This window comes from Hibiscus syriacus, unplaced genomic scaffold (genome assembly GCF_006381635.1).
Source record: "Hibiscus syriacus cultivar Baekdansim isolate YM2019G1 unplaced genomic scaffold, ASM638163v2 tig00111278_pilon, whole genome shotgun sequence".
In the NCBI taxonomy this organism is placed as follows: Eukaryota; Viridiplantae; Streptophyta; class Magnoliopsida; order Malvales; family Malvaceae; genus Hibiscus; species Hibiscus syriacus.
The window spans coordinates 300,474-372,562 of record NW_024063045.1 but is presented as its reverse complement, the minus strand read 5'-3'; the positions used below and the strand labels follow the sequence as shown (position 1 = coordinate 372,562).

The 72,089-nt window shown below is 36.4% G+C and overlaps 2 protein-coding genes and 1 pseudogene across 3 annotated transcripts in view; all 3 read right to left on the bottom strand.

Moving 5' to 3' along the window:
- The window catches only part of LOC120157907 (WD repeat-containing protein 3-like), a 6,267-nt gene extending 5,318 nt beyond the window's left edge, over positions 1-949 (bottom strand). For both annotated transcript variants that reach the window (XM_039168885.1, XM_039168886.1), the window contains exons 1-3: positions 646-949; positions 141-356; positions 1-43 (exon numbers count right to left, since the gene is read on the bottom strand). The exon at positions 1-43 is cut by the window's left edge and continues 1,106 nt beyond it. In XM_039168885.1, the coding sequence (XP_039024816.1) occupies positions 1-43; positions 141-356; positions 646-879 (493 nt within the window). In that variant the 5' untranslated portion in view covers positions 880-949. The remainder of the gene's footprint in view (positions 44-140; positions 357-645) is intronic.
- Positions 950-47,003: 46,054 nt separating this feature from the next.
- LOC120157902 lies at positions 47,004-51,774 on the bottom strand (annotated as a pseudogene).
- A 10,362-nt stretch (positions 51,775-62,136) lies between these two features.
- LOC120157897 lies at positions 62,137-63,862 on the bottom strand. Its single transcript, XM_039168880.1, has 2 exons — positions 63,324-63,862; positions 62,137-62,575 (listed from the first exon to the last, which is right to left on the bottom strand). The coding sequence occupies exons 1-2, from the start codon at positions 63,677-63,679 to the stop codon at positions 62,167-62,169; spliced, it is 765 nt and encodes a 254-aa protein (XP_039024811.1). The 5' UTR covers positions 63,680-63,862; the 3' UTR covers positions 62,137-62,166.
- Between the last annotated feature and the right edge of the window lie 8,227 nt (positions 63,863-72,089).

Sequence of the window (72,089 nt, the reverse complement as noted above, 5' to 3'; positions counted from 1 at the left end):
TAACAAGTTTTTTACCAGAATCAAGGAAAACAAGGTCCGTGATCTGCAAGTTGCAAAATGCAAAGAAATTAAAACATATACAGATAACAAATACCACGATAAGTTCTTAACTTTAATAGAAAGATTTACAAATGACAAACCTGATCACGATGCCCACGAAGGCGAAAAAGACCCGTCTCACCAACAACATCCCACAATATAATATCATTGTCTTTACTTCCGGAAGCAAGTAAAGATCCAACCTTATTGTACCTTAAAGCAGTCACAGCCCCTTTATGTCCATTCAATGTAGTCTCACAACTTCCTTTATCACAATCCCAAATCCTTATACTACCATCAGCATAACCACTTGCCACCTGCAATTTAAACCTTGTTTTAATTCGCTCATACTAATTTTTATGAAAATCGCTAAGAATGCATGAAGCACTTTAAGACTCCATTTGGTTGTTACTATTAAAGTTCACAATTTTTAAAAGTTCCTAATTTATCAATGCGAAAACAACATCGGGCAAGTTTATTATTCAGAAAAGAATATATATTATATTTAAACTAAACTTTCAGGTATTGCTTCAATCAAAGCTACAAAATAAAACGGAGCATCCATTACAATAAATGATAAAGGAAGGAGAATGAAAAAAAAATTACCAGTGAAGAAGGGGAGGAGGCGACACAGTTTACGAAGAGAGAGGAGCCGCGAGAGGAAACAGAAGGAGATAGAGTTTTGGTGCAGACGACTTGACGAACGTGCCAAACACCGATCTTCTCGAGAGCCGGAGCTAGAAGGTGCTTGCCTGAGCTGTCGTATGTGATATTCGATTCAGAAGATACAAATACACCGAAGGAAGCCGCCGGCTCGTACCTTAGATAGGATTTCACCATGGTCCCCGCCGCCGCCGCTGTTGTTGCTTCTTTTTGCTCTGGCAGTTTGGTAACAGTTTCAAGGGTTTAAGCAAAGGTTTCTCTCCTTCAACTTTTGTGTGTTACTTTGATTAATAAATGTGCTAATTTAAAGCTCGATAAAAATAACCTATTTAATTTTGGGCTTAAACCGAACCCAATATGTTTTTTTATAATAGTCTTTAAATTCGATGATTTTTGTTTGAAAATATATATATTCGAATTTTTAAATTTTTTTAAAAAACTCAATTTTTAAAATAAAATTGAATCGTCACTTTTTAGAGTTAGATATGATCGAATACTTATAAAATCAATTTTGAAAATAAAGATTCTTGAAAACCTCGTTTCTAAAGATAATTGTATCAAGTCCACGTTTAAAAACGAGGGAATAAAAATAAATAGATTCGAGAGTCGATTATGTTGTTTTAGTAGTGTAATTATAAGTTCGAACCAAATTTAAATTGTGATCCTTATTCATGTAAGTTAATATAAAAAGATTGCATTTTATTTGGAAATAAAAAATAGCTTCATTTCAGAATTAAATTATATAATTTACATGATTTTAAAAAAATGCCCTTTTGTTTCAAAAACGATTAACGAATATTTCACTCCAATAATTTACGAGAATATCTCGTTATTGTTCTAATAAAATAATATTTTTAATTTAAATCAAATACGCAATGCAACGACATTATTGAATATCATGAATGAAACATATAAAAAATACATGAAATAATTGAAAATAATAAAATTAATGATGTACGAAATTAATTGTATTATAATTAAGGGTAAATTAAATGATTGATCACTTTCGTTTACTATTTGTATACTCTTATTCAACTAAATTTAAAAAAACATAAATTTTGGTCACTTACGTTATCGTTTTATTAAGATTTGGTTATTGAGACATAAGTTGTCATTAGTTTGATGATGTGGTACGTTAGTAAAAAGATTTAATTTTTATTTTAAATCCTGAACTTCAGATAAAATATTAATCACAGGTCTTTTTGTAAACCCAAAGTAGTTTAGGGATAAAATATCAACTTACCCCTTTTCTTAATATGTTTTCTTCACAAACCCTATCTTCAACTTATATAGCAGCACACCTCCATTGTTGTTCATTTTCTTCGTCACTAATCACCTGACGGATATGGAGCAAGAAGCTCTAGCAAATCGATCTCAAGCAACAATCCTAGTATTATCTCAATTTTGTTTGACGGAGCCTAACATTGGTTTCAACTAGTAAATTTAAGCAATCTGATATCGATGGTAAACAATATCACAATCATCATGTGGTCGATAATAAGGTTAGGTCGATGAAGTTTTTCCTATTAGATTGGCCAAGATGAAGCTTGGTGGATTGAATGAACTCTATTGATGACTTCAAAGGGTTGTACTAAATATTGTATAGTCTATGCATCATTTGAATTGCCATAGTTGTTCGACTTATTTCTTTCCTTTGGTTATAGTTTACGGAAAGAAACTTTCATAAATTTGTCTGGTGGATGTTTGGGCAAAAGAAGTGGAGCTTTACTCTAAAAATCAGGATTGTGTAAAGATGCTTATTGGAAAGTAAGTTGATAGAGTAAGTTTAGTGTTTTTTGAAAGATAAATCAATATCGTTCACACGAATCAAACCTATCTATTGAAAAAGCTAAGGATAGATTAAATAAGTTTGTTATACGTCTAGAGAAGATCCTCTGGAAAGTATCAAATTTCCGTTAATAAAAAATCTTTGGAAGACTTTTCTCTCTAAGAAGAGTCTCTACAAGACACCCTACTATCAGTAGAACCATCTTTCGCTAGAATAGCTTTTCGAAGTTTATACTCCTCATTTTTTTACATGATTCTTGATAGAATTAAATCTGACAGTTGAAAGTCGTATTTGTTATAGTTTGACAATTTATTAACTAGGGGTGAGCAAATCTCGACTCGAAAAATTGATTTTTTTACTTGACTTGACCCAAAAAAAACAAATTGACTTTCGAGTTGTATTTTCATAAACTCGACTCAACTTGAAAAAAATTGAAGTTCAAATCGAGTTGTAAAATACAACTCGAATAACTCGAAATGTTTAATAATTAGTGGATTGATTTTCAAATTTGTGTTGAGTTTCTCGACTTTATATGATGTATGTATACCATATATGAAGAAATATATATATATATATATATATTGTTATAAAAACCATTTATATATATTGTTATAAAAAACCATTTAAACTGTAATAAAATAATATCATAATATTATAAATATTTACAATTAAAATTAAACAAAAACTCAAAAATTAAACTCGAAAAAAAATTCAAGTTAAATTTGAGTTATAAAATAGAACTTGTAAACTTGAATAACTCGAAATTTTTTTTACTCAACTTGATCAAACGCTCACACCAGTATTATAACACCCCAACCCGTACCCGACCCAGATACGAGTCCGAGATGTCACATTGACTTTTTAAAACCATTTTCTTAATAAATAATAAAACATTTGAACTCATATTAAGAAAATACAATAATATTCTATTAAATTATACTCCATTATAAAAATCTAGAAAAAAAATATGTATTTATGAACAGTACCATGAACAGTGAAAATTTCGAATATAAATTGTGTATCGATGCACTACTACAGTAACTTTCGACAAAATACATATAAATTCATAAAAATCTAAGTTTTCATCTATACAAAATTACCATTTACATATACACGTTTAAAACATTACCAAACTCATTCATATGATTTTACAAACCAATTAGAGCATATCGTATTCAAATCTTTATTACATGCCAACCACTATCATTATTACAAAATACATACTATTTAATTCTTTTCTGATCTGATCTTTGGAAAATAGAACTGACCTGTCTTGCTTAGCTTTTATTATTCTTCCTCTTCTCAGAACTTACGTGTGAAACAATCACACGCTAAGTCGTTAACTTAGTGAGGCATATAAAACATATAATAAAAATAATGCATTTCATATCTATATGAACATATCATCTACTTATTCAATCATGTCAAATATGATTCCATGTAAATAATAATAGCATGATAACATGTAATAATGCAAACACTTTTATACCTTTTTGTACGCTCATGTACATTACTGAGAACTCAATGTATTCGAGTACATTGAGGTTGTGCACTATTGTTGTCGCCACAACTCATATGGGGTCCCACTAGGGGCATATGAATTTTGTCCCGAATGACCTATGTATTGTATTTGTCCCGAAGTACCACTCCTTAAGAACTATATACATATTCCAATGGATCAAATATGTGTCAAAAGACCCTGTAAATATTCCAAATGATACATATACGTCCCGAAGGACCACGTAGAACCCTCGACTCTTGGCATGCCAACTATACCGATAGCTCTCGTATCATATACTATGGGCATTATTCTTGTGTTTCATATGTTTATATACTCATGTCATTTCTCTTGTGATCACATATACTTTTTTTCTGTCACATACCACATGTATGTGTTGTAGATGCTCGTTTTGTCCAGGCTTATAGCATATTAGACAAGTCGAATCGAGCCCAACATGATATTTAACCCAACCCGTGCTCAGTTGGATTAAGCCACTAAGACATATAGTTTTGAGCAGGAAAAGAGAGGGAACAATTTGTAGAGAGTGGGGGGTTTTTAATTTCTGATTAACCACTGGAAACGGGGATCACAACAATAAAAATTAACCGAGAGAACGAGGAGAAGGGGAGAGCACAGACCATTACGAGAAAAAGGAGAGACCATTTTTATTTTTATTTTTTTACACAACAGAACGAGAGAAAAGAGACAGTGTAAACAACATTTACATATTAAAAGATCAAGCAGTGTAACAGATGTTGGATCCTCATTTTTCGGGAAAGCAATAACAAGCAATGAATAATTTTTTTGGTATCTTCTATCTTTATTTCAATTTCTTGTAATTTCTATGAGTGTTTTTATTTCTAAACAAGTGAAAATACAGGAAAGACTAGTTAGTTACATTACCTTGCTCGATTTTGCTCTCTATTTGCATTGTAGCTATCATATAGCGTTTAGTTAGGGTGTTAGTGAGGGTTAGGTTTCCTTGAGTAGCCACAATTCGTAAGTTAGAGGTGAAGTCTTAAGAGAAATAAGTAAAATAATGTAAAGGGAAAGTGATATGTTTACCTTAGAAATTGGGGTCATTTCTAGTGACATGGTTGCGTCCTTAGGGTAGAAATTTGTTAGCTTAGCATCTTTGATTCGGTTTAGGAGATTTCTTTTTAAAAAACAAACATTTTACAGTTAAAAATTGAACTTGTCCATAGAAATGCAAAGACATAATGAAATTTACCTTTCTTTCTGGCGGTTTCCTCGTTGAGCGATAGAGGTGGATGGTGGTCATGGCCGAGATTTGGTGAGCGATCGAGGTGAGAGATAGAAGAGATAGAGAGTGGGTGTTAGGTGTCTCTCGGTTGAAGTCTAGTAGGGGTCAGGATTTAGAGTGGTTGTCGTTAGGAGTGGCCGAAGTAAGTGTAGGTCATTTGGTGGCTGGCCGAACGGCGGCGATGGCATTTTTGGGGAAGCAGCTCCGTGTGTGGCCGAGAGAGAATGGAGAGGGTAAAACTGAGAGGTTGATGGTTTCTTTAAGTCTCTTAGAGCTATCTTTGTGTTTTAGAACCTTGGGGTCGTTGGTTTAGGTCACTGGACCGCCATTTATGGTGGTCGGGGTTAGAGCTTTGAAGCTCTCGTAGAAGAGAAAGAGAGGCAGAGAAAGGGGAATAAAGGAGTGCGACTCAGTGATTGTTTAGTTTAAGATTAGTTTAGTTTAGGTTTCATATTAAAACTTTAGGGTTAATTAGTGTTTAGCCATCGTAGCTCTAAGGTAGAATTAGGTTTCATACTACTTAGCTTATATTCAAGCTTGATCCCTTGAAGTATCTTATGGGTGTGCCTGCGTTATCTGGAAGATTAGCTCGTTGGAAGATCCTATTGTCCGAATTTCATATCCAATATGTAAACCAGATAGCAATTAAAGGAAGTGATATAGCAGAATTCATTGCAAGTAGGGCTTCGGAAGAATATGAGTCGTTGAGCTTTGATTTCCCAGATGAGGATTTGATGGCTATTTTGGTGGAAGAAATAGTTACTTGCACTAGTAAATATTGGAAGTTGAACTTCGATGGTGCTTCAAATGCTATGGGACATAGAATCGGGGCAATTTTGGTCTCACCAGAGGGAGAACATTATCCTTTCACTAGTCGGCTTAATTTTGATTGTACAAACAATATGACCAAGTATGAAGCTTGTGTTCTGGGTCTTAGAGCTGCCGTTGAACACAAAGTAAAAATGCTCAAGGTGTATGGGGATTCAGCTTTGGTAATCTACCAACTCAGGGGAGAATAGGAGACAAAAGATCCCAAGCTTGTAGAATACCGTAAGTTGGTTATGGAACTTGTTGAAGAATTTGAAGAAGTAACTTTCAATTACCTCCCTAAAGAAGAGAATCAAATGGCAAATGTCTTGGACACACTGGCAACAGCATTTAAGATGAACGAGCATTCAAATATTATGCCCATTAAAATAAAGGCTTATGAGTATCCAGCCCATTGTTTTAATATTGAAGAAGAAGAAGATGTAAACACCTGGTATTATGATAGCTTGCAATATATAAGGTATCAGAGTTATCCGGAACATGCCATTGAGAATGGTAAGAGAACCATTAGAAGAATGGCATCAGGGTATGTGCTTGATGAAGAGACTCTATACAAGAAAATCCTGGATCAGATTTTGTTAAGGTATGTAGACACGAAAGAAGCCAAGTTGATTCTCGAAGAAGTGCATGAAGGAATATGTGGTACCCATGCTAATGGGCATGTTATGGCTAGGCAGATTATGAGATTTGGGTATTATTGGTCAACTATAGAAACAAACTGTATTAATTATGCCCGAAAATGTCACAAATGCCAGATTTATGGGGATAAGATATATACTCCTCATCCGTTGCATGTAATGACAACTCCATGGTCATTCTCAATGTGGGGCATAGATGTTATTGGACAAATTTCGCCCAAAGCTTCAAATGGTCATCGCTTCATTCTGGTAGCCATAGATTACTTCACCAAGTGGGTAGAAGCGGCTTCTTATGCAAATGTAACCCAATCGACGGTATGCAAATTCTTAAAGAAGGAGATCATTTGTAGATATGGTTTACCAGAGAGGATTATCTTCGATAATGCATTGAATTTAAACAATAAGATGATGGAATCGGTCTGTAAGCAGTTCAAAATAAAGCATCATAATTCCACCACTTATCGCCCGAAGATGAATGGGGCAGTAGAGGCGGCTAATAAGAACATCAAAAGGCTCATATAGAAAATGACTGAGACTTATAAAGATTGGCATGAGAAGTTGCCATTTGCTCTATTTGCTTATCGAACTGCAGTACGGACGTCGACTGGGGCAACTCCATTTTCTCTGGTATATGGGATGGTAGTTGTCTTACCTATTGAGGTGGAAATTCCCTCACTTTGGATTTTGTCAGAGGTGAAGCTAAATGAGGCAGAATGGGTACAGGCTAGGTATGACCAATTGAATTTGATTGAAGAAAAGAGATTGAAAGCTATTTGTCATGGTCAGATGTACCAGAAACGTATGATACGAGCACATGGTAAGAAAGTTCGCCTTCAAGAATTCCATGAAGGAGCTTAGAAGGATTTTGCCTACTAAGAAGGATTTCCGAGGAAAATGGATGCCCAATTGGGAAGGACCTTATGTTGTCAAGAAAGCCTTTTCTGGGGGAGCTCTAGTCTTAACTGAAATGGACGGATCGGAATTACTTTATCTAGTGAATTCTGACGCTGTTAAGAGATATTTCGCTTGAAGAAAAAAATGAAAAAATGATAAAAAAAAAATGGAAAGAAAAAAGAGAAAAATGAAACAAATGAAAAAATGATGAAAAAATGAAAAAGAAAAAATAGAAAAATGAGAAAAATAGAAAATGAAAAATGAAAAAATGATGAAAAAAATGATGAAAAAAACGAAAAGAAAAATAAAAAAAGGAAAAAAGGAAAAATAGAAAAATAGAAAAATAGAAAAATAGAAAAATAGAAAAATAGAAAAATAGAAAAATAGAAAATGAAGAAAAGAAAAAATGAAAAATGAAAAATGAAAAATGAAAGGGGGGTTCAAGTTGAAAACCCGAAAAGGGCGTCTTGAAACCAAATGAGGTCTCAAGTTGAAAACCCGCAAAGGGCGACTTGAGTTTTGTTTAAATTCAGAATTCGTGCATGGTGGAGGTTCTGAATTGATTTTGGAAGTAGAAAGAGCTCCTGATATGGGTAGTAATAATGACAGTTGGTGATCAGGGTTGAGACTAAGGATTAATGAGTATCGATTGAAACAATCAGGATAAATGTACATGAGATTCAATACTGGTTTAGGGTGTTCAATAATGGGAGATTTTGGGAGTTTAGAAGTAGCTTCACACTCTTAAGCATCATCACAATGTTGGAGATCATTTCGACAGAAGCTACACTCAAATCATTCTAACGGCGTGCCAGTTCAAAAGCATTTACATTATTGATATTTGAAGACGCCTACTCTTTTGTTCTTTTACTATTTCCAGTTAAAAGTTTGACATGTAGTTACCTAAAAATTCTCTGCATTTATATAAATAAAGAGATGTCTTTTCTTGTTAATTTCCCTTTTGCAAGCATCTTATTTTGAAAGGTTAAAACATATAGCTTAACTTGAAGTACATGAGATCATTTTGTATTATTGTACAAAAGGTTTTAGAAAATGCAGGTATTCTGAAGCTGGTGATGGTTTTAACATGTAGGCTTGTGTGGTTACGGGAAACTAAAACCTTGGAGTTCATAGAAAATCTCAGCCATTAAAATATGACCCAAGGAGATTGTCATTAATTAAGAAGTTGGTTATGGGTATTGGTGGGTTTTCAAGAAAGGAAGAAGTCAAGGTCCTGTTAAACCGAAATATATGGAATTGAGATTGTTAACTGGGGTGAACTTGTCAAATGTTTTGTTCCCAAGACAAAATCGAATTATATTGAGATCAAAAGGAGATAGAGTTCATTCGAAGAAGAGAACGCATCAAATTGCATAATTGCATACATTTTAGGCATGAATAGGATCATGGCATTCATAATTGCATGATGACTTAAATATCTACAGGTTTCACAGGGATAGTTGAAGATTTAAGATATTGAAGCATAGAGATGAAGATAACTGGTTTTGAGATCTTGAAAAGAATGATGTTTATACGAAAACCGAGTCAAAGCATATTCAAATATCCAATGGCTTTCGGACAAGTTTTCATGATGGAGATGGATTTTTAGAAATTTTCTCAAATTCTAAATTTTTGAATATAATATTTTCAAGCATATGTTCATGATTGATAATGTTTGATTTTCAGGTTTGACCTTCAAAACAATTTAATCTTAAGCCTTCACGGGAGAGTAGTGAAGCAAATCATATAGAAGCCTTCACGGAAGAGTAGTGAAGCAAACCCGTTTGTTGAAGATTGTTCGAGTTCTATACTCTCTAATGGAATAGAGAGTGAACCCATTTTATGAAGATTGTTCGAGTCATATACTTTCTGATAGAATAGGGAGCGGACCCGTTTGTTGAAGATTGTTCGAGTTCTATACTCTCTGAAGGAATAGAGAGCGGACTTGTTTTATGAAGATTGTTCGAGTTCTATACTCCCTGAACTAATAGGGAGCAGAATCGTTTATTGAAGATTGTTCGAGTCTTGTACTCCCTAAATGAATATGGAGCAGACATGTTTGCCGAAGATTGTTTGAGTCTTATACTCCCTGAAATAAAAGGGAGCAGACCCATCATTTGAAGATTTTTCAAGTCTCGCTTATCCTGAAGTAGCAGAGAAGTGGATTAATCTTTTAAAGTTCTAATGGTCTGACAAACTTGATCATCTATTGATCTTTACTCTATTCTCACTGCACAACAATGAGCAAAGAGGGGCAGCTGTAGATGCTTGTTTTTTACGAGCTTATAGCATATTAGACAAGTCGAATCAAGCCCAACATGATATTTAACCCAACCCGTGCTCAGTTGGATTAAGCCACTAAGACAGACAGTTTTGAGCAGGAAAAGAGAGGGAACAGTTTGTAGAGAGTGGGGGGTTTTTAATTTCTGATTAACCACTGGAAACGGGGATCACAACAACAAAAATTAACCAAGAGAACGAGGAGAAGGGGAGAGCACAGACCATTACGAGAAAAATGAGAGACCATTTTTATTTGTTTTTTTACACAACAAAACGAGAGTAAAGAGACAGTGTAAACAACATTTCCATATTAAAAGATCAAGCAGTGTAACAGAGGCTGGATCCTCATTTTTCGGGAAAGCAATAACAAGCAAGGAACAAATCTTTTGGTATATTCTATCTTTATTTCAATTTCTAGTAATTTCTATGAGTGTTTTTATTTCTAAACAAGTGAAAATACAGGAAAGACTAGTTAGTTACATTACCTTGCTCGATTTTGCTCTCTATTTGCATTGTAGCTATCATATAGTGTTTAGTTAGGGTGTTAGTGAGGGTTAGGTTTCCTTGAGTAGCCATCATTCGTAAGTTAGAGGTGAAGTCTTAAGAGAAATAAGTAAAATAGTGTAAAGGGAAAGTTGTATGTTTACCTTAGAAATTGGGGTAATTTCTAGTGCCATGGTTGCGTCCTTAGGGTAGAAATTTGTTAGCTTAGTATCTTTGATTCGATATAGGAAATTTCTTTTTTTTTAAAAAAACAAACATTTTATAATTAAAAATTGAACTTGTCCATAGAAATGAAAAGCCATAATGAAATTTACCTTTCTTTCCGGCGGTTTCCTCGTTGAGCGATAGAGGTGGACGGTGGTCGAGGCCGAGATTTGGTGAGCAATCGAGAGGAGAGATAGAAGAGATAGAGAGTGGGTGTTGGGTGTCTCTCGATTGAATTCTAGCAAGGTTCATGATTTAGAGTGGTTGTCGTTAGGAGTGGCCGAAGTGAGTGTAGGTCCTTTGGTGGCCGGCCGAACGGCAGCGATGGCATTTTCGGGGAAGCAGCGCCGTGTGTGGCCGAGAGAGAATAGAGAGAGTAAAACAGAGAGGTTGATGGTTTCTTTAAGTCTCTTAGAGTTTCCTTTGCGTTTTAGAACCTTGGGATCGTTGGTTTAGGTCACCGGACCGCCATTTATGGTGGTCGGGGTTAGAGCTTTGAAGCTCTCGTAGAAGAGAAAGAGAGGCAGAGAAAGGGGAATAAAGGAGTGCGGCTCGGTGATTGTTTAGTTTAAGATTAGTTTAGTTTAGGTTTCATATTAAAACTTTGGGGTTAATTAGTGTTTAGCCATCATAGCTCTAAGGTAGAATTAGGTTTTAGCCACCCCTTCTTCGTTTATTTAACTTATTAGCTCCATTAAATTTACGTCTATTTTTTATTTTATTTAGTATTTTTTGTATCCTTTAATTTTCCATTTACATCCCCGCATAATTTCAGTTCAACATACATTTAATTTAACGCTAATTTTGGTTAATTTGCAAGTCACTAATATTATTTCCTGTTTTGTCGATTTATACTTTATACGATCAATTTTGTCCACCATAATTATGGCATTAAAATTGAAAATGGCTAAATATTCAAAAGGCATGTTGACCGTTTATGAGTCTTGATCATTCTAGTCATTTATTTTGCACGTGTATGTTGCCTAATATTATGCAATTATGAGTTCAAATTATGTATTCACATTCATTTTGTATATGTGCGTGCTATATGTTTATAGATGTGTAAACCTATTTAATATCATACATGTGTACTTTATGATGTATATATTATATGTCTTATGCTATTGTTTTCAAAATAATGTACGTCTATATACATATTAATGGCATATTGGTATCTTAAATCCCTTTGTTGAAGATTTAGTGTGCATGAAAAGGTAGATATAAATATTTTTGTTTGTATGAAGAATTTTTGCATAACATCACTTAGCATAATTTGTATGATATCCTCACAAGCATAACTCGACATATTACATAATTGGATTAAGGGTAATACACTTTTAATTTAAAATTGTTTTAAGTGGGTTGTCATAACGCATTTGAGGTCCGCTTTAATGATTTTAAAATAAAAGTGTATCACATTAGCGACGCTTAAAAATTGATCCATCACTTTAAAATTTGGGAATGGAAGAAAAAGAAATGTTCGGCTATTTAAATTTATCGAGAAAATGTTGTTATATCTTTTAAGATCTGGTCTCGATATTTGTAAATAATCGAACATTCTTTATCTTTCTAAAACGAGTTGGTAATTTTAATTTAATTTATTTGGGTGCTTTTGAATATTATTAAATTCATATCTTTGTTTTATGGGATCAAAAATAAATTAAGTTCGAATTTGTAAAGTTTATTGCAAAGACGTTAATCAATCGACTAGGTACCGATTTAGGGCGTGGTGGGGGAGCTAATCCTTCCTCACTCGTAACCGATTCCTGAACTCGATTTTGGTAACGCAGAATTTAACTTGTTGTTTTAATTAAAATTAATTTTTATTTAAAATAACAAAAATGCTTTTGGGTGCCCAATCACACCCTAATCAAAGATTGGTAGCGACTCTTTGAACAATATATTTTTAATGTAAAGAGAATTTCAAATTTTTCGAAATGAGAGGTTTTTAAAATCGTATTTGTTTTTAAATTAAAAATCGATTGAAAGAGATAAGTTAAAAATTGATGTGGTTTTCAAAATCTCACCTTTACACTTTTTAAGGAAAAATAGTTTCGACAGCTTGGCGACTCCGCTGGGGACTTTTTTTAGAGAGTCAGGCCGATAATCGATTAATTAATTATCTTTGCAATTGAAAATTATAAATTCGTTTTAATTTGGTTTTTGATCCCTTGTTTGGGTTTTAATAAGTTTTTTTAATTTAATTCGATTAACAATTAAATAGTTGTACTGATCTGTTTGCTAATGATTTCAGAATAATTGTGTGTTTTGGGAATTGATTTTGAGTGTTTTTATTGTTTGTTTTTTCACTTTTCCTCACACACTGCACAGCTGCATTATCATAACATGAGCTAAAACCCCGCTCTGTCCTATTTAAGTAGGAGTGAGAGACTATGCCCTCATGTGGTTTTCACCTCCGCATGGGATAGTGGATCGCTCCTGGATCTCACGCCTTATGGTCCTCGTGATGGTAATCACCTCCGCATGGACATAAGGAGATGTGTTCTCTCAAAATTTGACTCGATCCCCTAAAGCCTGTGATGGGCCAGGATTGAGGGTTCGGTAGCCCAAGGGGGCACCAACAAGGACAATTCGAGAACCTATTACTTTAGAACCGAACCCAGCATATAGTGAACATAGAGCCTGAACTTAAGTTGAGCCAAACCCGAACCTTAAGAATCTCGTGAGGAGGTTACACAAGGAAAAGCTTTTTTGAGTCATTTATTTTCGTTTTTCGAATAAATGCACGCGAACTAGATATCATGCAGTTAAGTTTATTTTTTGAAAAAGCATGCGAATTAGATATCATGCAGTTAGGATTTCTTTTTGAATAACAAAGCATGGGGGTAGATATCATGTTGGCTAGGATCTGATAAAGCATGATTGGGTAGCCAGCATGTGTGGGTAGGATTCTTGAAAAAATTATTATCCCGACTTAATTGCTTTATGTTTACTAACCGATATGTTGTTTTCTTTGCTTTATTTCTTTTTGTTTTGCATTGCAATATCCATTACATGGTGTTGATTTGGGATTGATGTCCATATAGAAGGCCAGTAATATGGAACGAATGGTTCAGAAAGAGGTTAAGGACAATGCAGATGTTCTAAGGTGGTCGGAACAGTCCCAACTGACCAATGGGGATAGTGTGATGCCTGGATACATGTCGAAGTTATTTGGTTACGCTAACATCAACGTACGTCAGAATGATCTGAGTGAGCTAAAAGAGGTATGGGGAAGATGGGAAGCAGCCAATAAGGAGATATTTTATCAGTTGTATGACGATATTCCTTATCTTCTGGATGTTCCTATTAACCGAAATCTATTTAGAGCATTGGCGCAGTTCTGGAACTCGGCTTATAGCTGTTTCACATTTGGTAGAGTGGATCTGACACCAACAATAGAGGAGTATCAAGCTTTGGTCCGTTGTCCGAGGTCCCAAATGGATATAGTATATACCAAGCTGCCAGTCACTCCTTCATTTAAGAAGAAATTACTATTGATGACCGGAATGAGTGAAGATTGGGTAGTTAGAAACATTAAGAAGAAGGGAGACAGTGAGTGCATCTCTTGGGCTGCTTTGAAAGAAGTAATTGATCATCACCCTGATAAGAGAAAGAAGCTTGATCTGTTTGCTTTAGGGATTTATGGGCTTGTTATTTTTCCAAAGGTGCTAGGATATGTAGACGTATCAGTCGTTGACCTGTTTGAAATATTAGACAAGCACGTGGATCTTGTTCCAGCCATTCTAGCTGACACGTTCCGGTCTTTGAGTTCTTGTAGGCGCGAGGGAGAATGACGCTTTATAGGATGTGCATCTTTGTTGTTAGTGTGGATTCTTAGTCATTTTAAACATGTTGAAAGGGCACTAGGACGAGTGTTTCTAGATGGGTTTTCGCCTTTGAAGGATTTCCTTTCTAAAGAATGGTCTGAGGGCTACCGAAGAAAAATGGATGGTCAACTTCAAGGATATCAGGGATGGTGATATTTTGTGGCAACCTTCGTGGAATGTCTCTTCAGATATACTTTACAGATGTGGAGAGCAAGATTGGGTTCCTTTTCCAGGTATATGGGGTTATGTCGGGTATGCACCGCTACTAATTTCTAGACAGTATGGGTCAAGGCAGTTTATTCCAGCCACATGGGACTTGGTAGGGTCGGATTTTGCATTCAAAGGAGATCAATATAAGGGTAAAGTTAAAGGGGTTACTGAGGCCTGGAAGCAAACTCGTCGTGTGAATCTGTTCACTTATGATCTCGAGTTATCTCAAGAGTACGAGCAGTGGAGAAGTGGTCGAGTAAATGACAATATCCTGATGGTAAATCCTGAAAACATTCAGCCTATGGAAGAATAGTTGAGAGAGGTGCCATCTCCATTAGAGTTAGCTAAGCGTGATTTCGAAGCAGAACAGAGACAATGGAGAATGAATTTGCAGAAGCTAGAAGATGAAGTGTATCAAAAGGGATTGGAGATTGACATTCAGAAGAGTAGAGCAGATCGAATTGAAATAGTGGAGAAGCAACTTTGATTAGACTTTGACGATCTTCAGTCAACTTATCAACGAATGGTAAAAGCTCAGACAGGTTCTAGCTCGAGTAAGTCATCTGTCGAATGGAGGCAAGAAGTGACGAGCCTCAAGAGAGTAGCCGGAGAGAGTCAAGAAGAGCTCAAACAAAGCAGACACCAAGTGAAGATTTTATCGAAAGAAAATGATTCTTTAGAGCAGCGGTTACAAGAGAGTCAAGCCCAGAATAAGAAGTTGAAGGGGAAGATTTCAAGTCTAGAGACCGCATTACGACGATACCGAAGCATGGAAGGTAGCTCAAGCTGTGGGGAGGTTGAGAGTGTGAAAAAACAAGTGAGTGAGCTTGAAGCCATGGTTCAAAATTTTCAGAGGCGAGCAAGTGAGCTATCGATAGTTCCTTATGAGGGGGGTGTACAGTGGCGTTTTCGATAGGAGCAAGCTCAGATGAGAGTTAAGCAAAGAGAGGACCTTATTGCTTGTTACCCAGGACACGAAGAACTGGATGTGACTGAAGAACTGGATGCCGAGACTGAAGAAAACCAGAAGATCGTGGAGTTGTTAGCGCATGTATAACAAATAGGAGAGATGATGCAGATTTATTTGTGATATGTTTCGACTTTGTAATTGAACGTCGTTCTAATATAAAGAGTTGTTCTAAGGAGTCGTTCCAGGATCAACAACCTACATTTTGCATATTCATTTTTTAATGCATTTAAATTTTTGCATCATATTTTATTGATTCATAATCATATATTTCATATTCATTAATAAACATTAACATTAATAAAAGGATTGTGTGACAGAGTAATACTGGGAACTTCCAAGCATCCCTATAATACCTGGAAGAAGGTCATGGATGATAAAATTGCTCAACTTGAGAAAACTCAGCTGGAGTTACAAGAAAATATAAAGAAAATGCAAGAAGATATTATAAATGCCCAGAATGAGATGTTTGCCAAGTTTGCGAGTCTGTTGGAAGGAAGAAATTCGGAACATGGGAAAAGCCCTGTGCCTGGAGCTGTAACTGAGGACCCACTTTATCCTCCAGGGTTCACCCCAGAACAATCTCAGAACGTTCAAGTGACTCATGTTCATGTCGGGAAGGTGCACATTAATCCAGTCAGTGTTTTTGTTAACGTACAACCTAGATCTAGTTCGTATCAGGAAGAACATCAATATCATCAAGTTGTGGACCTTGATGAAGCAGCCAAGAAAGACCAAAACAATCCACTGGAAGAGAAATGGAAATATTTAGAAAGAGAAGTCAGAGTCATTAAGGAAGATACCAGTGTCTATTGATTCGATGCACAGGAATTAAGTCTAGTTCCTGATTTGGTTTTGCCTCCAAATTTCAAGGTTCATGACTTTGAGAAGTTTGATGGTACCAGGTGTCCCTCTGCGCATATCACGATGTTCTGTAGGAAGATGACTGGATACATAAGGTCGATCAATTGTTGATACACTACTTTCAGGAAAGTTTAACTGGTTCGGCAATCCGGTGGTATAACCAACTGAGTAGAGCTAATATTAAATCGTGGAAAGACTTGGCTAAGTCCTTTCTTTTTTTATATAGGAATTGAAGGCCTGTTAAAAACCTCCTTCTTGATTAAAGGAGCTTGTAGAAAATCTCCTTAATTAGCGGAAGGAGGAAAAGAGTGCCTTAAGATTTCATTAACCATAAGAGACAAAAGATACAACCAGAAAACGCCTCCCCCAACATAAACAAACAACCTAAAACAGCCAGAAGAACCCTTTACAGCAACACTAACACAGCGAAAACCATCTAAGCTATAACAACAGTCACAAAAATGATTGACCAGACTTAACACTTGAACTAAGCCTGAAAACCAACACATAAACAAAACAACTAAAGAAGAAGTCGAATATCACAGCTGACTCAAACCATAAAATCCAAAATCAAAAACAAAAAGCCCTGAACTTCCACATAAAGAGTACAAGAATCTTCTTCCGCCTTACTGCCTCTTCCGCCTAACTGCCTCTTGTAGCTCGACTTGTCGACATAGACCATCCGAACCTCCAACTTTAGAGCCTTCAAGATCAGAAAAAACTCCCTCTCGATGCACCTTCCTCTAAGACTTCTTACTTTGACTTTAACGTGGCTTCCTTTGGTGGGCCGAGAATTTTTCTTGAAAATTTCGGAGAGAACTAAATATAAATTTTCTCTCCTCCAAAGCTCTTTGTTTCTGACGCCCATCCACTTTCTCGGATTTCGATTGTCCCATCCCCTAACCGGTAAGCACTTCCTTGTGTACCACCAATACCTTAAAACCATCAGTAGGTATGGTCGAGTACGACACAACTGGCAGCTGCATGTTATCTTTAATAACATCCTTAGACCCAACGTGCGCCCTACTAACACTCTCCAAGGTATGCAAGGTGCCACCAGTTTGACAGGCATGATCCTGCACAGTTGTCCCATTTAATATAACCTTGGTCTGCCATGAACCAACATTTCTAATTGAAGCCAAACGCCTACCACTAACACCAAGAAACATGTGTTGCACATCTTTCAAATTTGTACTATCAACTCTAGCATCACCCACTTCCAAACCTGAACCCAGGTGCAACCCACTAGCTTCCTCCAAAATATTAAAATATGCACTCCTCTGGCCAACTGAATCGAGCGTAGCTGTCCCATTACAATTTGTCGGGTTATCATAAAATGGCAGTTTATGCCCATGCACATTAGACCACATTTGTGCCCCTTAGCTACCTCCAAAGAATTAAAAGTGTCGCTCCCATGCGTAGCTGTCCCGTAATGGACTGTCGGGGACACAACTTCCACAGCCCTTACCTCATCGGAACAAGGACCATTTCCAACTTCCTCGGCACCTGAACCACACGTTCCACCACCAGTATGCATGCCTTCAAAACACGCTCGAGTTTCTAGCTAAGCATCTTTAATATTAGTGGAATCAAGATTAACTCAAGGAAACGTTCCAACATCTACCACCAACTCGGAAGTCTTAAACGACGAGACACCAAAAAGCTCCCCCTCCATGGGCAACGGGGAGGCAACTGACGTTTCCAACACAGGTGAATCAACCAAGACGGAATCTGGACTAAAGCAAGGTTCAAACTCAGAAACAAATATTGAAAAAGACCATTCCCTGACTTTCAAAACACAGGATTCTTCCAATCGATCTTTGCGGTTCGTAATGATATGAAAACATACCCTATCAAACGAGCCAGGATTAACGGTTCCTACGTCAATGGAGATAAGAGCTCCCCATTTTTCTGTAATGTTTCTGAAAGTTGAATGGCACTACACAAACGGAGGGATCCCTCTACACGATAACCATGCCCGTCGGCTGCTACACTGAAAGTTTTCCGACCACAAATCTACTTTGGCAAAGCATTTATTCAACGCTCCAATCTGATTTTTTAGAGTATAGTCCCTACTCTCTTCATCTTCAAATATGATCAAAATAGCTAAACCATTTAACCTCATAATTTTCGGGCCTAATATGCCTTCCTTGTGCATAATAGCAGCAAGCTCTTTCATTTTTAAAACTTTTCTGCACCAACCAACCAAACAATCTCTAAGAGTAATTAGCTTATCCTCGTCTACTACACCAATAATGGGCGCCTCTTTGACATCCGCCTCACTACACTTGACCATTGCTGGATTTGAACCAGAAAACTTTTTCCTCCAGAAAACATCACGAGGTTGAAATCTCGCCATGAAAACTCTAACCTTTTTATCTTGAATCCAAGATCTATCGGCACAGATGATAGCCCTCCTCGCGTCCTCCACTCTAGAAAATCAGACAAAACCGAACCAGCTATCTCCCTTGTTTCTTTTTCTAGGGATGAAAGAATCGACCACCTGACCATATTTATCGAACAATAACCTAAGACCTTGATAATGAAGACAATATGGAATATTGAAAATAATAAGTGTAACGCAATTCTTCCCACTAGATCTTCTCAATTGACTCGCAATTTAAATGATTCGAAGGGGATAAAGAAAGAAAATTTTAAAAAAACGCCTAAATTTTTAGAGAGAATGTGGAGCTTCTCTCACTAACTATTCCCCCTTAATCACGTTGCATTAGAAAGTAACAGAATTGGCTAAGTCCTTTCTTGAGCAATACAAACATGTGAAAGATGTTAGGCCCAATAGGATGATGTTGCAAGGAATGAAAAAGAAGTCTAACGAGAGTTTTAGACAATATGCTCAAAGATGGAGAGATGTAGCGATACAAGTCCATCCGTCATTGGAAGAAGAGGAAACAAATATGATTTTTGCCAATACCTTAAGGGCTCCTTTTTTCTCGCATCTTATCGGTAATCCTTATCAAAGTTTTACTGATATAGTTACAGCGGGAGAAATGATTGAAATGGCGGTTAAGAGTGGAAAGCTCGAGAGATGAGAGTCTAGTAAGAGGCCACCAACGAGGAAAACGGAAAACGAAGTCAGTAACGTGAGGTAGTATGATTCTAATAACATCATTGTTTCCCATCCTCAAGGAGCAGGGTCATCAACACAAAATTACAATAGACAAGGGAAAAGGGACCAGAGGAGAGAGAGGCCTTAATTTGACCCCATCCCGATGACTTATAAGGAATTGTTTCAAGTTTTGTATGATCGACATGTAGTTTCACCGTATCACGTGACACCAATGCAACCTCCTTTTCCCAAATGGTATGATGCTAGTGTTCAGTGCGAGTACCATGCGAGGAATCCCTGGCATTCCATTGAGAATTGTACTGCATTTAAGAAGGTTGTCCAAGCTTTAAGAACAAGGAATATCATCAACTTTGGTGACAGTGAACAGTCGAATATAGCTCAGAATCCGTTGCCAAGCCATGTAGGGGCATGAGTTAACACAATTACTGAAGAGAAAAGAAAGAGAATTGTAAGGAAGGCTAGTGAGGTGGTGTCACCCATGAGTTGGGTGTTGTGCCAGATGGTTAAGGTAGGATTGTTGAAGCCCAGTTTGATGAGTGAACAGTTTAACAGTGGAGAGGTATGCCAGTATCATAACAGTGAAGGACACAGTATTCAACAATATCCTAACTTCATATATTTGGTACAAGACATGATGGACAGTAAAGAAAATGAGTTCTTTAAAGAGATTACTGAAGAAGATGAAGCGAAAGTTTGCGCTTCAGAAGGATCGTCTAAAGGGGTATACAATGCTAGTTGTCCCCTAATTATTACACCCAAGAATCGAGTGGCTGAAAAGGTAGCTCCGAAAGTGGTTATTACACCTCCATTTCCATTCCCATATCGGGATAATAAATAAGTTCCTTGGAGATATGATTGCCAGATGGGAGATGTAACAAAAGAGAATGAAGAAGTAGATGAGGTGGGACACTTTACCAGAAGCGGTAGGTGTTATTCTCTTAATCCACCTAAAGAGTCTGAGAAGAAGGTTGCTGTTGATAAGGGGAAAAGGGTTGATGTGCAGATAAAAGATGAGCCTGTTATCAATGAACCTGTTATCAATGAACCTGTAACTGAGAGTGAAGCAATGGAATTTTTGAAGTTTCTGATGCACAGTGAGTATAGTGTTGTTGAACAGTTACACAAGTTGTCTGCCCGTATTTTTGTTTTATCATTACTTTTGAGTTCAGATGCCCATAGAAATGCTCTATTAAAAGTTTTGAACCAGACTTTTGTTCCGAAAGAGTTACCCATTGAAAAGTTGGACCGGTTAGTTTCCAATATACAAGCTGATAATTTTTTATCCTTTTCTGAGGATGAGATCCCTTCTAGGATAATGTGTAGTCATAAGACTTTGCACATCACAGTTAGATGTAAAGGGCATACATTGTCCCGGGTTTTGGTTAATAATGGTTCGGCTCTGAATGTGATGCCCTTAGTGACTTTGAAGAAGCTTCCATTAGATATTATGCTTATGAGAACTTGTAAAAGTGTGGTTCGAGCTTTCAATGGGACTAAAAGAAAAATGTTAGACAAGATCGATGTTCCTCTGACTATTGGTCCAGCAACTTATGAAGTGGAATTTCTCGTAATGGACATTATGCCTATGTACAACTATTTATTATGAAGGCCTTGGATTCATCAGGCCGGTGCAGTTTCGTCCACATTGCACCAGAGACTGAAATTTGTGATTGATGGAAGGTTGGTATGTATTCACGCTGAAGATGACATTATTGCTTCTGTTTCTACTACTGCTCCGTATATTGAAGTGGATGAGCAGACAGTCGAGTGTTCTTTCAGATCGTTGGAGTTTGTCAATGCCACGTTTATGGCTGAAGGTAGGAAGATACCAAAGCCTCGATTGTCAAACTGTACCAAGATGGGGCTTAAATTAACTCTTGAAAGAGGAGCGAAAGTTGGAAAGGGGATCGATGAATCCAATATGCCATATTACTAAAATAGATCGATTTGGTTTAGGGTATCAGCCAACTTCGAGGGATAAGCTAAGGGGAATTAAGAAGGGTCAAGAAATGAGAAAGACTAGATTGGCTGGTGAAGACCTTAGCTGGGAACCCATGACCTTCCCGTCGTTGAGCAGTATTTTCATATCTGGGGGGCATATGTTTCAAGGGAATTCAAGAAATAATGAAGTGATGGTTGAGAATGCCTTAGGAGATTTAGGCATTAATGTTATAACTGATGATGAGTTTGAGGAAATGAGAGCTACGGGCATTTACCCTGCACCACCGGGCTTCGTGTTGAACAATTGGACCGCGGAAGAACAACATGTAATTTACAAATATTTTACAGAGTAATGCGCTGGAACTTTCTCCCTGTTGTTCATACCATGGGGCAATAGGTGATTTTATGTAAAGGGTTAATTTGTTTGTTTTTACTTGCTTTCAATAAAAGACGCATTCTGTTAGTTCAAAATGGCAAACATTCTCCCATGCATTTTTTTCATTCTTTGTTGTATATATGTATGTATTTATTCATTTCTATTTATTTATATGGGAAAAGATCCTCTCATATGTATCTATGTATATATATATATATATATATCTTCTCTTTCATTATTTTTTCAGGAGCTCAGATATCAATAATATGAATGCTAATGACCCTGACCCGGAGATTGATTTCAAGAAGCCTATATGTCAAGGGGAAATCGAGGATTGTGATGATGATGAGGGATGTGAACTACCTTCTGAATTGCTGAAAATGTTAGAGAATGAAGATAAGCAGATTCTGCCTCATAAAGAGCCTACTGAGATTTTAAATTTGGGGACGAATGAGGATAGGAGAGAAGTAAAGATTTGTACCACTCTGTCAGTTGGAGGACGACGTGATTTGATAGAATTGCTTCAAGAATACAATGATGTGATTGCTTGGTCATACGAAGATATGTCGGGTTTAGATACAGAGTTGGTTGTCCACAAACTACCAATAAAGACTGAGTGTAAGCCGATACAACAAAAACCGAGAAGAATGAGACCTGAGATGCTGCTCAAGATTAAAGAGGAAGTGAAGAAACAATTTGATGTCGGGTTTCTTAAAGTGGCTAAATATCCTGAGTGGGTGGCGAATATTGTCCCAGTACCGAAGAAGGATGGGAAAGTTCGAATGTGTGTCGACTACAGATATCTCAACCGAGCTAGTCCAAAAGATAATTTTCCTTTGCCACATATAGACACTCTAGTGGATAATACTGCTAGAAATTCTTTGTTCTCTTTTATGGATGGTTTCTCTGGCTACAATCAAATTAAGATGAACCCTGAAGATATGGAAAAACGATGTTTGTTACCATGTGGGGAACGTTTTCTTATAAAGTAATACCGTTTGGATTGAAGAATACAGGGGCAACATATTAAAGGGCCATGGTGACGTTATTTCATGACATGATGCATAAAGAAATAGAAGTTTATGTCGATGATATGATTGTCAAAGCCAAGACAGAGGAAGAACACATTGGAAATTTGAGAAAGCTCTTTAAAAGACTAAGAAGATGCCAGCTAAAACTCAACCCAAATAAATGTACTTTTGGGGTGATATCTCGGAAGCTGTTGGGATTCGTAGTAAGCCGAAAATGAATTGAAATAGACCCAGATAAAGTAAAATCTATTCAAGAATTGACACCCCCACAAACACAAAAATAAGTCAGAGGATTTTTGGGGAGATTGAATTATATAGCTCGATTTATTTCACAGTTGACTGAAAAGTGTGATCCCATATTCCGCATTCTTCGCAAGAATAACTCAGGGGAATAGAGTGAGGATTGTCAAAGAGCTTTTGAAGCAGTGAAAAGATATTTTTCGAATACTCCAATCTTAGCACCACCCATCTCAGGCAAACCATTGATTCTTTATTTGTCAATTTATGAAAATTCAATGGGTTGTGTACTGGGGCAATGTGACCAAACTGAGAAGAAAGAAAGGGCTATTTATTATCTCAGTAAAAAGTTCACTGAATGTGAGACAAGATACTCACCAATTGAAAAGTTGTGATGCACTTTGGTATGGTGCTACTTGAAGGCTTAGGCAATATATGTTGTATCATACTACTTGGCTTATATCCAAGCTTGATCCCTTGAAGTATCTTATGGGTGTGCCTGCGTTATCTAGAAGATTAGCTCATTGGAATATCCTATTGTCCGAATTTGACATCCATTATGTAAACCAGATAGCAATTAAAGGAAGTGTTATAGCGGAATTCATTGCAAGTAGGGCTTCGGAAGAATATGAGCTGTTGAGCTTTGATTTCCCAGATGAGGATTTGATGGCTATTTCGGTGGAAGAAACAGTTACTTCCACTAGTAAATATTGGAAGTTGAACATCGATGGTGCTTAAAATGCCATGGGACATAGAATCGGGGCAATTTTGGTCTCACCAGAGGGAGAACATTATCCTTTCACTAGTCGACTTAATTTTGATTGTACAAACAATATGGCCGAGTATGAAGCTTGTGTTCTGGGTCTTAGAGATGCTGTTGAACGCAAAGTAAAAATGCTCAATGTGTATAGGGATTCAACTTTGGTAATCTACCAACTCAGGGGAGAATGGGAGACAAAAGATCCCAAGCTTGTAGAATACCGTAAGTTGGTTATGGAACTTGTTGAAGAATTTGAAGAAGTAACTTTCAATTACCTCCCCAGAGAAGATAATCAAATGGCAGATGTCTTGGCCACACTGGCAGCAGCATTTAAGATGAACGAGCATTCAAATATTATGCCCATTGAAATGAAGGCTTATGAGTATCTAACCATTTGTTTTAATATTGAAGAATAAGAAGATGGAAACCCCTGGTATTATGATAGCTTACAATATATAAGGTATCAGAGTTATCCGGAACATGCCACTGAGAATGATAAGAGAACCATTAGAAGAATGGCATCAGGGTATGTGCTTGATGAAGAGACTCTATACAAGAAAAGCCTGGATCAGATTTTGTTAAGGTGTGTAGACACGAAAGAAGCCAAGTTGATTCTCGAAGAAGTGCATGAAGGAATATGTGGTACCCATGCTAATATGCATGTTATGACTAGGCAGATTATGAGATTTGGGTATTATTGGTCAACTATGGAAACAAACTGTATTAATTATGCCCGAAAATGTCACAAATGTCATATTTATGGAGATAAGATACATAATCCTCCTCATCCGTTGCATGTAATGACAGCTCCATGACCATTCTCAATGTGGGGCATAGATGTTATTGGATATATTTCGCCCAAAGCTTCAAATAGTCATCGCTTCATTCTGGTAGCCATAGATTACTTCACCAAGTGGGTATAAGCGGCTTCTTATACAAATGTTACCCAATCGACAGTATGCAAATTCTTAAAGAATGAGATCATTTGTAGATATGGTTTACCAGAGAGGATTATCTCCGATAATGCATTGAATTTAAACAATAAGATGATGGAATCGGTCTGTAAGCAGTTCAAAATAAAGCATCATAATTCCACCACTTATCGCCCGAAGATGAATGGGGCAGTAGAGGCGGCTAATAAGAACATCAAAAGGCTCATAGAGAAAATGACTAAAACCTATAAGGATTGGCATGAGAAGTTGCCTTTTGCTATGTTTGCTTATCGAACTGCAGTGCGGACGTCGACTGGGGCAACTCCATTTTCTCTGGTATATGGGATGGTAGCTGTCTTACCTATTGAGGTGGAAATTCCCTCACTTCGGATTTTGTCAGAGGTGAAGCTAAATGAGGCAGAATGGGTACAGGCTAGGTATGACCAATTGAATTTGATTGAAGAAAAGAGATTGAAAGCTATTTGTCATGGTCAGATGTACCAGAAACGTATGATACAAGCACATGGTAAGAAAGTTCGCCTTCGAGAATTCCATGAAGGAGTTTAGAAGGATTTTGCCTACTCAGAAGGATTTCCGAGGAAAATGGATGCCCAATTGGGAACGACCTTATGTTTTCAAAAAAGCCTTTTCTGGGGGAACTCTAGTCTTAACTGAAATGGACGAATCGGAATTACCCTATCCAGTGAATTCCGACGATGTTAAGAGATATTTCGCTTGAAGAAAAAAATGAAAAAATGATGAAAAAAATGAAAAGGAAAAAGAGATAAATAGAAAATGAAAAAATGAAAGAGAGAAAAAAGAAAAGAAAAAATGAAAAATGAAAAATGAAAAATGAAAAATGAAAAAAAGAAAATAAAAGGGGGGTTAAGTTGAAAACCCGAAAAGGGCGTCTTGAAACCAAATGAGGTCTCAAGTTGAAAACCCGCAAAGGGCGACTTGAGTTTTGTTTAAATTTAGAATTCGTGCATGGTGGAGGTTCTGAATTGATTTTGGAAGTGGAAAGAGTTCCTGATATGAGTAGTAACAATGACAGTTGGTGATCAGGGTTGAGATTAAGGATTAATGAGCTTCGATTGAAATATTCAGGAGACAAATTGAATGCACATGAGATTCAATACTGGTTTAGGGCGTTCAATAATGGGAGATTTTGGGAGTTTAGAAGTAGCTTCACACTCTTAAGCATCATCACAATGTTGGTGATCCTTTCGACAGAAGCTACACTCGAATCATTCTAACGGCGTGCCAGTTCAAAAGCATTTGCATTATTGATATTTGAAGACGCCTACTCTTTTGTTCTTTTACTATTTCCAGTTAAAAGTTTGTCATGTAGTTACCTAAAAATTCTCTGCATTTATATAAATAAATAGATGTCTTTTCTTGTTAATTTCCCTTTTGCAAGCATCTTATTTTGGAAGGTTAAAACATATAGCTTAACTTGATGTACATGAGATCATTTTGTATTATTGTGCAAAAGGTTTTGGAAAATACAGGTATTCTGAAGCTGATGATGGTTTTAACATGTAAGCTTGTGTGGTTACGGGAAACTAAAACCTTGGAGTTCATAGAAAATCTCAGCCATTAAAATATGACCCAAGGAAATTGTCATTAATTAAGAAGTTGGTTATAGGTATTGGTGGGTTTTCATGAAAGGAAGAAGTCAAGGTCCTGTTAAACCGAAAGATATGGAATTGAGATTGTTAACTGGGGTGAACTGGTCAAATGTTCTGTGCCCAAGACGAAACTGAGTTACATTGAGATCAAAAGGAGATAGAGTTCCTTCAAACAAGAGAACACATCAAATTGCATAATTGCATACATTTTAGGCATGAATAGGATCATGGCATTCATAATTGCATGATGACTTAAATATCTACAGGTTTCACAGGGATAGTTGAAGATTTAAGATATTGAAGCATAGAGATGAAGATAACTGGTTTTGAGATCTTGAAAAGAATGATGTTTATACGAAAACCGAGTCAAAGCATATTCAAATATCCAATGGCTTTCGGACAAGTTTTCATGATGGAGATGGATTTTTATAAATTTTCTTAAATTCTAAATTTTTGAATATAATATTTTCAAGCATATGTTCATGATTGATAATGTTTGATTTTTAGGTTTGACCTTCGAAACAATTTAATCTTAAGCCTTCACTGAAGAGTAGTGAAGCAAATCATATATAAGCCTTCACGGAAGAGTAGTGAAGCAAACCCGTTTGTTGCAGATTGTTCGAGTTCTATACTCTCTAAAGGAATAGAGAGCAGACTCGTTTTATAAAGATTGTTCGAGTCCTATACTCTCTGATAGAATAGGGAACAGACCCGTTTGTTGAAGATTGTTCGAGTTCTATACTCTCTGAAGGAATAGAGAGCGGACCCGTTTTATGAAGATTGTTTGAGTTCTATACTCCCTGAACGAATAGGAAGCAGACCCGTTTATTGAAGATTATTCGAGTTTTATACTCCCTGAATAAATAGGGAGCAGACACGTTTGCCGAAGATTGTTCGAGTCTTATACTCCCTGAAAGAAAAGGGAGCAGACCCGTCATTTGAAGATTTTTCAAGTCTCGCTTATCCTGAAGTAACAGATAAGCGGATTAATCTTTTGAAGTTCTAATGGTCGAACAAACCTGATCATCTATTGATCTTTGCTCTATTCTCCTTGCATGATAATGAACAAAGAAGGGCAGCTGTAGATGCTCGTTTTGTCCGGGCTTATAGCATATTAGACAAGTCGAATCGAGCCCAACATGATATTTAATCCAACCCGTGCTCAGTTGGATTAAGCCACTAAGACAGACAGTATTGAGCAGGAAAAGAGAGGGAACAGTTTGTAGAGAGTGGGGGTTTTTAATTTCTGATTAACCGCTGGAAACGGGGATCACAACAACAAAAATTAACCGAGAGAACGAGGAGAATGGGAGAGCATAGACCATTACGATAAAAAGGAGAGACCATTTTTATTTGTTTTCTTACACAACAGAACGAGAAAAAAGAGACATTGTAAACAACATTTCCATATTAAAAGATCAAGCAGTGTAACAGAGGCTGGATCCTCGTTTTTCAGGAAAGCAATAACAAGCAAGGAACAATTCTTTTGGTATCTTCTATCTTTATTTCAATTTCTAGTAATTTCTATGAGTGTTATTATTTCTAAACAAATGAAAATACAGGAAAGACTAGTTAGTTACATTACCTTGCTCGATTTTTCTCTCTATTTGCATTGTAGCTATCATATAGTGTTTAGTTGGGGTGTTAGTGAGGGTTAGGTTTCCTTGAGTAGCCACCATTCGTAAGTTAGAGGTGAAGTCTTAAGAGAAATAAGTAAAATAGTGTAAAGGGAAAGTGGTATGTTTACCTTAGAAATTGCAGTGCCATGGTTGCGTCCTTAGGGTAGAAATTTGTTAGCTTAGCATCTTTGATTCGATTTAGGAGATTTCATTTTTTTTAAAATAAACATTTTACAGTTAAAAATTGAACTTGTCCATAGAAATGAAAAGCCATAATGAAATTTACCTTTCTTTCCGACGGTTTCCTCGTTGAGCGATAGAGGTGGACGGTGGTCGAGGCCGAGATTTATTGAGCGATCGAGAGAAGAGATAGAGAGTGGGTGTTGGGTGTCTCTCGGTTGAAGTCTAGTAGGGGTCAGGATTTAGAGTGGTTGTCGTTAGGAGTGGCCGAAGTGAGTGTGGGTCCTTTGGTGGCCGGTCGAACGACATCGACGGCATTTTCGGGGAAGCAGCGCCGTGTGTGGCCGAGAGAGAATAGAGAGGGTAAAACCGAGAGGTTGATGGTTTCTTTAAGTCTCTTAGAGCTGTCTTTGCGTTTTAGAACCTTGGGATCGTTGGTTTAGGTCACCGGACCGCCATTTATGGTGGTCGGGGTTAGAGTTTTGAAGCTCTCGTAGAAGAGAAAGAGAGGCAGAGAAAGGGGAATAAAGGAGTGTCGGTCAGTGATTGTTTAGTTTAAGATTAGTTTAGTTTAGGTTTCATATTAAAACTTTAGGGTTAATTTGTGTTTAGCCATCGTAGCTCTTAGGTAGAATTAGGTTTTAGTCAACCCTTCTTCGTTTATTTAACTTATTAGCTCCATTAAATTTACGTCTATTTTTTATTTTATTTAGTATTTTTTGTATCCTTTAATTTGCCATTTACATCCCCGCATACTTTCAGTTCAACATACATTTAATTTAACACTAATTTTGGTTAATTTGCAAGTCACTAATATTATTTCCTGTTTTGTCGATTTATACGTTATACGATCAATTTTGTCCACCATAATTATGGCATTAAATTTGAAAACGGCTAAATATTCAAAAGGCATGTTGACCGTTTATGAGTCTTGATCATTCTAGTCATTTATTTTGCACGTGTATGTTGCCTAATATTATGCAAATATGAGTTCAAATTATGTATTCACATTCATTTTGTATATGTGTGTGTTATATGTTTATAGATGTGTAAACCTATTTAATATCATACATGTGTACTTTATGATGTATATATTATATGTATTATGCTATTGTTTTCAAAATAATGTACGTCTATATACATATTAATGGCATATTGGTATCTTAAATCCCTTGGTTGAAGATTTAGTGTGTATGAAAAGGTTGATATAAATATTTTTGTTTGTATGAAGAATTTTTGCATAACATCACTTAGCATAATTTGTATGATATCCTCACGAGCATAACTCGACATATTACATAATTGGATTAAGAGTAATACACTTTTAATTTAAAATTGTTTTAAGTGGATTGTCATAACGCATTTGAGGTCCGCTTTAATGATTTTAAAATAAAAGTGTATCCCATTATTGACGCCTAAAAATTGATACATCACTTTAAAATTTGGGAATGGAAGAAAAAGAAATGTTCAGCTATTTAAATTTATCGAGAAAATGTTGTTATAGCTTTTAAGATATGGTCTCGATATTTGTAAGTAATCGAACATTCTTTATCTTTCTAAAACGACTTGGTAATTTCAATTTAATTTATTTGGGTGCTTTTGAATATTATTAAATTCACATCTTTGTTTTAATAGATCAAAAATCAAATTAAGTTCGAATTTCTAAAGTTCATTGCAAAGACGTTAATTAATCGACTAGGTACCGATTTAGGGCGTGGTGGGGGTGTTAATCCTTCCTCACTCGTAACCGACTGCCGAACTCGATTTTGGTAACGCAGACTTTAACTTGTTGTTTTAATTAAAATTAATTTTTATTTAAAATAACAAAAATGTTTTTGGGTGCCCAATCACACCCTAATCAAAGATTGGTAGCGACTCTTTGAACAATATGTTTTTAACGTAAAGAGAATTTCAAATTTTTCGAAACGAGAGGTTTTTTAAATCACATTTGTTTTTAAATTAAAAGTCGATTGAAAGAGATAAGTTAAAAATTGATGTGGTTTTCAAAATCTCACCTTTTCACTTTTTAAGGAAAAATCGTTTCGACATGTGTAAACATCTATGTCATTTTATATAACATGTAATACATATTGCATATTCATGTAAGCATGTATATCATGTCACATATAATATACTATACCTATTTTCATGTATTCATGCACATATAATAATCACAAATCAAATAACATTTTAGGAGTTACTTCTTACCATAGTAACTCTATCACTGACTCATCGCAAGCCAATGTTCGTTCAAATAATATAAGTACAATTAAAATTGCACTCACCTTAGCCTTGCTTTGATTCGATCCTAATTCTTTGATTGTTCCAGAACTTGTTTAGGCTCAATATCTTCATAAACATAGATTCTGATACGATTATCAAAAGCATAAACCTTATAACTTGATGTTAATAACTCAAGCTAGTTTAATGAACCAAAATTTCATTTTTCCTTTAGGGGTGTATTGATGCACTATGGGTGCATCGGTACACAAAATAGCTTCGAAATATTCATGCATCGATGCACCTTCAAAATTTTGTCTTAGTGCATCGGTACACACTCATAGTGTATCGATGCACCTGCCCAGAATAGGCTATTTCATCCAAAAATCATCAACACTTCCCCCAAATTTTCATGTATAAAATCCTTATCATGCTACTAAACTCATCTATAACAACTTTAACTAATTTCTATCATTCCAACACTTTATAATCTCTCATATTTCATCCAAATTCTTAAGGCTAAGAATCATACCAAATTTTCCATGTTATCCAAACTTAATTCTAATACTTCTAACTTCTTATTCTCATAGATGACAAGTCAAAATCATCCTCCAAATTCATTTAAACCTTCTTATTCAAAATTTCACTTAAAACCCCATTTTTTTTTAATCTGACATAACTCCTTTATCTTTTGATTTTAAGATAACTTTAGCTTTCCTTAAGCTTAGTTATCATCTAATGATCAAAACCAACCTTTAAATCAACAAATAATCAACTAATTAGAAAACTTACCTTTGCAAGCTTGGCTCTCTCTTTATCTCGTACATGAAGAAGAAGAAGATGAAGTGGAGAAAATATATCCTCATCTTTATCCCCACCTACATATATATCATTTTTTTAATTATTTCCAAGTCAAATGACCACTTTGCCCTTTCATTCTTTTAATAATTACTAACAACTTTCAGGAAATATCTCCACATAAATCATTGAACTATTCAACTATTCTACTTTTATCTCTAAATTCTGAAATTTTACAATTTAGTCACTAACCCGGTATTGAGGATATTAAGAGTATTAACAGACATGATGACCCTAGGACTGACACCAATCATCAAAGGGTCAACATATAAGTCCATCAAACAAACTTGATGGGAGGATTCTCTTTTACCGCTCTCTCACCTAGACCAATCATCTTCTCCTACCTTCATTCCCTCTCCTTGCAAGGATCAACTCCAGGCTCACAGTCGAATTAATCTTCAACGGCTATGACTCTTCGTCCAAACTAAAAAAGATAAACCATCAATGACAAACGGGATAAACTTTTTCCACCTTCATAATATTTTGAGAAAAAACTCCTTAGTAGATTTCATTTTCTAAGAAACCTCATGGAACAAAATTGTAAATTCAGTCATAAAAGAGCCATTGCACCCATTAATGCTATAAAATGATTCACCTTTCGTGTTATCTTAATTTGTTGGTGATGAAATCATTTTTTAAAAGAAATATTTTAAGAACCACTTTTTTTAAGTCTAAAATCACAACAAAAATATAAATAATGTTCGATCATTATTTTCTCTCAAATAAAATTAAAAGATTGAATTAAATTAAGTGTTTACATACATCCTCCTCCTACTCCTATTGATTCACCTAAATCAAAACATTTTATAAAGGAAAATATATGATGAATGACGGGTGTAGTTATTGACACCAAAACCCTCGTCGGATATTATTTGCGCCCAATTTAATTTCTATATAAGTCCAGACTATATTTAAAAAAATTTATATGTTAATATTTTGATATATTTTCTATTATAATTTTATTTGAAAATTCGGAGCTGAATCAAAACAGAGAATTTTTATGAATCGGGCCTCCAAATACATTTTTAGTGCATAAATAATTTTTTTACTAAAAATAGATGTATAACGTTTTTCCGTTACACTTTTATGTGTTTATAGCTATATTTTTTATTTTTTATTTTTTAATAATAAAAATATTATTTTTAAAAAAAGAAAAAATTAAAAATCAAATCCCCCATTTAGTCTCATCCGCCCCACCTCTAACGGCAAAAAGTCACCACCAATCGGGTTTTGTTCAGAGCAGGACAAGGAACTCAACGGTGGCGGTCGTGTAATATACAGTCGATTTGTACCCATAAAAATCATCATGAAACAACAATGAAAACCTAGAAATCAAGTGACCATTCATGATATTTTTCATGTCGATAGACGCAGTTTCATGATGGATGGGGGACTGGATTTTGGTTGCGATAGCAAGACGATTCTGATGGTGTCAATGGTGATGGTTACGGATCGACGGTGATCGATCGACTGCGGAAGATGTAAAATTTAGGTTTTTTGGTTTTCTTTTAAAAATTATAATATTAAGTCTTTTAAATAAAATAGTTTTTGAAATTTCATATGTTTGACACGTGTCAAATAATAATCAAATTTAACAACTAGAGTACTCATATGCTAAAGTGCTCGCTTTGTATGCGAGAAGCACGAGATTTGATTTCTCGCACCTCTAATTATTCTTTTTTTTTTAATTTATACGAGAATCTCAAGCTGCGATAGACGATGATTACCCATGCAAGTTTTGTTCTTTAGGTTTTTCTTAAAAGGTTTCTCCCCTTATTATTATCTTTTTTTTAATGTTAAAATAAACTCATTCATTGATTTTTACTTTTGAATTCCATTTATATATGAAAAACATTTTTTATCATTATTTAAGTTATTAAAGTATATAGAAGATATCATTGGGTGTAGCGCAAATGGTAGAGCGCTCTGTCACGGACTTAATCGCTCAATAAGCCTCGTGCGGCCTTAGCTCCTTTTCGCCCCTCGCGATAGCTAAGTCAGCCTCACTCGAACTCGTGCTAGAGAAAGGATTGGCAAGGAAACAAAGAAGAAAGGAAAGAACTTAGAGAGAAAGCTTGTTGAATGCTTGAATGCTTACAACTCTTGGATGATTTACAAATGAGGATTCTACACCTATTTATAGCATCCCACCTCCTCAATGGACGGTGGAGATTGATTTGATCCTACGGTAGGGAGAGATTCTCTAGAATTCTCCATTATTTCCTACCTAACATGGAAGACTCTAGAATGCTTCTAGAATATGTACAAGTCTTGAGTGTTCTAGAATAATCTACACTATTCTATCAACCTCCAAGACCAAATGTGGCCCAACATAGCCAAAATAGCCCAAAGTGTGGGGAAAAGGCCCAATTTCGTGACATTCTCCCCCACCTATTCTGGCGTCGTCCTCGTCGCCTCGTACGCTTTGAGATGTTCTTCGAACTGCCACAAGTCTTCAGCTAGCTCCCATGTTGCCTCGGACTCTGGTCCCTTTCCACTTGATTAAATACTCGGTACGCGGTGGGACTCTCTCTTGCGGACCGTCCTGTTTGTGAGCACCGTTTCCACCTCTTTGTCATAAGACTTGGTTACTACGGGAGGTGCTCGATGCGAATACCCTCGCTTGGGTCTTCCTTGTCGGCATGATATGGCTTGAGCATACTTACATGGAAGACCGGATGAATCTTAAGTGTACTTGGCAAGTCTAAGCGATAAGACACTTTTCCCACCTTGGCAAGTACTTGGAATGGTCCTCGTATCTCCGTATTAGTCCTTTGTGAACGCTTCGGAGGGCTTTGAATTGTTGTGGCAAAAGCTTCACAAAGACTAGGTCTCCAACGGAGAACTCTCGATGTCGCCTCTTCTCGTCCGCCATTTCTTCATCTTCTTTCGTGCTTTCTCCAGACATGCGCGGGCGATGTCGGCGTTCTCCTCCCATGACTTAGCCATCTTGGCGGCCCCGGGACTCTTACCCTCGTCAAGTGGCATTGTCAATTTGTGCGGCGTGAGCGGTTGTTGTCCGGTCGCAAGCTCGAACGGACTCCGCCTGTGGCTTCACTTCGCTGCAAGTTATAAGAGAATTGGGCGACGTCTAGCAATTTAGCCCAATCTCGCTGGTTAGCACTCACAAAGTGTCGCAAATAACACTCCAACAAGGAGTTCATCGAGGGTCTCGATCACTGATGATGCTCCTTGGTAGGCCCCAATGCTTTACGACATTCTTGAAGAATGCTCGCGCGGCCCCTCCGCAGTGCATCCTTGGGGCATGGTATGAAAGTCCCATACTTAGAAAATCGGTAAAGGTTCCAGTAATCCCGTCGGCTGTCGGTTCTCCACTTTGTCTTGTTGGCACACAAGACAAGTCTTCACGTAAAGCTCCACGCTCCTTCATATGGGGCCAAAAGTATGCCGTCTCTAGCAATGCCATAGTGCGCTTTTGACCCGGATGACCAGCCCACTTGGTGTCGTGACACTCTTTGACAAGATCTCGCCTTAAGTTGTCCCACTTTGGAACATAGATTCGTCGTCCCTTAGTGTGAACTCGGCTAGGAAGTCTTGCCACCTAGCTTGTTTTGGTGATAGCTTTTTCTGGGTCTGAAAGTAACTCGTCGCCACGTTGTCGGTCTTGATGGTGAAGTGCGCACCGAGTAAGTAATGTCTCCATACCCGCAAGCAATGGATGATGGCTGTCATCTCTTTTCTTGCACCGTGTACGCCTCTCGGTGTCATTCAGCTTGCGGCTCTCAAATGCTATCGGATGTCCCTCTTGTATTAATACTCCCCCGATAGCGAAGTCGGATGCATCGGTATGCACCTCGAACGGCATGGTAAAGTCGGGTAAGGCCAAGACAGGTTCTTGGCTAACTGCTGCCTTTAGGTTCTCAAAGGCTTTTGACATTGTTCGGACCACTCCCATGCTTCCCCTTCTTGAGTAGGTCCGTTAATGGTGATGCTCGCGCTGTAGCCCTGTATAAACCGGCGATAATAATTACTAGACCAAGGAAGGACCTCATCTCACTTACCTTGGTCGGCGGCTCCCACTCGGTTATGGCCTTGATTTGTTCTTGTCCATTAATAGCTTCCCGTGGCCGATTACATGTCCAAGGAAGTGTACTTCCTCGGTGGCAAACGTGCACTTTTCCTTCTTGACGTACAACTCGTTTTCTCGAAGTATCTTGAACAATCCTCAAGTGGTCTACATGTTCGCCGATGGAGTTACTGTATACCACGATATCGTCCAAGTACACCACCATGAACTGGTCCAAGTACGGTTGGAAGAGCTTGTTCATGAGCGTGCAAAACGTCGCCGGTGCATTGGTTAGACCAAAGGGCATGACCAACCACTCGTACGATCCGTATCGGGTGATGCATGCAAGTCTTTGGCTCGTCGCCTTTGCTATTCGAACTTGGTAGTAGCCTTTTTGCAAGTCCATCTCGTGTACACCTTGGCGTGCAAAACGTCGCCGGTGCATTGGTTAGACCAAAGGGCATGACCAACCACTCGTACGATCCGTATCGGGTGATGCATGCAGTCTTTGGCTCTTTTGCTATTCGAACTTGGTAGTAGCCTTTTTGCAAGTCCATCTTGTGTACACCTTGGCTCCTCCAAGTCTGTCAAATAAATCGGCAATCAAGGGATCGGGGTAGCGATTTTAATGGTTACCTTGTAAGTGCTCGGTAATCGACGCACATGTGCAATGACCCATCGTGCTTCTTTTGGAAGAGTACCGGTGCGCCATACGGTGCCTTCGAAGGTCGAATCATTCCCATATCTACTAGCTCCTTGAGTTGTCTTCGAAGTTCCTCAAGTTCGGGTGGGGCCATTCGGTAGGGTGCCAGGGCAGGCGGCTTGGCACCGGTTCCAACTCTATCTTGTGATCCACCTCAACGCCTCGGTGGAAGTTTATTTGGTAACTCGGGCGGCATCACGTCCTTGTTCTCCTCTAAGACTTTACGGATGATCAATGGTAGGTCATCCGTTTTCTCGATCCGTCATCTTCCTTTAGCATGGCCAAATAAGTAATGTCCCCTTTCTTTGATGCCTTTACCAAGTTGTATGGCCGAGAGTTGTGTGGCATCTCGACCTTGCTCTTTCGGTGCCTCGACCGTGGGGATCATGCAAGGAGACCCTTTCTCCAAGATGCAAACAGAACTAAAGGAAGGCATAGGGATAGCGGTTACCTGTCGGAGAAAGTCTAACCCCAAAACGACCTTAAAGTCATCCATGGGAATGACAGAAAAGTTCACTTGGCCCTTCCAAGTGCCTAAGCATAGCTCGACCCCTCGTGCCACGCCATGGAGTGGTACAGCTTGTGTGTTTACCGTCTTGAGCCATCCTGTGCTCCCAGTGTACTTTAGGCCCAAACGGTTGGCTTCGTCTTTAGACACGAAATTGTGGGTAGCTCCCGTGTCCACCATGGCTCTTGTCGGCTTCTCGTTGATCACCGCTTCCACATACATGAGCCCATTACTCGATGTTGGTGTCAATGGCTTGGCCTTCAAGGCGTTTAGAACTTGGAGTGACCCCATCTCGGCTTGAGACTCTGTGTCTTGACGATCGACGATGGCAGACAATGAACCAAGTTTGGGACAGCTACTCATCGGATGCGGTCCTTTACACAAGAAACATCCTCCTTTGGGAACGAAGGCCTTTTTCTTCTCTTCATAGTCCTTCGCCCGGACGTCGATCACGATCTCCCTCTTTAGCTTGTGGCCTTCGGTGATCTCGGTCTCGGTTGCCTTGGTAATTCTCCGCCGTTCTCCCCCACCTTTGGCTGGATACTTATCTTTATTTTTCGTTGCATTGGTGTGGGAGTAGGGTTGGAAGTCGACGAGTGACTCGGCGATGGCAATGGCTCATCAACCGTTTTAATGTCCGACGGTGCATCTCTTGCTTGGCCCATCCTGTAGTCCGTCAATGAAGTAGAACAAGAGATCTTCTTCGGACATATGGGAATTTGAAGCATAAGAGTTGTGAACTCTTTCACATAGTCCCGCATAATACCCCGTTGCTTCAACTCTCGTAATTTCTTGCGAGCCTCGTAGACCACATTCTCGGGATAAAAGTGCTTCTTGAGTTCTTTCTTGAACTCATCCCACGTATCTACCCGACAAGCTCCTCGCTCAATGTCGGCATGTTTCCTACGCCACCATAACATAGCAGTATCGGAAAGATATAAGGCAGCGGTCTTTACCTTGGCGGCCTCGTCGTTAAGGCCGATTCCTTCGAAGTATTGCTCCATCCGCCATAGGTAGTTTTCGACTTCCTTGGCGTCTCTTGCCCCATTGAACCCTTGCGGCTTGGGGCACTCGACCCTCGGGGTGGAGACATGGTTAGCGCTCCCGCTAACGGCGGCTCTCTTGCAGAGCGTCAAGTCCTCCCGCATCCCCTCGATGCTTTCACGGACGGCTTGGATCATATCCTCTAGTTGTATGAACCGAGCTTCCACCTCGTTGTTGGTCTCTTCGGCATTTCCTTTGAGTGTGTCAACTTGCTCCAAGACATGGTCCTCCAACGTCTTGAAGTCGTGCTGGACCCTCTCAAGCTTCTCGCCAAACTCTGCCACCATCGGTTCTATGGAAGCGCTCTCGCGGGCCTTACTTTGATCCCTCTTCTTATTCTTGTTGTTGGGTGCAGCTTCTCTTCCACGTTCCTCAGCAACAGTCGACTCGTTCGAATTTCCGGCCATTCCTACAATACACGTGCACGATATTGACGCCTTAACCTGGCTCTGATACCAACTGTCACGGACTTAATCGCTCAATAAGCCTCGTGCGGCCTTAGCTCCTTTTTCGCCCCTCGCGATAGCTAAGTCAGCCTCACTCGAACTCGTGCTAGAGAAAGGATTGGCAAGGAAACAAAGAAGAAAGGAAAGAACTTAGAGAGAAAGCTTGTTGAATGCTTGAATGCTTACAACTCTTGGATGATTTACAAATGAGGATTCTACACCTATTTATAGCATCCCACCTCCTCAATGGACGGTGGAGATTGATTTGATCCTACGGTAGGGAGAGATTCTCTAGAATTCTCCATTATTTCCTACCTAACATGGAAGACTCTAGAATGCTTCTAGAATATGTACAAGTCTTGAGTGTTCTAGAATAATCTACACTATTCTATCAACCTCCAAGACCAAATGTGGCCCAACATAGCCAAAATAGCCCAAAGTGTGGGGAAAAGGCCCAATTTCGTGACAGCTCGCTTCACATGTGAAATGCATAGTGTTGAATTCTTCCTACCTCAACTTATTCTTTAATTTGTACGGCAATCTCAAGTTATAGTAAACAATGATGATCCGTGCAAGACTCGTTTCTTTCTTTAAGTTTTCCTTCAACAATTTCTTCATCCTCCAGTATCTTGTTTTGTTCTAATAAAATAAATATATTTATTATTTTTTTACTTTTTAATTATATTTATCTATTAAAATCATTTATTATTATTTTAGTTGATAATGTGTATAAAAGATAGGGTAAACTACTTGAATAACTACCTAACTATGGGATAGGTGTCGATATGAGGACAATTTTTAAAATTTTATCAATATGACCACTTGACTTTTTTAATTGGTCTTAAACAAGCCACCTAGTTAATATTTGAGGGAAGTGTTAACATGACAATTAATAAAATTGGTATAATTATACATTTGATCTTCAGTTTTTATATATTTTATTTATTTTATTTTATTTTTAATTTAATTCAGAAAATTAACTATCCAATCAAGAGGTGTCACATGTCAACCGATTATTCTGACACATTTCACTAATGATATGTGTCACCATCTGATTAAAGAGATTTTTTTTTTATTAATTTTAATATTTAATTCAATTAATTTGTCATCATCAGTTTAAAGGGAAAACAAATAAGAGGAAACATCATGTTGCCTGGGGGAATCGAACCGAAAATTAATTTTAATATTTGATTCATTTAATTTGTCACCACAAGTTTGAAGGACGTTATGCTGGCCGAGGCAATTGAACCCAAAGTGTATGATTGTATGCCTCTACCACTGGGCTAAAGCTATCATTTTTTTGTAGCTTGTACAATATTTTATTTATCTATTTTAAATTATAACATAAAAAGGAAATAAAAAAATCTAATAAATATATATATATATATATATATATATATATATATATATATATATATATATATATATATATATATATATAATTATAGTTAATGTAAGGTTTAAAAATGAAAATGAGCTTAAGATTTTTATATTTTTAAATTAAATTAATTTTTTCACAATTACTTTTAAATGATTATAAATTTAAAGTAAATGTGAAATAATCTTTTAAAAAATAAAATTTGAATTATAAATTTATTTTTATGATTTAATTTAATTTTGTAACTTTGGATTCTCTAAATAATTTTTTAATATAATTATATTTTAAATAAAATTCATATATAATCATTTAAAAATTTAAAAAAACTAAACTTTTTAGTTTTAATCTTTGTATTATCTAAAATTTAATATATATATATATATATATATATATATATATATATATATATGACATATAATTTATTTATTATATTTTTTAAATGACTTATTTCTATCATTAACATATATTAAGGATATATATATAATCTTGTAAATGTTACTCAAGTATGTGATTTGTCTTGGTTGTTAAAATGCTTTCATTTCAAGTTGGTCTTAATTTCAGATCCTATCAATTCCATATTATTTCCTTTTTATGTCATAATTTAAAATAAATAAATAAAACATTGTACAATGTAAAACCAAATGTTGGTTTCAGCCTAGTGGTAAAGGCATGCCTACATGTACTTGAGGTCCTTAGTTCAGTCCCTAGAGAGCCAAAAAGATGTATATTATTATTTGTGGAAAACTTAATTTACTAGTGAAATGTGTTACAATAATTAGTTGACATGTGGTACATCCTGATTGGATGATTACTTTTTTAAATTAAATTAAAAATATGACTAAAAATATGGTATGACTTGTTTGAAACCAATTAAACAGTTAAGTGGTCATATTGATAAATTTTTGAAAGTGATGGTCATATCGACACTAACATCATAGTTAGGTGGCCATTCAAGTAGTTTACCCTAAAAGATATCATAGGTGCGTAGCTCATATGGTATGACTTATTTGAAACCAATTAAAGAGTTAAATGGTCATGTTGATAAAATTTTGAAAATGATAGTCATATCGATACTAACCTCATAGTTATGTGGACATTCAAGTAGTTTTACTTAAAATATATCATGAGTGCGTAGTTGATATAGTATATAGAGTGCTTGTATTAATTGCATGCGAGAGCCATTGGTTTTTTATTCCCCGCACCTTCTCTTATTCTTTTTTAATGAGTAAAATATATACATGGTCCCTTATGTTTTAGGTCTAATTGATTTTGGTTATCGGTTAAAAAAATCATTTTGGTTCATTGGTTTAAAAAAAGAGTGATTTTGGTCCCTTACGTTATCAGCCCCGTTAATCCTTTAACGAAAGTGTTATGTGATAATTAAAAGATTAAAAAAATACACGCTTCTTCTTGTTCTTCTTGAAAACGTGTCCCTATACTCCCTGCCGGTAAACAAGTCATTCTCGTTGGAGTTCTGGGTGCTTTCATCTTCCGGATACAGGTAAACCACGTATAGAATTATATATTATAGAAAATTTTGCAAGTGGGTTCTAAACTCCCATTATTGTCCTTGTTTTCTCAATTCCATGTAGGTTAAAGTGTGTTCTAGGTTTTATTGAAAAGGCAGAGGAATATGTGATGTTGCAATTAATGACTCATATGTGATGAAGGCATGGACAAAGTTGTACAAAGATGGTTATCGAGTGGGAGCTTGATTCTCTCGATGAAGCTTTAAGATACAGCAGGCACATTCTTAAGTGAATTCTGGAATGAAACTGAAAAGAGCTTAGTAAACGCCGAGATGTTGTTTACAGATATTGAGGCAAACTCAAACTTATGAACCATTTTTGTAACCCCCACAGACCGATAAGGGTAACCATATCCGATATGGGGTGTCACATTTGGGCCACCGGAGCGACCCACTTTAAAAATAGCGGAAAATTTAAAACTTTTTATCAGCACATGTAAACTAATAAAATCAGTTGTCGCTATTTAAAAATAAAACAGATTTCCAGACTCGTATATAAATCAAAATACAATTACATGCCCCCTAATCACATGTACCATACTCTGCAAGAACGCCGGAAGAACTCCCTTACTGAAGTCGATAGATGCACTGGTATAATTCTTTTAACCTGAAAAGATGAGTAATAGAGTGAGCTTTGAAAAGCTCAGTAATACAGAACTACCAGATGATGCTGAAGAACATGCAGATACAGATAAACATACATATTCTTATTATTTCCAAACATTTATAGATTTTTATGCTGAGCAGAGATCCTACTGATATTTCAGATGGTAACGGACAATGAGCTTTCAGTTCAGACAAATATTTCGGATGACTGAGTTCAGGAGATCAGAATATGTTATCTAGTGTGTTCCCGCAAAACCTGTGAAAAGATACATATCTTTTCTTTTAAAACAGTGGCAATTCAAAACATATTTTTATTCAAAAACCATATTAATCCATCCAACCAAACACACCATAATGTGTAGGTTCCACAGAACCATACACCACCAACACACCAAGTAAGGCCCTGAACACAAAGCAGAGGAGCCTGCAGTAACGGTAACGATAACTTCCTCCAACAACACCCTCCCATAAAACATTTATCAAAAACCATAGTAATCCCTCCAACCGAACACACCATAATGTGTAGGTTTCCCAGAACCATACACCCACCAACACACCATAATGTGTAGGTTCCCCAGAACCATACACCCACCAATACACCAAGTAAGGCCCCGAGCATAAAGCCGAGGAACATGCATAAATAGTAACCTCCAACAATACCCCCAAATAAAACATGTTCCGTCCGTAAACGGATATATCAAAAATCAAAACATAATTCATGTCAAGTATCGTATCAAAATCTAGGTCAAGTATCAGATCAGAATCCAAGTCAAGTATCAGATCAGAATCCATGTCAGATATCAGATCAGAATCCATGTCAAGTATCAGATCAGAATTCAAATCGAAAATCAGATAAAATATTCATGTGGGTAGGGAACACACCAGAGTTTACAGATATTATTCATAAGTACAGAATAATCTTATCAGGCAGAGAAACACGGATCTTCAATATACCTATAGAATGTTGGGATTTATAATCACTATTGGAAGAGTTCAATAACTGATGGAATCATAAGTTATTCAGATTGAGACTTATCGAGATCATATCTTATTCATACATTTTTTTTGGAAGCTCTACATAATCAAAAGGGTATTCAGAATCCTTTACATCTGAGCTACTTATATTTTCAGATATAACATAACTAATTTGAGTTGATAAGGGAGAACAACGATTCAGAAAATTTACAATCTTTGTCATTTGATCAGATTAACGAGTTACTCGATATGAATAATTCCCATAACTAATGCTCATCGACTGGTCAATTCTTTGTCCTTCCAGGGTATTTATTTATTTTATACCTAACATTCTTATCCATAGATATTCCAATGCTCTTTATTTCATTTTCACGCTTCCACAATATCATGAAATGCTGACGTGCTTGATTTATAGTTCATGACCCATAAAAAACATTTCGTTATGTATGTTCGTTAACGTTTCCAGACTCATCCAAATCACTTATTTAATCATCAGTCATTGAGGTTACTTATTTCATTTAACAGTCAAGTCTGTCCCGGTTACTTAAGAGTTTTCCAGAGTAAATCGGACATTTTCTGAATTTCGGATACATATTGTACTTCCGTTCAGTTCAGTATTCGTGGTTGATTTATCGAACAAATATCCAATTCTTAGTACTGAATATGATCTAGAGTTGAGTTGAGCTGAATACTTCCAAAATTATCATCGAGCCAAACTTAAAAAGACGAACACGCATTCCAGTAATATCTATGTCGTTCAGGTATTGACATAGCTTTAGGGTTGCTCTACTCACTTAAGTTGTGTTCCATAACTTTTAAAGGTAGTCCAACACCTATGCTTATTTGGATTCCTTAATTAATCCAAGACATTTACTTAATATAGGCCATAAGGGTATTTTGGTAATTTTGGTGTTTAGTTTTATTCCATTCATTTCAGAGCTCGATGATATCCAATCATTCTTGAGCTTGGTGGTATTCTTGGGTCATTTCTATTACAGGGGTATTTTGGTCATTGTACAGATTCAGTGTACTTTAATCATTTCCTTCCGTCTGATCTTACTATTAAATTCAATCTTATCATTTATTTCAGTCCTTTCGAACAATTTTGACAACAGAACAACCCCGACAAATTGTTCTTCAGGTATTTACTCATAACTCGGATATTTCTGGGTCAAGTGCCTTCTCAGATTTTACAAACGGAATATCAGGAATTTTCATGCACTAAGTCAGGATCTTAACAATTAAATCCGTACTTAATCGAGTTAAGTACGAATCCCCTAAGTATTTTCTCATTCAGAGTCAACTCATACTATTCTACCTCTTAAGGGTATTTCCGTAATTTCTTAACCAGATAATTTCGATATTAGCTCTTAACGAAAATAATATAATTTAGAGATCCTATGATTAATTGCTTTCTTGAACACTCTCTGATCTTGAAACGGTTCTCTTAACAAAATTCTAGTATCCTTCACAAACTCTCATAGGATTAAAACCGGTTATCCATAATTTCCAAATAAAACTAACATTTCTATGTACATCAATATTTTTATCAGATCAATATGTCTGTAAAATCCTTTTATCTAACTTCCATATTCAAATCTTGTCTTTTTATAACATAAGGGTATTTTCGTAATTTTACCCTACCGGAGTATTCTCATAATTTCTCGTCCAAGTACCTTTAACATTTAACCTTTGATGAAATAAATTATAAGTTGCAGATACAGGGCTGATTTCTTTATCACTAATCACAAACTTGTAATTTAATCTAACAATTCCTCAATCTCTTATATTTTTCATTCGATCCGTAATCAATTACAGAATTTCTACCACATCATATCGAGTGTATAAATTATTCAACTCCACCAAAGTGACCAACATTATCTTGTTCATGCATTTATCAATATCAACATGTTCCATAAAGCATAAAGAGGTAGTAAAGTATTACCTCGATTTCCGTGCAATACTGATCGACCATAAAAATTCCATTTGAACGCCTTTGATCTTCAATTCAACTTCCAATAATTCCTCAGATACATATCAACATAAATTATATCAAAAACGGAGCTTAATTCTGAAAACGGATCGAATCGGATGATAAATCAGTGAAAAACAGCTTACCGGGTTCGAATTTGGCGAAACGGACTTCGGATTCGGATTCATGACGTCGAAAGTATAAAATATGACTTTTCAGAAATTTGAAATTTTCTGTCAAAATCAAAGTCAACGGGTTTGACTGGTAATTTTGAGGCCTTCGGGTTCGAATTTCGAAAAAAGAACAGCGGAATCGGATTTGGAACGTCGAAAAATGTCAGGATAGGTATACTCGGTCGAAGTCGAAGGTCGTTTAATGCCCGGTCAAAGTTTTGGTCAACTGTGGTCAACGCCGGTCAACGGGTCAACGGGTCGGGTCAACGGATCGGGTCGGGTCAACGGTCGGGTAAACGGGTCGGGTTATGACCGGTCAAACCAGTTAACTATGCACCAAAACCGGTCAAACCGATCATTTGGACCATCCCCACGCGCAGTGGCGGCGCGTGGGGGCGTGTGGGGCCCCTTCCGGCTGCCTAAAAATCACGGAAAATTCCTAAAAATTATTTTAAGTGATTTCGAGATACTTACAAAGCTCGGTTCACAATTTTGAACGGCGGAGAGCTCGATTTCAACGAATCGAAAACTTTGACCGCTTCACCTCCTCACGCGCCGCCGTCGACGGAGACCAAGGATGACACCGGCAGACTCGGAACGATGCAACGAACATGATGGTGTGGGAGGTGTCGTAAACGGATGACCCGATCGTCGCGAATCGATGAAAAACCAACTAAAATCGAGTTATTACCGACTGAACTTAACGACGAACGGCGACGATTCACGACGAAAGGTTTGAAGGGTTTTGTTCCTCGGTTGACAACGAACACGATGGTGGTTTCGGCTCGTCGATCGGAGGTCGGACGGCGAGTAGATCGAAGTTGGAAGTTGGGTTGTTGGGGAAAGGAAAACTGGAAAAAATGTCTGGAAATTGACAGGGGATAGTTTATAATTCTCTCCTATATAAAATTGGCTAAATTAATAGTTTAGCCACTGTATTCCCTGCACTTCTTAAAATGGTCTGCCAACTTTATGATTTTATAATTTAATCCCCAATTTCTTCCAAAAATACCAATTAAATTCACCACTTTATAATTTCTTAAATTTAGCCCCTAAATTGGGGTGTTACAATTTTGTTCGTTTTATGACTAATTTTAAGCTCAAGTTCATCCTTCTTTTCAAGTAGGAAACTACGGCTAAATGGAGATGTGGGGTAATTACTAATTACTATCGTCTAAACTACATGCCTTATTGAATTGTAAGAGCATGTGAGGGGGAACAAATTACCGTTTAGAGCTGTCAGAACATTCTAAGTATCTGGAACCTTTAGGTTTATAATAAACAAAAGAACATCTACAATGACAAGAGATAGAACTGCCAAGGAAGTATATGAGATGACAAATAGTGATGTTTAATTTTGTGGGTTAGTAATACTCGATCATGACACATGAAAAGTTGTCTCAACAGCTGCGGCGCAGTTGTTCTTTAGGATTAGGAATTTAGATAAATGTTAATTGCTTAGGCATGCAAATGCTTGAAAAAAATACCTAGCAAGTGGCTGCATGCTTTCCCATGTTGGGAATTCGTATTTGCATGGATAATCATATCCAGCACCATGGATAATGCATAATATTCAGCAATATGCTTTCCCAATGGATATTGCATAATATTCAGCACCATGCTTTCCCATGGTGGGAATTCGTGTTTGCATGCTTTTTCAGTGATCGATTCGTTGGTGGGAGGAAGAAGAAAACACGTGAATTGTTTTTTACTTTTTAGTTGTCAACTCAGGTTTCCATTAATGTTAACGAGTTATGGGAGTTAATGATTAAGAGACTAAAATCAAACGGATCAATAGCTTAAATTTTAAATCAGTGACCAAAATCAGTGATAGAAAATAAAGGGAACTATTTGTATAATACGTAAGCATTTATTAAACTCCTCATTGAAACTCTTTTGACAACAAAGATATAAGTTGGATTTTTCTTATTGAACTTATACAATCGTCAACTAAATTTATATCGAAACCGATGAGATAATCACTCATTGACATTTATAATACCATTAACGAGATGCTTACTTGAATTCAGAGATGGATTTCCTTAACTTCGTATTTTCCATTAAGAAATATAGTCTTTAACATCCATATGATGTTAAATCGACACGGTGGTATAATATGAATATCCAACATTCACCCGAGTTTAGGCAGACTTGGCAATTTATGTAAAATCGAGAGGGTAATCTGTAAAATCAAGTGATAAAAGGCATGGACAAGGAACTGAATATCCTCTTCAAATTCTTCATTGCAAATGGACAAAGTATACAAAGCTTAAAGTTGAAAGCACAGTCATGGGCTAACCGGATATAATGGCTCTGTTTCGATTATTTGGAGGAGACGGGTAGTAGTTCATACACAGTGTGCTACAAAAGCTTATTCGAGACAACATTGACCGTAAATAAAGACATGTTAGGCGTAAAATACGAACAGGCCGTTTGTGTGGCAGGCAGATTTGTTGATAACCCTTGCTGCTGAGAAATATAACTTTGTGTGACTGACTATAATATGCGGCGGTCTATTAACAAAAACTATATCGTGGATGATGAAACCACATCAGCAAGATGATGAAGAATGGCTATTTTACATCAATTCGTGCAACAACCTTCACAATCCTGTCCTGTGCTCCTGATACTGCTTAAAGAAACAGACTCTGCTTGAAAGGTGCAAATCTGAAAGGGGAACAGGAACTGTCCGCAAAAGAAAATCAAACCAACTGAACTATTAGATGTGCTTGCAAAAGAAGGAAATCTACTCGCATAAGTATCCTTCTTAGACTTTAAAATCAGCCCATGCGCAAATAGAAGAGGGTCCAATGTAGCCGGTAAAGACCCAACTGGACAGGAAACTCGTGTGGCATGTCAATGAGAGACCGCGCTATGGACTGTTCCTCATTGTTCCAATCGGATGATCAAATTTGCACGTGGACCCAAACTTGCAGTGTCCATTCTGCAAGTAGAAAGCACAAGGCTGCACCCCCTGTTTAAAGGAATAAGAATCGAATTAGAACTTTATCTGAAAAAATGAGAAAGCTGCAATGGACAAATACATGAACGCAGTTTATATAAATCTACAAGAGATAAAGAAATGTGATTACTCAGATTTTGGTTGATCTGAAATTAAAGGGATGCAGTAACTATAATGAGAATTTGCAAATGATTAAGAGTAGTAATCTTAGAGCATAATATCCATTAAAACACTACCACTTGAAGTGTCTTTTCTTCGATAAGTATATCAGCATGCTAGAATTGCTTTCACAATAATAGAATAATTCAAGAAGAGCTACAATAATTTTGCAGCAAAACGTAAATCCTTTTTCAATTTACTAGACAACAAACATTACCTGCAAAAGTGAAAGACCAAAGTATATGTTGCTAAAATATAAATTACAAGCTGATGAATTACTGTCATCCCATTCTAGAAATGATTGATCAGTCCTAGCTAATCAAGACTCATATTACAATCAATGTAAAGGAAACAGATAAAAATCATTCACATCCATACATACGTGCATGCTTGGGTCTCAATCAGGCTAAGTTGATGAGAGTCGTTGAGAGGAAGGCCTATCAAAGCCAGCATTGACTGTGTTATTTAAAGCATAGGGAATTTTGCAAGAGTACAATGCCTTTTTAATAAATCTTCATTTGAAACAAAATATGCTACCCTTAAATTGGTGGAATCTTCTTGATCATCTCTTCTGACAATAAGAATATTATAAAGTCAGACTAAGTTATTCGGACTCTGGGACGAGTGTCAAATACAACCATGAGTTTGACATCGGTATGCTCAATTTTTTCTTAGTTTCCGTATCCCTATACCATATCCAACAATGTGTAGGAAAAGAGAATCAGATTGTGTATTTCAAGGAAAATAAAGAGCCGTGACAATCCCCAACTAACATCAAATTGTCAATCATAATCGTACCATATATTATCCTCAAACTATACTGCTCTGTACCCAATATTCATTATGAAGCTTTGACCAACCTAAACAATCTAGAAGGAAATAATTTGACTCCTTAGTTCTGAGGACGGTATATAACCTTTCAGCAATAGATTAATGATGCCTCTCATGTCTCAACCACACACTTGAGCATTGAACTCAAATAAAACAATGCGAGCCTAGTCTATTTTCAAGAAAAAACAAAATACTAATTCGAGAAAGTTCCTCTAAAAGAAAAAGGAAAAATCGATTAAGATGGAATAGGGAAGAAAAGCCATCTCTTTTTTCCCCTCCAAGGAACAAAAACTTCTGAGTGGCAGATAATACAGAATTTCGGATTGACAGGACAATCAAAGAAGATTTAGGTACTTGAAACATATTAGCCTAAACAAACCTAATTTATGATGCAAGATTTTGAAGTCATGAATTGATCCCTTAAAAGCCCACTCTAAATGAAAGTATTTATACTAGCAGTGTGTCACCTTAAACAGAAGAAAACAAGAGAAAATATATGAAGTAATGAGAATATTCATACTGGACGTAAAGGAAGTCCCATTGGGCTGAGGATGCAATTTGTCTGTGGCACAACCCTGTCTCTAGGATGATGATACCTACAAGATGATCCAAATTTACAGTCCCCGGTCTTCAAATAGTATTGGCATTCAGGTTCACCGGTTCTCTGTGGAAATGTATGCTCCTTCTGGTTACTGCTTGAAAAGTCGGTTTTTGAGGTTAATAAGGGATAAGGACCTGCAAACGAAGGTGTTGAAGAAGATAGTTGCGTTAGTCCATAGGGAGAAGTTGCTCCAACAGCAGGTTGTGCACCGGGAGAAAGCACTGGGCTTACAGGTGCCTGCACCAAGTAAGCCGAAAACAGAGTCAGGAATGTCATATAGTGTCGACATTATCTTTAAATGCAACTGTGCTGATCATCCTACCGAGTAATGATTCCAACCCTGAATAGGAACTACTCCTGGTGAAAACAGTACATGACCATAAGCCCCTTGAACGTATGATCACGCTAAAGGTGGCGGCCTTGCCACTCTCACATTGGTGGATGCTCCCCCATACTGTTCAGGTATCGGGACTGAAGGAGACTGCACTGGCTGATAAAACTGAGGTGCAGATGATGGCATTGATGTGCCAGCAGGTTGAGGATGATGGAATTTACAAGTAATACCAAATATGCACTGCCCCGTTTTCAAATAATAGGAGCATTCTTTCTCACCCTGTAAATGGATGCACATCAAATTGATGTCTAGATGTTTTAAGAATCCTCAAAAGAGACAAACAAAAATTGAGGGAAAAACAAGAAAAGAGATCATCCAAACCGGTCGTAATGGGTATCCATATATATTTAACGAAACGTGGCTTAAGGATCCACCTCCATGTTTTGGGTGGTGGAACTTGCAGGATGCACCATATTTACAGGTTCCAGTTTTTAAATAAAACTACATAGATGCAAAAGAAAAAGGAACAAGTTAAAAAAACCAGAAACAAAACGTATTTGCAGCATTAATTAGCAAAGAAGCTGACTCATGAAAAAAAACAACTTTGTATTTTTCAATAAATTAATACCTGACATATGGGTTCCTCTGGTCGTTCAGGGTACTCTCCTGTGGCTCTTACAGCAGCCTCAACCTAAATGGCATCACAACCAAATTAAAATAAGGGACTCAACTCTCGCAAAAGACTTGAAGCTGGAAACCATAAAAATCCTGCCTCGGTTTAATACCACAGGCTAATGAGACGACCAAAGTAAGATCCAATTCTATCAAGAGCTATCCTCCATTCATTTTTAACAATAAATGAAGCAGGAAAATAACTTATTTAAATCACATTATAATATTTCCTGGGCAATAAATAAATACGATTTGAGGTTCAGTTTTTAAGTTGAGGTAGGTCCAAAGGTAGCACAACCTCTTTGCTTGCTTCACTTGCTACAGACTAAAGAAAATTGTGGTCCAAATATACGGAATTAACGCCTACCAACTTGCACAGGCATCTGATAGTTTGGTATTAAATAGAGCGTAAGACAAGGGCTGATAGAATGGCCAGTGTTAAGGAAGTCGGTAAAGAAATACAGAGACTTTATTTGCAGGTCTCAAGAACCATTTAAACCCAGAACAGGGGATGTCAATCATAACTTCTAAATTGTAGCATCCAGTTTCTATTTAGAAGGAAACACTGCAACAATTATATATTATATGAATGAAATGATCAGAAATATATAATCACTAATAACGATTGCTATACCCTTTAAGAGTTTTCTTTCAATGTTGTGGTATAATAGATTATAGCAGATTGCTTCAGTTATGCACTACTATTATCAAAACGTACCCGTTAAGTTCAGTGTTCCAACCGCATTTTTCACTTCCACTATTCAAAATATTAAGTTCACTTAGCTACACCCACACATTAATCAATAACATTCCGATGCTGAGCCAAACCCCACAGACATAATCAAAATGATAGAGAAAGTTACCGCAGCTCGGTCGCGAGGATGATTGTAACGACAACTATTACCGTATCCACAATACCCCGTCCGCATGTAGTAGACACAGTCAGCTACCCCGGGTCGTTCCGGGTACGATTCGATGCCCGTCACCGACAATTGCCGCATCGATTCTGTATTAAATAAAACAAATAAACACGAATAAAACCCTAATTCACCCTCCGCATTATTAAAAAAAACCCTAGAATGAGCTTAACAAAAGAAACATCGTCAAAATGCGAGTATAAAAACGGAAAATATGTTCACATTGAAATGAACGAAAAATACCTTCCAAGCCGGTTTCGGGTCCAGCGGGGTTCCATTCGAGTTGATAGCCGGGTTGAGACCCATTAAGAGTCGGGTAGAGACCGTACAACTCCATCGGAACAGGATTTTGTGTAGGTAGGGAGCACGGGGTTTGTAGTACAGTAATAACTTACCGAGTTTACCTAAAAAAATTCAAAAGATGTGGAAGGTTCCACCAGAGATGCTAGGAATGTTCTAGAAAGATCGGGAAGAGCTCAATCGAGAGAGGAATTTTGATAAGATGAAGAAGAAGAAGAAGTGATTCCTTCACTGTAAGCATTTGTTTCTTTCGCTCTCTCAAAAATACCGCACGGTTCGGTTTCGAGGGGGCTTTTCCTTGTACAGCTTTCTTTGATTTTTCCTTTGATCTTGTTAAGGTTAATTATAATTTAAGTCCTTAAACTATATTTTATATTTTATCTCAGTCTTTAAAGTTTAAAATTTTTAATCGAATTCTTCAAGTGAAGTAATTAGCTTATTACTTTATTATTTATTTTATTCGTACCCGCCAGATAAAGCGCACCTGCAAGATTGGTAAGAGGGAATGGGAGTTTGGACATTAAAAGGAAACAGGTAACCGACACTTGTAGTAACTAAAATTACTGTTGTAACTCTCAGCCATTGTTCAAGTGATGTCTGTTTGGTGGTGACGTCAGTCCTGCTTCTTTGGATTTAATTAGGGATGACAGAATGACCCGAATCCGACGGGGAAACTCGAAACCCGGTCAAGTTTGGGTCGGGTCGGGTTTGAATAATATCTGGTCGGGTCGAGTATCGGGGTAAAATTCGGAGATTTTTTCAGGTTCGGGTTCGGGGCAAGGTATCTCCGCCCTGCCACAATTATATATATAATATTTTTTTTATTTTTTTATTAATTATATATATAATATTTTATATTTTTATATTAATTATATATATAATATATAATATTTTTTATATTAATTATATATAATATTTTATATTTTTTTATATTTTTCTATTTTTAATGAAAAATACGGTTTTTCTCGGGATCGAGTCGGGTTCGAGTATAACATTTCGGGTCGGGTTCGTGGACATGGCAAAAAAAATCTCCGACGGAATGTCCCGATAAAAAACTCGATGGGGATCGGGGCGGGGACAGGGATTTATTTCAGGGACGGGAATAGGGCAAGCAAAACCCGCCCCAAACCCGCCCCGTTGCCATTCCTAGATTTAATCATTTCTTACATCATTAACATAATAATTATTAGGCCAAGATAATTAGCATTGGGTTTTAAAATTATTTTTGAATTTAGATCATGGGTAAAGTACACAAATGATACATCGACTATAAGGTATTGCTTTGTTAAGTCTATTGATTATTAAACGTTACAAAATAGTCTTTCGACTACAGGACGTTACTTTGTTCAGTCCCTCGACTATTAGAAGTTACAAAATGGTCACCCGACTATTCATATGTTCCAAACACTTCATTTTTCGTTAAAAACTAATTGTCATCTGAGTTGGACGTTAACATTTTGATTGAGTTATGATTGTCTTTTGAGATTTTGGGATTATATTTTTCATATCTCAGTTAATAAGGTAACGTACAACTCAGACTACAGTCAAATTTTTAATGAAAAATGACGAGTTTGGAACATATGAATAGTTGGATGACAATTTTGTAACTTTTAATAGTCGGGGAACTCAACAAAGCAATGTCATATAATTGGGGGACAATTTTGTAACTTTTAATAGTTGGGGGCACGAATCAAGCGATCTCGGTGGTAAAGGAATGATTGTTATTCCTTGAGGTCTCGGGTTCTAGCACCATGAATGCTAGTGGTATGAGCGTTCAATGTCAAATGATTTAGAGTTATCTTGAACATATATTACATTGAACTTACCCCAAATTAATCAAAAAAAAATAGTTGAAGGACTCAATAAAACATCATCCTATAGTCGGAGACCATTTGTGTACTTTACCCTTAGATCATTTCTAAAGAAAAGTTAGTTTTGAAAATGTTTTTTTACTTACATGTAAAAGTTAAAATTTATTTTTTCGAAAAATAGTTTCGACTCAAAATCATAATTTTTATTTTTATTTGTTACTGTATTTATTTTATATTTTATATTTAAAAAAATAATTATATGATAGATATATTATTTGCGGTTTAAAAGTTTTATATATTATCATGATAAATTTTTTAGATACTAAAAATTATTTGAATTTTTATATATTTTCACGACACATGCGCAACCATTATAATCTATTTTTTAATAAATATTTATACTTTTTATTATAATTTAAATTGATATATATATACTTTTTATATATATGAGGTGAATATAAAATAATATATGTTTAAAGATTATCAATCATTTGATAATGAAAGCTCATATCATGCATATGCGGTGCTCAAACTTGATACCTCAAGGAATAACAACAAATTTCTTTACCACGAAAGTCGTTTAATTCGTGTAAATTGATATTTTGCTCTATATGTTATAAATATTAAAAATTTTAAATATATATTTTTAATTTATAATATTATATCTAACATAATTATTTATATTTTCAATTGTACATTTTAACAACAATAATAAACATTTAAATTTCAAATTAAAATATTTAAAAATATATTTTTCACATCACTTTTTCACCGTGCCTTTCAAAAATAATGGTAAACTAGACCCAAGTTCTTTCGCTAGTATTTAAGTTATGATTTAATTTTTATATTTTGATTTGGTAATTTTATGTAATCTATTTTTTAAATTTTGAAATGTTGATTTTATGTTAAGAAAATATATTAAATCAATTTTTATTGTTAGTTCATATATCATAAAATATTAAAGATTTAATTTTTAATTTAATAATTTTAAATTCTTTATAGTTTAATCGTTTTATTCTTATATTATTCGGGCCACGAGTAAAATTTTGAAGTTATAAAAATTAAAATTAATTAAATTAGAATATAACAATAATGTGATATTGTCTGGTGGGGCTAAGAGAATAAAGAACATGAGCTCCATTAATCAACAAACAATAACAGTTATAATCCAACACAAGAGTGTAAGCATAAAGGTAAAGGACAATAACATTTAGAACAACAATGTACAGACATGGAATATGAAAGGAATCCAAGGTTCATGAAATGGGTTTACATGGCAAATGATGGGGTTTTTTTTTCAGATTGTTTTTAGGTTAAAGTATATATTTCCATAAAACATACGTTTTTGAAAAATAGGAATCGTTAGCGATATATATATATATATATATATATATATATATATATATATATGGGGTTTACATTTAAATCTAGATTCAAAATTAAGTTTAGAGCCGATTTACACGTGAAAAAAGTTATAGCACTCCTACAACGTCAAAAAATTTATACATTATTCTAAAAAAATATATTACCTCGATTTTTGAAAAGATGCAAATGTGAATTTAAAATCAAAATATAATTCATTGAATAAATGCAAATATTTTGAAGTATGTCATTATATTACAAATTATATTATCTATGTAGAAAATACATAAAAAATATTTAGAATATATGATAATTTTAAATTTAGGGCCGACTGTCCCCGCCCGTTCCTACTTGATCCATCACGTGCACAAAGCCAATCATAGATCAGAAAATTTTTACCCTGTGTATGCATCTAAAGTCATAAGAGTGCTCATGTCTAGTTACTAAAATTGTTTCCTTCAATATTTTTTTATTAGATTGTGTGTTTTGTTTGCTTATTATGGAAGGTATGATAAAATACTTTGATGATTGGTTAAGATTAGTCATGATCATGACAAGTGAAGTTGTTCTATGATAAACACATTAGTGATAAGCATATGAATTATGTGCTAATCCTACTAAACATGGTGGAAGTTTACCATGGATGACTAATGTAAGATAATGAAAGGAATGAAGTGTTATTTTTATAGAACTTTCGAGTATTTTTTTACCTTTGTGTTTAGGAGTTTAGAAAATTTTACCTTTAGCGTGCTATTTCGTTGAAGTTTCGACATGTGAAGCATTCAGGTTTCACAACGTGCTAATGTATCATTAAAGCGTAATAATATATACAGACATATGAGACACTAGATTCTTTAAGCATAATAATATGTACATACATTTGCATGGGCATCCACGAAAACATCATTAAACAACTTTAGACATACAAGTGTTTTGCAAGCAAAAACATAATCAGGCAGTCTAAGGGCTCGTCCAGGTAAAGAACAAATGCTATTTCAATACTTGAACATTACTTTTAATTGCAGTACTAATCCATGTGCCAAAACGCTCTTCAATTATCAGGATATATTCAAAATCTAAGCTAAACTGGTAAATAATTTGAGTTTTACACTCGATTAACACCTTCTCTAAAATATCCTTAAAGCTACCCATAAATTCAGTGGAACTGAATAGGAGAACGGGAACAACAGTCCACAAATCTATCCATCTTTTTAAAAAAAATATTAGTGGCAATAAACATTTTGATGGGAAGAAAAGAAAGGATATGATAAATGTAGACACCCGTTTTTGTCTGGATCATAATTTATTATTATTATTATATTATCATTATTATTACTATTATTTATTATTATTATTTTATTTTCAGGGTACAAATGCCTCAACTAGCAACCAAACCAGGCCCAAATTACAAATTAAGACCCTAAGGCCCAACCAAAGTAGCCAAGGCCCAAACGTCCCAAACCTTCAACCCGTGAGCCTAGTATGCTAAAAAAACCCTAGTTGCACCAAGCCTCAAGCCATCGCTCGATCTGAATCGTCAGATCTGGACCCATCCAACGGTCCAGATCTGAATCAACTAGGGTTTTACCTTGAAGTGCTTCAACCGCCACGTGCTCCCCGCGTGAAATGAAGGCGCCCATGCTTCTCCACTGCCCAAGGACTACCACCAGATTTCACGTCGGCCACCGAAAGGAGACAAAGAGCCTCGAGTCAACCCCCTATTGAACCCACGTCATGCCTGCAAAATGTCGTCCTATCACAAGAATAGAAAAGCAAGCAAAATAAAACAGAGGTTCAAACCCTTACCAAAAAAACGCAACATCAAAAGTGGAAAAAAGAAGGAAGAGGAAAAATCATCCCTATTTTCGATGATATAGACAACACATCAACAACACCAAGAACATATCATCAACAACACCAAGAACATATCATCAACAAGATAGCAAGAACCATAAAAACGAATAATCAGAGAACAAAACAAAACCGAAAGATTTCGAGTAAAAAAAGAGAGGGAAAACAGGAAAAGAAGATAAAGGGAGAAGGGACCGAAGAGAAGAAGCTTACCTCACCATCATCGATACCTTAAAGCGTCGTCAGAGAGTCGTTTGTTCGAAGGTATATCCCTAGATCTAGGGTGTTTGGAGGGTCTTTGGGCTTAAGGGTGTTTAGATTTGGGTTTAGGGTAGATAGGGGATTGTTTTGGGTAACTTTTTAGGTCACCGGCCGCCGTGTGTGGCGGCGGAGTGCTCCGGCGAGCGGTGGCTGGAGGCTGCCGACCTCCCCCGACGAAGGAGGGAAGAGAAAAGCCAGAGAAAAAAGGTTTTCTCTCCTTTTAGAGAGAGAAAACAAAATGAAAAATGAGGGGGTTTGGGTATTTTCAGCTGATTTTTGGGTATTTATACCCACCCCGGGATTACGTCGTTTTAGGGGAAGGCTTTGTACATTTTGGGCGCATGGGAAAAATATTCCCGCAGCCATTGTGTATTGTAAATTTCATTTTAGTCATTGCAATAAAGTTTCATTTATTTTAATTTGGATCTCAAGTTTTACTACATTTTTATTTTAGTCACTGCCCTTATTTATACGTGTTTTGGGTAAATGTTTGATTCAGTCCCTAGATTTTAATGGTTTTTATTTTAATCCCGAATTGTGATGACGGTTAAATTACATGTCCAGTACCTAGCTTGCGTGTTATTCTTGTTTATGGCCATGATTTTTGCTTATTTTATAGTTTAATCCTCAAATTTAATATTTTTAGTTCTGAATGGTGTTATTGGTTTATTTATGATTCTGGTGCCTAGTTTGTATAATATTTGCAATGGTTACCCTAGGTTTTTCTAGTTTTGTATTTTGGTCTTTAAAGTTTCTGTCTTTTTGTTATATTTTAGTGCGGTCTATTCGAATTACGTTGTGTTGTGTTTTAACCTTTTCTTTTTTATTGCATGTTATTAGGTACCTATTAAATGTTCATGGGTTCGATCAATATATGTATATTAGTATTTTTCTTAAATATATATATGTGTGTGTTAAATATTATTTTGTGCTGATAATTTATAGAAATGCGCCTTAACTGATAAGGAGTGTGTTTCCAAGAATTGTTCGAACAAAATAATACATTTTATATTTGAATGATTTTTTAAAATATTTAACATATGTATTTTTTCTATAAGTTAAGACAATGTTATTTTGTATGGGGAATCTATGGAAATGTGCCTTAATTGACAAGGATTGCATTCCTAATGATTTTTCATACAAAGTAATACCTTTTTGTATTCAAGTTGTTTTATAAATTATTATGTATATATGATTTATTAAAATTAGGGCAATATTATTTTGTAAGGAGAATCCATGGAAATGCCCCTTAACTAACAAGAAAGGTATTTTTGAGAATTGTTCGTACAAAATAATACCCTTTTTAATATTTCTAAAACAGATCACAATTTAAATATATATTCAAGTTTGCCAATTTTAACATCCAGATGATGTATAATTGCTTAGGTACCAATTTCGGGCGTTGTGGGGTACTAATCCTTCCCCAAGCGTAATTGACTCCTGAACCTTTTTTTCAAAACAAATTTATGGTTAAACGCATATCATTTTTTATCTTTTAAAATTATTTTTCTTAAAATTATTTTAAAATGTATTTTTAGGTATTCGACCTACCTAACACAAAGGTCGGTGGAGACTTCAAATTTATTTATTTATACATTTATTTTAAAACCCAACCTTTTCCAAGATTAAGTAGGATTGCTCCCCGTCATAGCTCTTAAAAGCTTAAGGATCGTTCCGACAGCTTGGCGACTCCGCTGGGGACATTAGAGAGTCAGGTCGTAATCAATTATATGTCATCTTATTTCGTTGAAAATGATAAATTTGAACGATATTTAAATTTTGATCCTCGTGTTTTGTTTGCATTGCATCGTGCATCTTTTATTTATTGGTTGTACTAACTTGTGATTTACATGTTTTAGATTTTTTTGCCTTTGTTTTAGTCTGTTTGTTTTTGGATCGAGACGAAGGATTGTGAGTTCCCCCCACTCGCTCTATAACTGTTTGAGTATTTAGAGCCTTCTAACTGTGCTCTATCCCGTTAGGTAGGGGTGAACACTACGCTTACGTGAGAAAAAATATTTTTTCTCCGTATGGGCTTTAGCAAGTAACATCTGGGATGCATATGCCTCGTGTTTACACGTGAAACATTTAGTTTCCTCGCATGGACATGTGGAAATGCATTCTCTCGAATTGAACTCGACTTGTTTAAGCTTATAATGGGTGATGATCGAGGGTCTGGCAGGCCCAAGGGGCACCAACAAATGACAATTCGAGGACTTTGTTAGTAATACCGAAACTCTGCCCATCTCATACTGAATTTTTGTTCGCGGTTATTCAAAACTCACAAAAGGGGAACTCACTCTAACATTTTCCTCAAATTTATTTACTTATTTTGCAAAAAGCATGAGAACTAGAAGCGTATGCGATTAGGTTTTATATTTTCATACGAAGCTTGTGAACTAGATGTCATGTGGTTAGGGTTTATTTTCTGAATAAAAGCATGAGGGTAAATATCATGTTGGGTAGGTTACATGTGGGTAAGGTTTATGATATATTTTCTTGTTATTTGATTATTCATTGTATATACTGGCACGGTTCTATTTTTGTTTCTGTTTTTTTGTATTGTTGCATTGCATGATCATTCATTAAGAAATGTGTTGGTTCACAAAGTGGTCATCAAAGTAGAAGGCGATCATAAAATGGACAAGAGTTTTCATAAAAAGGAAATAAAGAATGTAGAAGTGAGGTCATGGTCTGAAGAAACTCAGAGGAAGAAGGGGGATAGTTTGACTGAAGACTACATATTAGTACTACCAGAGGTAGCTCCAGTCAGTCTTAAGCAAAATGATCTGCAAGGGCTACGTGAAATCTGGGAGAGTTGGAAATCTGATACAAGGCATGCATTCTGGGAAAAGTATGATGACATAGTTCTTTTGTTGTATGTGAAGGTAAATAAGCCATTGATCAAGGCTCTGATCCAGTTTTGGAATCCAACATATAGTTGTTTCACTTTCAACAAAGAGGACATGACTCCTATTAGTACTACCAGAGGTAGCTCCAGTCAGTCTTAAGCAAAATGATCTGCAAGGGCTACGTGAAATCTGGGAGAGTTGGAAATCTGATACAAGGCATGCATTCTGGGAAAAGTATGATGACATATAGGGATGGCAATGGGTCGGGTCGGGTCGGGTTTTTGGCCCACCCGACCCGACCCGAGAAGAAATGGTTCTCCACCCGTGACCCGACCCGACCCGACAAAATTAATGTTTCACCCGACCTGACCCGACCCGAATATATGACTTAGAAATCTGACCCGACCCGACCCGAAATAATAAAAAAAAATTAATTCAATGAAAACAGTGACTTAATTGAAAAAAATTATATATGGAAGGATATTATTGTAATTATCCCTAAATATATAAGATAAAATTATATATATTTTTCGGGTCGGGTCGGATTTTTTTTACCCTAAACCCGACCCGACCCAACCCGAACAGTACATTTAAAAAAAACCCGACCCGACCCGACCCGAACCCGAAATTTTTTTAAAAAAATCCGACCCGATCGGGTCGGGTCGGAACCCGTCGGATTCGGGTTGAGTTGCCATCCCTAATGACATAGCTCTTTTGTTGTATGTGAAGGTAAATGAGCCATTGATCAAGGCTCTGATCCAGTTTTGGAATCCAACATATAGTTGTTTCACTTTCAACAAAGAGGACATGACTCCTACTCTGGAGGAATACACCTCCTTGTTTCATTTCGAGACAATACACTTGGATAGAATCTACTCAAACACGACAAGAGTACAACCCTTCAAAAGCAAGCTCGCAAAGATTACAGGAATGGGAGAGAAGTGGGTAACCGACTGCATCCAAAAGAAATGAGAGTCTGATTGTTTTCCTTGGTCGTGCATTAAAGAACTGATTGTCAAACACAGTGATATTGAGAAAAGTATGGAGATGTTCGTTTTGAGAATTTACGATTTAGTGATTTTCCCAAAAGTTCTTTGTCATGTAAACTCCGTCGTGGTTGATCTATTTGAGTGGTTGGAAAAGAAAGTATATCATGTTCCTGTAGTATTAGCTAAGATATTCATCCATAAATCATGAACACTTTTTTCTTCACCCTTTTTTCTTCGTCATTAGAAATGCAAACTCGCTTCGACGGTGCGAATTGAATCAGACATGAATGAAAAACTTCAAAAGACAAACCCTAAATCATGAACACTAAAAATTCTAACTCCAACACTATCACTCTAGTAGCCTAAAAGCTAGGAATTCTAACTCGTTTAAAATTCTAACTTAACCATTCACCCATTTATAATGTTTATCCATTGGTTTTATGTTTTTTTTTCAATTTAAGTATTCAATTAATTTGTAGGGTAAAGTAGACAAAAGGTATCTCGACTATACAACGTTGCTTTGCTGAGTTTCATGACTATTAAAAGTTACAAAATGGTCATCCGACTATTTTGTATATTTCAAACTCATCCTTTTCCGTTAAAAATTTGACAGTCATCTGAGTTAAATGTTAACTTGCTGATTGAATATGATAAAATCCAATCTCAGAACCACTTGAATTTTATAATCGTTAAAGATTGTAACAAACCTAAATTTTTTATTAAAGTGAGAGAGAATGAGAAGCCTTCCGAAGGAAAAAGAAAGGAGAAAGACTCCCAATTGAAGAAGGGAGCTACGTGTAGATATTTTGAGTAGGGCAGTACATTTCTACCCTGATATACTTAAATTTTATGATATAAAGCTTTGTATATTGAATTTATACATAATACATGCTATGTGTTGTCGTTCAAAGCATGCTCTAATAAATCAAACCCTAACCTTCAAGATAAAATCCTCCAAACAAATCACAATTTGTCCCAGTCCAATAATTCAAAATTTCTCGTTCAAGCCTTTGATAGATTTGAACAAATGCATTGTTGAAGATTGTTTCTCGTAATTATTACCCAATGTATTATATTAAGATAATGATAATTAGATGTTAAATTATATAAAGAAAAGCGTTTGCAGTCTGACGGTTAGGATAATTGCCTTCCAAGCAATAGATTCGGGTTTAACTCTCGGCAAAGGCAGTGATCTTAAAAAGATATTTTGGTACCCAAATTTAATTTTTTTTTAAAATCATACTTAATGTTTAGCTTAGATTTCAATTTGATATGATGAAATACATCATTATTAATTAATATTATAAATATCTAATAATTCCATTTTCATTCTATCTACACAAGGAATAGTCAATTATGGCTACTATACAAGGACTATACAAGTTGTTTGAGATTACCTATAACATGAGAATACAACCCATGCAGTACCAAGTGCTTGCTTTTCCATCTACAGCAAGTATTACACAACAATAACTACCATTTCATGCTATAGCTCAACATCTACAACCATGAAACACATTATTTACCAAAATTCATAAACACGCCAAGTGGGTATATTAGGTTCTTTCTGGAGACGAAGCTGATGAAAACTCGAAGAAAGTTGGCCTCGGGGTCGAGGGGCAACCTACGGATCGAATTAGATCCTCCACGGCTAGCACGTGAAACTTCGGGGGTGAATTCAGTGCAATGTTGTCAACTCGGTGCTCATATATTTTACCGTTCTTGTCAAGTTTGTATTCAGAAGTGCCGTCAAATCGACCGCGGCTCTCCCATGGGACTCGTGGAATGCCATGGATGGTCCAGCGGATCATTATGATGTTTTCCATTGGTTGCCATACGCTGATAATGTCAAGCCAGAGAGCCTTGAAAAAGATCCTCCCATGGAATCGCAGTGCCCAGAAGATTGACTTGTAATTGTCGATTCCAATGAAAGTGTTAAGAGGATCATTGAATACAATATCATCCCTAAACAGAGGAGAAGTAACTTATATGAATAGAATGAAAACGGTCCAAGCACATACATATATATAAGATTTGACAACGAGCAAGATGAATGTAATTAACAGAGCTCGTTGGTTTCTTTGTCCTAAGCTAAGAGCCAATACTTTCTTCCTTGTACACAATCAACATTCAAAACAAAAACCACATTTATAGAATATCTAATTGCATCAAAAACATAAGCTGATGAATGAGTTAGTACCAGATATTCGAACAGATAGCATTGCTCTTTTTCATTTAGCAACTCGAATTCAAAACCGAACAATAATGAATCACTTTAATAGCCAAGGCTATGTCTTGGGACAAGCATAATTTTCAACATTTGAAGCCATGAATCAGGTCTGCTACTGGAAATCGTTCTCTTGCCGGATTTCGGAAAAGATTCGCACTATCCCAATCAGGGAACACTTAAACAAAGGGTTCAAAAAGTTCAAAATTTGTTTAATTAATATATACATACATACATACATACAGTATCGGAGGATAGTACCCCTGTCCAATTATGTTTCAAATTTGTAGCGGAGATTTGAGTTTTAATTTCGTTCATTCGAGGTAACATTACTCGGACAATTTCAAAAATCCAAATCATTCTACAGATTTCTCCATTATTTCCTCCATTTCAAAGCAATCAAATGAAAATTACGAGAGAAAAAAATGAACCAAATAAATACAAATGCGAAAAAAGAGATAAGGAGAAGAAGAATTGAATCCAAACCTGTAAATATCAAAATTTAGCTCCCTGTAGAAGATGTCCGGAAACTCCTCTCTCAAGGTCCGAATTGCGTAACCCATATTCACGTAATAATCCTGCTTCTCTTCCTCTTTGCCGGGCTTCGATCCTTGCTTAACAGGGGCGGAAAATTGTCCGTACAACCTCAAGCTTTGGCTCAAATCTGAAACCGTACTACCAACATCTTTAACACCAAACCTAACGTTAGCCCTTGACCAAATTTTCTGGTCATCGTTCTTCCAAATCGCGAGGCTTTTGGGGAATTTAGAGCGACGGATAGGGTTAGAGAAAATTTTTGTGGAGACGATGGGAATTTCAGGTAAAGGTATGAGAAATGCCATCTAGAAAGTATAATTTCTAGAGAAAATTTCGGAGCAGAGAAGGTGGATTAAAAGAAAGAAAGGGAATTAAATGGCATTTTCTTTGGATAGAATGAAGTGGGAAATTTTCCAGGATAGGCTGTTTGGATAGCCAGAAAATCTTAAGGAGAAGAAGGGATGAGGTTTTGGATAAACGAGTTTTATAATTTATATTCGTCTTTATCATCATCGAGTTTTCTTTTTATTAAGGGTAAATTGCGTTTTCATCGCTCAACTTTATCCATATTTCTATTTTAATCATTCAATTATATTTTTTTTAATTTAACACAAAATGGTCATTTTTAATAATAAAAAAAGACGAACCAAACTACCTCATTGGTTTATCAACCATAGTTGTTATCCCTAAAGCTCTTGGGTTCGAGTACAACGTCTTCAAGGGTGTTTGAACATTCATTGTCAAATGATTGAGAGTATTTCGTAATCACATCAGACTAACAAAAAAACAACAAAAAAATTATAAAAAAAACTATTAAAATAGTAAAATTATAAAAAAAATATTATACAAAAATAAAGCACACACACGATCACTGTACTATATTGAAATGATCTTCTAATAATTGAAGTACAAAACTAATATTAAATTTTTTATTTTATTTTAAAATGAACATTACGTCGTAAGTTATCGTTAATTTATGTTAAAAGAATAACATAGTACTTTAAATTAAATATATTATCTAATTTTATATATCATTTATAATTTAAATTTTATTTTGATATTTTTCATATTTTTAAATAATAATTAAAAATTTCAAAAGATTTTAATTGATGATCTCATGCATTATGCATTTAGAGATTTCTTGCAATCAAATTACACAATAGCTCTAGGTTATTCATCAAACTTGGTTGCAAATGATTACCACACTCTATGTACAGAGTTTAACTTATCGAATTAATTAAATTTGTTGATTATAAAATTTGAGTTATGTGGATAGTGTATTTCTTTTTATTTGGACTAAGAACCACAACCGATGATTTTAAAGACGGTGAATGATGCATGATTCAATAAAAAAATACATAATTATACTTCATCTATTCTATCTTAGTCGCACTCTGGTGAATATAAAATCGTACAAATGAAAATATACCCTGAGAGAATGTTAAACGAATATTATCTCTTGCGTTGTTAAACGAATATTATCTCTTGCGTTCTATGTTGTCCAAAATGCAGCATGGTAATAGCTTTGTGAAGTCCCCACATCCTTATCATAGTATTTTTTTAGTATAATTGAGTTAAAATTTTCAATTTTTTTGAATCGAGATGAGTTTTATTCGTTTTTATTCTTAAGTTCCTTTCATTCTAATTTATTCCGCCTTGAAGAACGTCAACGAGAGAGAGAGAGAGAGAGAGTTGCCTTTTGTTTGGTATAATATTATCTCCATGATTTTAGAGAACTTTAATTCAAGAAGCTTTCTATTATGATAACAGAAAAGGAGAAGGAGATTAGGAAACAATAGTCATGATTAATTTTAATTATGTTTAAATATATGAGTATTTTTTTACATAATTTATATGAAGTTAAAATCTTAAATTTTAGATTCTAATTTTAAACCCTAAATCTTAATTAGACCTCTAAATGTCAAAATTAATAGACTTGTGTAAATTAATGTGAATAGAAAATTCCTAAATATATTTATCAGTATCTATTTCAAAAGTTGTTCATAAATTTTCATTAACTTATATTTTTATTAATAAAATGACATTTTATGATATACGAAAGAGAACAAGATTTATTGTCTATAATACATCAAATATTATCTCTATAAATAAAATGAACTGAAATCAATAAATTATGTTTTAAAATTGTTGATGAAACAACACATGCAAGTGGATTACGTGATTAATATCACGTAAATCAAGCATAATGGTGTTCATGACGAGGCTGTCATGACATCGAGTGGGGGAGAATGCAGAGCTACGAAATGCGGAGCTACCATGTAAATGTGTGTATGACGAGGTCGTCGTGACATTGAGTGGGGAAGAATGCGGAGTCGCAGAATGCGAATCCGTAGAGCAATGGTTTTAACAAGGTAAAATACTTGGCCTAGTATCTACGAGTGAGTATCATTGTTAATGATAAACCCAAAAGGTACTTTGGTATCTTGGTATGGTGTGTTTGGATTTGTATTATATTTATTGAGCTAACAAATGTGTTTGTTAGTGGTGGTTTGTGTTTAGTAATGAAACATGTATATCAAGAATAAAGGTGGGAGAACCTTCATTCTTTATTGGAGATGTTGTAACATCCCAACCCGTACCTGACCCGGATATTAATATGAGGTGTAACATTGACTTTTTAAAACCTTTACTCTTTGAAAAGTTCATGTAAAATTTAAAGTCTTAATTGTATTTGAATGGTGAAACTCTTATAACAAAATTTCTATTGAAAATTGTAATGAAAATAAACATTCGATAATTTACATAAATACAAAAAGTGTTTGATTACAAAACTGATCAGAGCATTACAATTTAAAACTTATAATACATGCCAACAATTCAAAAAATATCAAGAACATACGATTTTAAATTGGTCTAATCTAATCTTTTGCGGGAGTATGTTGTCCTCGCCTAGCTTTAGTTCTCTACTTTCTTTGAATCTATGTGTGAGACAATCACATGCTAAGTCGTTGACTTAGTGAGGCAAGTACGAGTAAGATAAAATAATATAAAATAAATTTTAATTCATTTCATTGAAACATTTCGTAAGGGATTCAAATTTTGCATTTCATAACAAAATATATACTTTTATACATGGTTCGGTTTATATGACTTTGTTTTAATAGCCCAATGTTTAATACTAAGAACTCTAGGTATTTGAGTACATCGAGGTTGTGCACTAATCCAATCACCACTTCTCACATAATTTGCACCGAAGTACCACATATTTGTCCCGAAGGACCACATAGTTTTGTCCCGAAGGACCACATAAAACCCTCGACTCTTGGCATGTCAACTATACGTTAAATTCTCATAACTATACCTTGGGCTTTTAACCATATAATTATTTAGCGTTTCCTTATTCAAAGTGTGTCTTGTTCACATAGGTACTTTGTCCACTGTTTGTAAGTACTATAAATGGGTGTGGATATGTGTGCAAGTATACACAATCGAACAAGTAATAAAGTGATAAGTCGAGTATCGTCTCCACAGGGAATTGGGGAAATCAAATAGGTTTGTCACGGCACTTTACTTTGTCACCTAAGTAAAGTTAGTGATGGTATGTACAAATGAGACTGCTGTGGCAAAATGGAATAGCTGATGTGGAAATGGAATGATGGTAGAGTAATGGTAATTGAAAATGATGTGGCAAATTAAATTGTAATACGTGCAAGCAAGTGGAAATGTCAAGGCAAAATAAAATGTAAATATACGATTTAATAAATATAGGACTTTAGCTTTCTCAAATGACAAGCAGCAATGTGAATGAGTGGAAGGAGTCACAAGGCAAATCTAAGTCTATGTCTCTGAATGGTGTTTCTTCTAAGCTTACCATGCCCGACAGAGTCTACTGAAATGCCTTATGCTATCTCTAGTAAGGGACTCGACAGATTAAAGATGCCCTGACAAAACCGATTGGCGTAAGCCCTTGCAGTGACCCTATTGGTTCAGTTAATAGGATATGTCTCGGAAATACCTTTTTGCGGCAGCATTAACATCTAACCTATCGTTTATACACAACTCCTTTTAGTCGAATGAAATCCTACCCTTATCTCTAAGGTGGATTAGGCCTAGTTACTATATAGAACCCCTTGTTTGTGTAGTTCCTCCCTAGCTTCTCTCAAAGACTAAATATATTTTGCTAAGGCATTTTCTCGAACCCTAAGCACCTTTTAAGAAAAGGCTACTCTCGTAGCTCCTACAACCTTAAAGCATTAAGTCTCACAAACAAAACATAATAAAACATAAAACAACAACCATTCATTAAAATAAAAACTTAAAGATCCAAGTGAACTCCCACCAAATAAGATTAGTTCATGATGGGGTTCGAAATCAACAAGCACAAAGCAAGATTCATTCGTTCCTTACAACCCAACAATAAAATATAAAAGTAAAGGACTAAGGGGAGGAGAGAAATCCTTCGACGTGCACTGCCCAATGCTTCCCTTGGCCACCAAGATCTGCTCCTAGCGAACTGGCTCCTCTCAGATGCTCAGAACGCCACTCCCTTCGGCTTGTCAAGGAGAAATGCCACAGCAAGTCGGATTGATGGAGAAAGATGAGACCTTCTCTCTCTAACTTTTTAAACTCAAAACAGTGGAAAACTAAAGTCTTCTTCAATGTGGCTTTATCCTCTCTTTATAGGGGAAAACAAATCCTAGAATTTGGTGTTAACTATCCTAGGAAACCCTAAAACCATAGTTGCTTTACTTAAAAACCGAGCAGGACAGTCTATGATGCAGCCTGGGTAGCTGGCTGATGAACCGGCAAAATCCCGCTGCATGCGCCCAAGGACAGGCATGATCTGCAGGGTCAAGTGGTGTCATCAGTAGAACCGGCGGACAGAGCGCCGATCCCTCCAGGCGGATCTTCGAGGTGGATTTCTCGGGCAGAGCTCTCGAGGATTCGGATACAACTATCTTCAAAAATATCTTCTCGCACGTGCATCACTTTCGAAATACCGGTTGAACTTGGCAAATTCATTTTGCTCAGCTATCTCCTTATGTCACGACATTTTCTTTCCTCTTCTCCTTGCTCTCAATAGCTGCACATAATCAGACAAATACCTTCCCCATAAGGTAGCACTGATGACAAATTAAAATGCCGCTGCAAATCGATTTCCACCACATGCAACTAAATGCTTCTAAATGCACTACATGGTCCTAAATGAGCTCTTAAACATTCAATAACTCAAGTGAAAAGGTCCCAAAATGTGACCTTTTTATAGAGTTATCACACCCCCAAACTTAAGCTATTACTTGTCCTCAAGCAATGGATAGTAATAAGCAAAACAAAAATACCATGACAAGTTCAGAAGCAGAATAGTTTATGGGATAAAATTTCAGCCCTCAGCACATATGGCTTCAACATGCTAGACTAGTTCGAGAAATCTAGTATTGTCCCCTAGGGCAAGATTCTTTGCGTGAGTGTGTGCGTGCTTGTATCCAGTCCATGCTTAACAAACTTAAAAATTTTCTAAGCAAGCTTTCTTAATTTGCCATGGCATTTAGAAATTTTTACTCCCACATTGCTTTCTTTCTTTTATTTCTGCTACGAGGGGAGTCAGCCCATCACTTTACCATCCCACACTCTAGGTGAAATGGAGCATACCTTCCACCCCCGAGCTAGTCAGCTAGAGTCATCCCGTGACTACTTTCATTCACTCATATGCCCTGGAATAACAGAGTATCCCTCTACAGATATGCCGAGGCATTTATTAACAACTTCATTTTTTTTCAATTTTTTTTCATTTTTTAGTGGGTTTTTCATCATTCAAAATTTTATGCCACGACATTTTAAGAATTCTCTAAGCAAAAAATTCTAAGTTTATCAAGCATGGAAAACATACAATCGTGTGTTCAAGGATTTCAAAGAAGCAAGTCTTAGGGTTGGTTCTATCATCCTCAACCAGTCATGTACATTCTATCCTAGCCATCAAATTCATCATCATCGGGCATCCTTAACTAATTCCAGAAAGCTCTTCAGGCAATTCCTAATGTCATGGCATATTTATTTTACTACTACTATCATACAGCTATGCAAGAACCCTACTTCCCCCAAACTTGAGAGAAGCATTATCCTCAATGCTTACGAAAAATGAAACTACATGCTATGAATGCAATGCAAATGCAAGGTACCTTGTCTTTAATTGGGTGGTAGGGCAGCGGTTGCGCGGCGCGTGCACTTTCTCAACTTGGCGGGGCTGGAGTGCTCTGAGTCAGATGCAGGTACGACTGGAGGAGTGCTTGGTCCTTCTGGAACAGCTGTGAGCGGGGGCTCCTGATACTGAGATGCCTTCTGAAGGCGACGTCGGCTCCTAGGCAAAGGAGCTTGCCGTGGCATCTCTAATTGTGACTCCTAAGTGGACTCAGTGGGATGTGGCACTTCAGGTTGCTCTTCATCCATCGGTGTAACATGTTGCAGTAAATCAGGGTGTTCTGCTGCCAAGGGTTCAACAAGTTATGCTGGTTTCGGGATATTAGTGAGTTGGAGGTTGGCTTCTTGATCGGCATCGGGTGACACAATATGGACGGGATCAGGGTCATCGGTCTCTTCATCGTCAGCAGACTCTTCGGGTTCAGCAGGCTGGGGACTCTCTGCACCGTGCAATTGAGGGGCATCGGTATTTGTAGGATGAGGTGTTTCTGCAGATGCCTTGTCATCATCATTCGGTGGCACGAGTATGTCAGGGAAGACAGTAATGGTGAAGTTAGTGTGCGGGAGGAATTCCATCAAGGCACTGGTGAAAAATTCATCTCGGCGTTTGGCATAGGCGAAATATGTCATCAGTTTGTCAGACAGCTGCCCGAAATGCTCGTGAGTGCGCTGGACTACCTGCTCCAGGTCATCTGAATTTGCCTTGGCATCTTGAGATGCTGAAACGCGAGATGTGAAAGCCTCTTTTTCCTTTCTCTTTACTTCCTTCAGTCCCAACAACAAAGGAACTTTTGATCTGGTAATCCCAGCAATACCCGGTAGGATCTCATCAAACATTTCTTCAGGAACCTTCTTCTTTCGGCATAAGGCAGTGATGAGGTTTGGAAATACCAAGGCACTTGCAGGACGCTTCAGGCAAAAAATGAGACTATTCCACTATAATCTTCCCTAAATCAATGACTCGCCCAAAGATGATTGAATGCAGCAAGAGCATTCGCTGGCATGACACAGTAGTGTTGTGGGACGTGGGTAAAAGTTTGTGCTTCATGAAATGATTCCAAAACTTCACCTGTGGGAGCAGCCTCTCCCAGTCCACGGTCTTGCGACTTATTTGCTGTCCATTCCATTTTGTATTTGGAAGACAAAGGTCTTTCAAGATGCCTTGGTAAGTTTCATTGTTAGCTTCATGTGCAAAAGATGTATGATGATCTTCAAGACCCTGCAGTTTAAAGTTGCTATTAATGGCAGTAGGAGTAAAACGAATAGAAATGTCACGAACTGTTACGGCGGCATGCTGGTTTGGCTCAGATATGTTGGAGTAAAACTCCTTCACTAAAGTAGTGTTGACAGCGGCGGGATGCTAGGCAAATTTTTTCCACTTATGCTTGGTGACCACGTCGATAACCTCACTCACGAAGGCATCGTCCTCCTCCTCGGAGAAGACAAATCCCAACTCGAAAAAGACTCGCCGGTTCTTGATTGTTTGGAACCGTTCACTGGCAAAATCATCCATAAACCGTAGCAGCGAAGGTGGCACAGGGGGACGGGAATGGACCATGATGAGAACACACAAGGGAACTAAGAAGAAAAGCTTGGGTTCCGGCTATGGAGGTTCGGTCAACAAAAAAAATTGGAGGAAGAAGATGAGAGAAAGTTAAAGTAAAAAGTAAAAGTGAAATGAAGATACAAACAAAATGAGGATTTTGTGGGGAAATGTAAATAAAAAGGTGGGGCCTAAGCGGGAAAGAAGCAAAATGAAAGTTAAAAGAAAACAAATCCCAAGTCAAAAGTCAAAAGGTAAAAAAATTTCCCTCCTTTTCCTGTTTTCATTTGCCGCCCTAATGTTTCCCAACTTCCTCTATAAGCTTCACATACAATGTGCATGGGAACGTTCTTGCAAAAATAAATTTAAACATAATTAAATAAAAATTAAAAATAATAAAGACTAAAATAATAGCAATATAAAAATTATTTATGCACAGGAGTAAATTTAAAATGTCATGTCATCCTTAAGATGTCGGACCAGTGTCGACGTCGTGCAAGAACAATACCGACTTGTCATGCGCAGGGGGATTCCTTGGTAAGCCTTCAGGCGCTGACCATTGACTTTAAAAATGTATCCATCGTCCATGTTCTTGATATCAATAGCGCCATATGGGTATACATGGTGAACCTCAAATGATCCCGACCAGCATGATTTTAGTTTGCCAGGGAAGAGTTTGAGCCTTGAGTTGAAAAGTAGCACTTTCTGGCCCTCATGAAAATGTCGTGGCAAAATATTTTTATCATGCCACTTCTTAGTCTTTTCCTTGTAGAGCTTGGTATTTTCATATGCTTGTGCTCGAAACTCCTCTATTTCATTCAGATCGAGCAATCGTTTCTCCCCATCAAGTTGCTCGTCGAAGTTTAATTTTTTTATTGCCCAGTATGCCTTGTGTTCTAGTTCAACCGGTAGGTGGCAGGCTTTTCCATATACCATCTTAAAGGGCGACATTCCCAAAGGTATTTTAAATGCCGTCCGATACGCCCATAATGCTTCATTGAGCTTAGGGGACCAGT

What these genes read in the sequence shown, in the direction of transcription:
- LOC120157897 (XM_039168880.1), bottom strand. Translation starts at nt 63,679, where the DNA reads ATGGCATTTCTCATACCTTTACCTGAAATTCCCATCGTCTCCACAAAA. An exon ending in CTAAATTTTGATATTTACAG is followed by an intron (nt 62,576 to 63,323) that starts GTTTGGATTCAA and finishes TCCTCTGTTTAG; the next exon opens with GGATGATATTGTATTCAATG.